At 32.6% G+C, this 72,089-nt stretch overlaps 2 protein-coding genes across 2 annotated transcripts; both read left to right on the top strand.

Moving 5' to 3' along the window:
* The first annotated feature begins 46,046 nt into the window (after nucleotides 1-46,046).
* Nucleotides 46,047-48,416, top strand: LOC122720751 (homeobox protein Nkx-2.5-like). The gene is made up of 3 exons (XM_043947671.1): nucleotides 46,047-46,344; nucleotides 46,433-46,521; nucleotides 47,594-48,416. The coding sequence occupies exons 1-3, from the start codon at nucleotides 46,047-46,049 to the stop codon at nucleotides 48,386-48,388; spliced, it is 1,182 nt and encodes a 393-aa protein (XP_043803606.1). The 3' UTR covers nucleotides 48,389-48,416.
* An 11,476-nt stretch (nucleotides 48,417-59,892) lies between these two features.
* On the top strand, nucleotides 59,893-69,549 carry LOC122720728 (homeobox protein Nkx-2.5-like). Its single transcript, XM_043947636.1, has 3 exons — nucleotides 59,893-60,789; nucleotides 65,715-65,931; nucleotides 69,020-69,549. The coding sequence occupies exons 1-3, from the start codon at nucleotides 60,306-60,308 to the stop codon at nucleotides 69,342-69,344; spliced, it is 1,026 nt and encodes a 341-aa protein (XP_043803571.1). The 5' UTR covers nucleotides 59,893-60,305; the 3' UTR covers nucleotides 69,345-69,549.
* Nucleotides 69,550-72,089: the final 2,540 nt, after the last annotated feature.

The raw sequence follows: 72,089 nt of genomic DNA, 5'->3' as shown, positions 1-72,089 counted from the left end.
CTCTATTTACCAATACTCTACATAAATTTTTATTAATCAAGTCAAATGTATAATAATAAAATAGCTTCATCTTATGAAGAATATTAAGAAAAAATTAGAATTTATAAAAAATGTAATCTGATAAAAATGAATTAAATTATCATAATGTTTTGAAATTCAATTACTTTATTTATAAACCACGAATATCATTCAATAATTACACAATGTTCCAATAATAATTATCCAATACATCTCATTATATATTTATCTACCATAAAAGAAACCACATAAAGAGAACCTACCTAATAGATAATTATTACGCTTAAAATCCGATCAACTGATGTCTAAACGTGAAATATCGAGTACACAAAGTACGAGAAAGAAAATCTCGAAACCTCTTTTAAAACATCCTTGAGTGCGTGCTCCTCCTCGTGATACTTCCACCCTCTCCATACGCGTGAAGTGTTTCCGGAAGTGTCGGCGGAGCGGTGAACGAATCGATGAAAAATTACCGGGAACCGGCCACTTCACGCCACCACCAGTTTCCATCGATCCAGTTCTTTTTTTCCGTTTCCACTTGGAGGATTCGTAGATATATAGACGCGGTGCTGCACCTATATAGAAAAGCAACGAGAGAAGCGTCACTTGAACGGCTCGTTAATTATTCCTCTTAACGGTAAGCCGATTTCACGCTTTGTACCGCGCCGACTCGCGGACACAGGGGCCCGCGACAAAAGGGAGAAATTGAAAAACGACGTCCGCCTACGTTACGAGGAGCGGTTATGCGTGTATCCGCTGCACGTACGAGCTGCTTTCGTCCCTTAAGAGGCCCCTCGAGCTCACGAATCGCACGCGTGAATTGTAACTACATCGTGTTTAATACGCGATAAATATTGAACGATTTCACCAGCAAATAAGATAAACGATCTAGTTATTAAACGATCTTTTAAAAATTAGAAAAGGAGCGTTATATTGAATCACTTTTACGTTTAGGTTTTTCTACATGTTCTAATAAGTAAAAATTTTTATTGTGATCAGTCACAGAGGTATATCTTTGAGAGAGAATTAATTATTTATTTTGTTTTACGTGAAACATCGCGACTATTGATATGACTCGTGATGGATTATGTATTGTAGAATAAGATTTTAAATTATAAAATATTTATATTATAAATTTTCACTAAAATCAGATTTTTCGAAGTAGATTAATTTCTTTGTAACAAAGATTTTTGTAATTAATTGTATTTTATGATTGATAATTTATTATTATTATATTCCTCAATCTTACTGCATTGAAAAATAAAAGAATAAAATTTGATACACACATATATATATATCTACATTATTTGTTTATAAGCTATTCAATAATTTAATTAATTTCATTATAAATATATAATATTTAATAAAGAAATTTGCTAACTTTGAATTAGCTTAAGGTGAAAAAACATTGTATAATTACTTCAATTGTGTCAACACGATAATTATACAGACTAAATAACAATATTTAACACCCCAATTATATTTATTTATATATATAAAATATAATCTTTATTTTTCTTTAATACCAATGGATTCAATCTTCGAAAAGTAAAGAATAATAATAACAATCATCGAGGGGTTATTTACCACATAAACTTCTCTCGCCGCTCCAATATCTTCCTCGGCCATGTTCCCGATATAAAAAACCCGAAACGTCACCGCTCCTCGATCCCCCCCCCCCCCCACTCCTCAAACTTTTCTATCCGTTCATCGAAACCCCGCACAAACAACTCAATCATCAATTACCAAGGGACAAGAAAACACCCCCCTATGATTATAGAGGCATGAAAACGCATTTTATTCGACACGAGATGGCCACGAAGTGGCAAGAACACGCAATAAAAATAAGCTGTTAGCGTAGAAGGATTAAGAATGACTGGACGATGTGTTTCTCGAACCCGATACTCTCTCTCTCTCTCTCTCTCTCTCTCTCCCTTCTCAATGAAAAGGAAAGGGAGGGAGGCAGAATGAGGCGGTTGGGTATAGGGGGAGGGGACACAGGTGGGGTTAATGCGGCTAATAAGAGAGAAAACAAAAGGCGAACCAAGACGAGGCCACAGAGCCGGCATGCGCGTCCGTACTAATTACGAGGAGCATTGGCGCGGGCCCTCGAAGAGAAAATTAAGTAGGCTTAATTAAACCGGGGCTAACAATATGTATTTAAATTGGCCAGAACGTCTTCTCAGCCCCTTGTTACCCACGGCACGCAATGCGCACGGCCGCGTAAATAGAGCCGCCGGACTTCATTATTCGAATGGGATTATTCACGGTCAGGATTGACAATCGAAAGGCACCACCGATCGAAGACAAGGGAGACATTGTCTTTGCCCGATCATTCATCGACTCCTGTTGCCGCATCGAGCTTCCAAACGATCACTTTACTCCCAGACTCTTTTACTCCCATTAACATCCCTTTATTATATAACCTCATTGTATTCAATAGGGGAATTATAAAATATCCGCTCGTACGAAATTAACGAGGAGAATCGTGATCGTTCGCTCGAGATACTTATTTTATTTGTTATTATTTTACAACGTTCTGTACACGATATGTTAATAATATTATTGAAAACTCGCGTCATTCGAGACATTGGATTTTACAGTTGTGTTGATATTATGATGTTTTGCGAATTGGCGAGGATTGATCAAGATTCTTAATAATTGTTTTTGAAGAAGATGTGTGATTATGGAATTAATATTATTGTATCGAGGAGTATTAAAGTATCTGATTTGTATTTCTTATATAAAATTAATAGAGCTGTGATATTATTCTATGAATTATTCTACATTTTTATTATCAATATAATTTTTATTTTTAATTTTTATTTTATTTAATATTGAAAATTATGTATAAATATTTGCAATTGTTTGTTGTAACTCGATAATTATCTCGATTTCGTCTACTGTTTTATAAACTATGTAAATTTTCTGATAATTATTAAAACCATGTTAACATTTATTTTATTATGTTTTTAATAAAGTATAGGTAACATTCACATAAATACAAAAGTTAAATTTCATTATATTCATAAGTTATGGGAGATTAAATTATACATCTAAAATGATTTTGGGTTTCAAAAATATTATTTGAAGTAAAACAAAAATACAGTCTTATTCAATTTTGAAAATTTCATTAATTATTACAAAACAAAACAAAATATTTTATATTATTTATATTATTGTTACGATATCTCTCAAAAATCAACTCTACTTCCCGTTTATTTATTTTTTTAATTTTATTACCTTGACCTATCGAAAAAACTAATTAAGTTATTTTCATAAATTGACACAAATAATCAAATAAATATTAAGAAATTACAATATACAAATACAATCGTATTACATAAAAATTATCTACCATTGTTTATTTATAAGAATCTTCGACGATCTACTATAGGAAATACGATGTTGCAAAATTATTTTTTCTACAAAATGCCTGTGAAACTCATCGCATAGTCTAAGTAAAGAGGGCTAACGAAGGAAACAGAGTAGCGTGATGCATCAGTTTCGACAGTATCACTTGTCATTTCAACCGGTTCTAATAAAGTTTCTTGCCGAGGCGAGGCAACACCGTTGAAACTTTACGTTCCATCGATGTCTTAATTACCACGTCGCGCATCCCCCTGGCTCGTAAATCGCCGCCACCGAGCTCTTAATTAAGCGGCGTGGATTCATTAATCGTTAACTCGATAACGGCTCAATCTCTCTCTATTTGCGGCCTTGTGCAATTCGCGAATTCATTATCGTCTATCTTGTATCGAACCACCCTGGAAGCAGAAGAAACCAGCCAGAAGGACGGAACCTCTTCTTCCTATTTACCGGAAATTACTGCATCGAAACCAATTCCTTCTTAGATTCTTCCGTTTTTCCATACTAACCATCAATATTTTTCCAATATTTTCTTTCTTCTGTATTGTAATTTTTGATTGTGTAATGAGACAGAAATTCGCAATTTACAAATTTGCAACAATAAGTGTTCTAAAAGTCTTAGCTATCTGTAAGAAGAAATATAGAACTTGCTCATCAATGTATGTTTATCACATATAAATAATAATAAATTAAATGCAATAAGTATGATCTTCATTACAAGGAAATTCATCTATCTTGCAAAATTTTAATGAAAATCTATATGATTATAATAGGTATAGATTATAATTTATTCTTCAAGGATTCTCGAATGTTGACTATTTTTTTTTATGTATATTTTTCATTCACAATTTCACTTGCAAATATTTTTTCACTTGCAATATACTAAGCATTAAATTATCGTTTCACAATTTAAAAATTTTGCTCTTCCTTCATTTTATACGAAATTACATTTGAAAGAATGATTTCATCCCCTCCATGGAAAGAAGGATATTCTGTTGCATATATAATTATTATCTACATATTTACAATGTTTCACATAATTATTTTTAAATTCGTATAAGATATATGAATATTTTTACGATTGACTGTACATTCGTACAAATGAAACTATATTATCGATCAATATAATATTCATATTCCACGTCGCCGTATAACGCATAATGAATAAAATAAAATAATAAAACGTTGATTCGATATAGGAAAATTTCAAAATCCACAATCTTCGAAATTTGTTCTTTTTGTAAGTTAAAATAAAAACAATTTAAAATTAAAATAAAACTTTCCTTTTCAATCACACGTTTCTTCGTCCCTCTTTTGAATGTCAATCAGCAACCAAAGTTTCATTTACATCGAAATATAAATATCTCTCTCTCTCTCTCTCTCTTTCGAATTCAAACTCACCCTAAAATCGGAGATTCATCTTTTCGATCGATTCTCGAATTCCGACGATAGCCAAGCCAAGATGCTTATCACGTACCACGGTCAACCCCACTCATTAACGAATGAACACGGTACGAAGGAGTGAAGGAAACGGGCTGAAACGCAAGGTCCCGCAAGGGGCGGCTCTGGGGCAAGGCCCCAGCCTAATAGAGTCGTAGCCGGTACAGTCGCTGTCAGAAGCGGTGGCCGACCGCCACAAATCATAAGATTAGAATTTTAAATTCGCCGCGGACGCAGGCGAGGCCCGGCTCGGGCCACGTGGTTGGATCCGCGTGGTTGGATTCCCTCGAAATCTCGATCCACGATCTCTACGTGGTTACCGTTGTCGGGAGATCGAGAGGAGAGGTACCACGTCTCACGGAGGTAAACTCTGTTCGGGCGCTGGGCGGCCGAATAAAAATCGAAACGGGCCCGGCAAGGAATTTGAATAACGACCATTGTACGCGGGACCCGCGAACCCGACCCCGATTCGACGACCGTCCTGGACCGGTCCGTTTCGCGAACCCTCGCGATGGATTGGCTCGACTTTTATTCCGAAACGATCCCTCCTTCCCGTTCGTGGTAATCCTTTGATGTCCAGCGTTGCTTCATCTCCGATCCTCCTCGCCCTCGCGGCTCCAGAAAGAATAGAACGAGTGGTTTTCGAGGTGGAATTGACCAAGATTCGTTTATTGTCAAGATACGCGAGAAACTTTTAACTAGAAGAGAAGTAACATCGATCGATCGAGTCTCGTTGTAAAGAAACGTCGTGTGATTTATTTTTATATATGTTTAATGTAAATTTCAAAATAAATATCAAATAATAATGGCAACTGAATGGTTTATATGAGAATTTGAATATTTGAATTTGTTTTCGTAAGAGAAGGAACTCTTTTTCATTGAGTATTCTAATCCGTTTTGAAAAATAATAAGAAAGAAGAATAAGAAGATAGGATCTTATAATAGTCTGTATATAAGTTACATAAAGTTTTAAATGATATTTATTGCTATTTTGGCAGTATGAAATTAAAAATATAATATAAGAGATTCCAGAAAAATATAAGGGATAAAGTAGGGATTAAAAAAGAAACATAATTTTTAAGACAATTTAATTATTTTATTTCTTTTTTTCTTATTCAATCCTTATAATAATTAGATGAAAAAAAGTTAATTATTTTTGAATAAGAAATATTCGAGGAATCTTAAATTATAAAATATCTATTTTTAAAAAAAATATTACAATTTTTGTTATACCGAACCAATAATTCACTTATTTTGTCAATATACTATTTCACAAGAAAACACCTTTAACATTTTCTCCATGAATAGCAAGCGAAATTACTTTTATCGTTCCAATTTTTAGATTTTTGATTGTTAGATCGTTGATTGTTGGATTTCGAAAGATCCATGAATGATTACGATATTAATATCGAATGGCAGAAGAAGAAGGAGGACAACGAGTAGTAGTAAGGAAGAGAAGCAAGGCAGGTCAACGTGGCAAAGCAAACCAGCAGGCTGGTGCGTGTAACGATGGCATGCCCCACGTGTCCAATCAGCGTGTTTCTTTGGCGAGGCCACCACGGGCCGCCTTGTGCACCGGAACCCTTCCTTCGTGGCGATCCCACAACGAGGGATAAAAGAAAAGCCTAATCAGCATGCGTCCCGTCCAGCCAATTAGAAATACTCTGTTTTACCGACTGTCACCGCGGATCGCGTATTGAGTTGTATCGGCCGAGTTATGTTCGCTTCGTTAGTCACCGATCCCCGAGTCACCGATTCGATCCCTCTCTCTCTCTCTCTCTCTCTCTTCCTCTCCCCATCCTCCATCATCTCCCCTCCTTCTCCCTTCAACCCGGCTTTTTCACCCGTCCTTCTCCCTTCTACGGAGAGATCCACGCACACGAAGAGATACTCCTGATACTCACCCACACGAACGATCAACCACAGGGCAAAAGGATCTCTCCGTACGGTGGATTCTGTATGGGCCGGTGCTTGATTTACGGCCAACGAGGCTCGACTCTCGGGACTCCGGCCTCGGTAGTAAGAGAGGACTGCTAATAGTCCCTTCCATGAGCTGCGCTGCGCCTGGCCCGCAAATATTCCGCTCTCTAATTGGAATTGATTAGGAGGGCCCCGGACTCGTTCGCGGAATAAAGACGGAATTGCTGCCCGGCCAACCAGAGGGACTCCTCTCTCTCTCTCTCTCTCTCTCTTTCTTCTCTCTCTCCCTCTCGAGTTCTCTGTTCCCCTCTGTTTCTCTCCCCTACTACACCGGAGAAAAAATCCTGCCAGACAAGCGCAACGATCCACCAGCTCGTCGTTGCGTCCATGTCGCGGAGACCAGGGTGCGCGCGGACTGGGGCACCCTATTAAACCGTTCCCCGATCCTTCTTAACAAAAATCACCTGTTCGACGTAGCGCTGAGGAATTTCAGATGAATGTTGTTATTCGCGCTGTCTATCGTTCGATTAGATGCAATTAAGGGATGACATCGTGCTCATCTGTAATACGTCCTTTCTTTTTTCTTTTTTTCTTTTTTTCCTTCTGCATTCTTCGACGAGTTCTCGTTCAAGAATTCTATATCGTAAATAATATATATATATATATATATATACGTATCAATCCAATTACATCCAATCTATGTAATTATTTATCGAATAGCGAAAAATCTTACGATATTACGTCGATCCCTCTCTTTCCAAAGATACGGGGTATTACGAATGAAATCGGAAGGGAGAGGCAGAAGAAATATGCAAATTACGCGGCTCGAGCCTGATTGAGCTACTTCTCTCCTCCTCCCCGAGAGATCGTTCCGTCCTCGTTCCTCCAAGGTGGGAGCAGCACACCGGTGCTCTCGCCCCGGGACGACGTCCACAGGCTGTCTCATTTTATTTTCGCGTCCGAGGCGCGCTCGTTTGCTATCTCAGTTCAACGCTAACGAGCCTGTTAGCAGCAATTATTCTAATTAATATCTCCCCACTCACCGGTACGAGCCGAGTCTGAAATAGGGAACGGTTCCACGCTCGAGTTTCACCGTTCGTCTTTATCCAACCGTCGACAACCCTTCGAACGTGTCTCAACCTCTTCCTCTCGCGTCGGTCCTTCTTTTCGAACGAGAGAGAGAGAGGAGGGAAGACGGTAGCGAGGCAAGGACAGAGAGAGAGAGAGAGAGAGGGGCTAGCATCACCGAGCTTTACGACGCTCTTCGTCGAGGTTTTTGCGTTCGCCGTGTGATTGGCTATTACCGTCTCCTTCCTCCTTGGTTATATAGCGCGCGGACTTGCGCAGGATTGAGTCCTCTTCCCCTCCTCCTCCTCCTTTTGTGTCTTCCTACCGTGCCACTTTCTTCTCGCTGCAGAGAAGCAACAACCTCTCGCGTGTAAACTTTTCTTCTTCTTCTTCTACTTCTTCTACTTCTTCTGAAGTTTCAACGATGGATGAAAGAAGGAGAAGAAGAAGAAGAAGAAGAAGCCCCTTCCGGCTCTGCCACTAATTGTGTTTGCTCTCGCGCTCAAGACTTTTTCTTTTTTTTTTTTTTTTTTTTCGAGAACCGCCACGTTCGACTCGTTATATGGCGTGGCCAGGGTTCAGCGGCGGGGTCGTGGCTCATTCGTCGTGCCTCCTCTTCTTTCTCCCCGACTCATTCTCGTTCCCTCTATCTCCAACACGCGCGTTTTTTGCTCGACGAATTCGTCGTGAAATTGCTACCTCCTCTGGAATTTGTGTACAGCCTTCTCTTGGATATCTTGGATACTCTCTATTCGGACGCAGCTTTTTAGATAAAGGATAAAGGATATCGGATGTGTGCTGTTACACGTAGATGCGTGTAATGATAAGAGAGGAGTGTGTGGATATAGAATACTATTTATATTTATGATTTGTATAATTTGTCGTATTTTTCGATTCGAGGATTAAAAACGTCAAATAAAAAGCGATTTGTATTATTTGAACGAACGTCAGATCAAGATTAACCGAAATTCTCCTTTTCATCCGATCACCACTACATTCCTACTCTTCTCATTCTCAACTCAAAACCAATAAAAACAAGCAAGAACCCTTGTAAACGTGTATTTACCCCAATTACTCTCAATCCAGGATATTATATTTCGAATTCAATTCAATTTCAAAATTGATCCCTCCTCCCTTTCTTTTCCCCCTCCTTTTCGCCTCGTCTTGAAGAAATGAAACTTGGGAATGAAATAAAAAAAATTTTCAACGGGAGAAACGATCGGGGTTAATCAGAGGAAGAAACGGAGGGGACGCGTTTCCTGGCCGCGGTACGCCAACGATCCTTATCGAAGCTGGTTACGGAAGCTCAATTGCATCGTCCGCAAACGATACGACCGGCACGTAGCCAATGCGATTGAAGCTAATTTGAAATTTTAAAGCCGGGCCCTCGGCCCGGAGTCGGTGAAACAAAACGGGGGTTGGGGAGGAGGGAGGGGAGGGGAGGGGAGGGGAGGGGAGGCAGGCTGGATCGAAGAAACGAAAAGGTGCGGTGAACAGAGCGGAGAAGAATGGCTCCGCGAGGAACGACTCGGAACGAGAGAGAGAGAGAGAGAGAGAGAGAGAGAGAGAGAGAGAGAGAGAGAGAGAGTGGGTGTAGGTCCTGCGGCTGACCGCAGAGAGATACCAAAAGGACGGGAGAGGAGGCTGCTGGGCCGAGACAGAGAGGCAGACTGAATTATCGTGATATTTAAATTAACAAATGACATTCTGCATTACCATAGCTTGTCCGCGGCTCGCCCCCTATTGTACCAGCCTCGAATTCCCCGACCGTGGCCCGAAGGGACGAAGACGTCTAGCCACGGCGACGCGACCCTCCGCCTCCCTTCCGTCTAATCCATTCAGATCTTCGAATTCGAAAAGGATCGATCCCTTTCAGATCGTTCCAGTATCAGTTCGATTTTATTTCCTAAGTGTCAAACATGATGAAAATGATGTTTCTCACGCTTCCTGTTGTTATTACAAGATATTATGAGACGTTGAAATTACTTGATAAATATAAAGATTTTTTTCTTTTTTAAAAATTGAAACAGACTTTGATTATGAGTATTGTATTAATTTCTGTTTCTATTCAAAATATAATAATTATTTTAAAAATTGAATCGAGCTACTTGAGTTTTTCTTCGATAATTGAAATTGAATAAAAGGTGTTAATTGATTAAAAAAAAAGAAAAGACCTGTCGGAAGTTTCTTCGAAATTGACATCAGAAAGATATAAAAATCTACAATTTAGCTATTAACTTGAACAATTTTACGAATCTTAAATGTGTCAACAAATTGAATAATAAAGTGGACGAATTTCGTTATTTTGGAAATAATCCAGTTGTTAATAGCGATTATTGAACAAAAATAAATCAAAAGTCTGGAGTAGTTCCAATTCCAGATCTCTTTCCTTTGGAGAGAGAAATATATCCGGATCGGCGTTAATTTCATTTCCAAACACCTCGCTATCTCACATCCACGGTATCTCGATCGACATTCGCGATTATCGATTGCCCGTGTCTTTCACGTCGCCCGTATCCCTGAGAACGGACGTTTACTACCGGCCGGCCGATTTCTCCCTTCGAGATACCAGTTTTTTCGACCGGGTTTAACGAGCACTTGGCTCGCTACCGGATCGTATCTCGGAACAACTGCCCTAAACAGCTAATAATCCTCATCGGAGGCCGACCATCAAAGTCGCGGCCGGCAGGAGAGCAAAACCAATGCGGACAATCAATTCGAAATGAAGTAATTAAGCTTGATTCACACTAGCTGTTATGATACGATTGGATCACAAATTAACCAATATTGCTACCAATTCAAATAATCCAACGAAAGCGTTCATAGTAAGTAGTCCCATCGATATTTCCATCAATTTTATCGGATCAAAATCTGTTAATAAAACGTCGTATAGATCGTTTTGTTAGCGATCTGGATTTAGATTACTCTTAATATGATATTGATTTAATCTTCATTACAAAACTATGATGAATAATTAATAGAATTGTACAAATTATTTCAGTCGCAAACAAGTATCGTATGATCCATCCAAAATTCTATCCAAAATAAAATTATGAATCGAAATGACGATACAAAGTAGAAAATTGCTGTATTTTTATTGTAATATCGAATGCTCCGTCGAAAATGAAAGAAACTATTATTTGATTGTTTCTTTAATCGAGATGTTGAGTATAAATGTAAAGTTTCAGATCGCGATTGATCGTGAATCAAGCCGTGAATGAATCTCTGTGTAAGGAATTCCAGTTTTGGAATCAATAATAAATAATTATTGATGAAGATTTGGCTACCTTTTCGTTTCGAGAAATGCTCGATTTAAGCGATTCACGGATCGACACTCGAAATGGGAGGGGAGAAAAATTCGCCCATGTGAAGATTATCCTGGATATTGATACTTCCTCCCTATAAATTATCGGGCCAATTACTCCTAATAACGTCAATCAGGTTGTAAATTGACTTGCGTTTACGAGGAATCTGGTCGCGATCTGAGCTCGATGTCATGCGCCGTATAATCTTTATAGACGCGATACCAATCGTGATAAAGACGTGTCTTGATATCCTTGACTCTGGACGAGACAAGTTTTGCTTCGAATCCTATATCATTGATTTGAAATTTCTTTTCTTTGCCAGTTTTTGTAACACCTTGTAAATAGTTGACATTTATCATCGTATCGGGTATATCAAGTATTGGATATAAGATTCGGAAGTGAAAACCTATTACCTTCTCGATTTCAACCACTGATTCGATTTAGGTGTATTTAATTGGACGATATTTTATTATTAAAATTTAATTAAATTTTTTATTATTAAAATTTTATTATTTTATTATTTTAATTATTTTATTATTTTAATTTAATTATTTTATTATTAAAATTTATTATTAAAATTTAATATAAATTTAATATTTTATTACTAAATTATTATATTTTTAAAATATTATATTATATGCGTATATGTGGTTTCTCATTCTTCAATGTATCAATTGACACATCTTAAACACTTTTGAATTAAGTTGGATAAATCTATATGCATTGTAAAGATATAGAATCTATCGATAATTTATTTTTTCTAAGAATCTTACAAAATAATAAAAAATTTAATTATTTTGATGTACTTGTATTAAATTCAAATACGAATGATAGATTTATAGAAAATTCGTATTTTAAAGAATCGTAGACGCCTATATTTTTCTTTAGTTCAATTAGATGATTTCATCTCGTTCAATTTTGCCATTCTGACTTTCTCACTATTATTATTCGTTCAAAACAAAAGTTGAATATGTAACATGCAATAAATATCACATGCAATCAACACATCAAAAAGAAATTGTTCAAAAATATCCTTCCATCCACCCTTAACGACATTCACTATTATTATTCATAAAAGAAACGTTTAAAATAAAAGTTGAATAGTGAACGACAAAAAGAAAAATATCATTCCATGTAATAAATATCACGAAATTTATTTTTCAACGTTAATAGGTTACAGAGAACGTCTGTTAATAATAACGAAATCGAGATATCCCTATACGCAATCAACACGCGACGTCAAAAAGAAATTGTTCAAAAATATCCTTCCATCCACCCTTAACGACATTTTTTCATTATTATTATTCAAAATTTATTTTTCAACGTGAATAGGTTACAGAAAACGTCTGTAATAATAATAACGAAATCGAGATATCCCCACACGTGACAAAAAATTGTCAAAAAGAAATTGTTCAAAAATATCCTTCCATCCAGCCTTAACGACATTCAGTATTATTATTTATTATTTATTATTTATTATTTATTTAAAACAAAAGTTGAATAGTAAACAACAAAAAGAGATATATCATTCCATATAATAAATATCACAAAATTTATTTTTCAACGTGAATAGGTTACAGAGAACGTCTGTTAATAATAACGAAATCGAGATATCCCTATACGCAATCAACACGCGACATGAAAAAGAAATTGTTCAAAAATATCCTTCCACCCTTAACGAAATATCCGAGAAGTGGTGGAAGGAGAAGCTTTTCCACAAGTTTCGGTGTGCAGAGCAAAGGGGAGGGAAGGAAGGCGAGTGTTTCCCCCGATCGAGGAGGGCGAAACGGAATGAATCTTCGGCATGGAAAAGAAGCTTTCGACAGAAGTTTAACATACGGCCTGGCCTTGTCGCCGGGGCTAGCGAGGCGGCGCAGCGAAACCGAGTAAAAATGGGCCCATCTCCCGTGCTCGTAGATTCTCCCTCAAGGAAACGTGTCCTTGGCGTTGGTAGCGTGGCACATAAACTCCCTCTTCCCCGGGCCAGGCCGACACGGTGGCTCTCTCGCGGTTGCCCACGTTGCAGCCACGTGAACAAAGGGTGGATACACCTACATACGTTCTCATCACGGATTCGCTGGGACAAAACAAACCCGACACACCGCGACGGCGTCGTCCCCCGGCTCTCTCTGCTGTTCTTCACGACTGTTCGGGTGGCGAGAGAGCGGGAGGATGCCTTCCGAACGACGGCCACGAACGACTAACAACAACAGGAAGAGGGAGGATGAAGAGTGGAGTAGTAGTAGAGAAGCGGCTAAGGGGAACCAGGGAAAGGGAGAGGAAGGAAGGGAATGGATGGAACAGAGAAAGGAAAAAGTACGCTGAAGAGTCGACGAAAGGAAACAGGATCGGTATAAGAAGAAGAAGAAGAAGAAGAAGAAGAAGAAGTAGAAGAGGAAGAAGAGAAGAAGAAGAAGAAGCTGAGGCAAAAGGAGCGGTGGTTGCGGTCCACACCGTGGTGTATACCGAACTGAAAGATCTGGTCGTTGAGATAGCGGGGTGATCTGTGAGGCCCGGTGTGTGGTACCCCTTTCGCGAACTGCTGCACGCTTTCGCAAAGGGGGCTGCTGCGATCGAAAGGGGCCATCGAACGTAACCGTGAACGGGGAACAGGAGAAGGGGAGCGGAAAGACACGGAGAGCACACCGGTGCGGGAAGACGGAGGGGGCCAAGTGTATGTGTATATGTGTGTGTGTGTGTGTGTGTATGCAGGTTACGTAGCCTCGCGGACCCTCCAAGGAGCTCTCTTGGATTGAGACGTTGTGGCCTCTTTGTACCGGCCGTGATGCTTTCGGAGCACCGTATTTACGAGTAACGCCGTGTAACCGTGCGCTTGCGAATCGACCCTCTCCTCCTTCCTCCTCCTTCCTCTCTCTCTCTCTCTCTCTCTCTCTCTCTCGTTCTTAGGACTAACATCTCTCCTTCTCGAACGCGAATTTCGCATTCGAAGAAGAATATATCCTACGAGATATGGTCAAATTTTCGACGAAAAATCTTCGATTTCTCAGGTCTCTTGGGAAAGACACGATGGTCCTTGAACGAGGAAGGAAGTTTGAAAAAAAAGAAAAAGGAATAACGCAGAGTGGATCAAAACGATGGATTAGGGGCCAATCTTTGCGAAAGGAAAAAGCTTCGAGATTGAGATATCGCTGTTCATCAGCGTACCAAAAGCCGGATATCAATCTACCTCACCGCTTCGGGTCCGGGAAGGAAAATTGAAGATTGAGACATCGCCGGTTGTTCGCTTGTATCGGCCATGATGCCTTCGAGGCACCATATTTACGAGCGCCGCTGAATAAACGAACGCTCGCGAACTCTCTCTCTCTCTCTTCGTCCTTCTTTCTCTCCCTCTTCCCTTCCCGAAGCGAGGCAGGCCGCGCCACTAGATCGCGGCGCATTTGAATTCGAAGGAAATGTACGATCGGTTAGAACGGCGAGGACCGTAAGTCGTTCCATCGTGACGAAGAAACGAGGGCCCGAACGTTGCTTGACGCCGACGCTTCCCGGACTATGTTGGCGTTTTTTAATGCGCCCTCGATCCTCGCGAATAAATAAATCCTCGATCCACGATCCACGTACCCGCCAGCGCGATATCTAACGGTTAATTAATACGTTCTGCTTTGAATTCAGTTTCGACTATAATCTATTTCTTCTCTTCTATTCTTTTTCTTTCGTTGCCCATTTTGTTCGTTTTCGCGCATTTCGTGCGGGCAAATAATTGTAATAGATTAATAGAATAGTAAAAGATTTAAATTGTCAGTTAATTTTGTTGTAGAAGTGAGTAAACTTTGAGGTTGATTAATTTCGTTATTAGAAGCGATGATGAAGATATTTCTCCTTGTTGGGGAAAAAAAATTCGTGTGTTATTAGTGATGCTTCAAAATCCATCTTAAGGTTCTTTCGGTTGATTGATTTCAAATAATGAAATAATGTTTTGTTAAGAGAAAAGAAAGACGAAAAGTTTAATTAATCGAATGTTGATGTATGTAAACGTATGTACATTTGAATTTTTTTTAAGAAATGTAGAAATATTTACAAGGAAGATATCATTCTCTGTTTTTTATCATTTTTCAATATGTTGTTTATTAATAAAAATATTCCTTCAAAATAGTTTATATTAAGTTATATTAGTTAGGTTAGATTAATTGTTATAAACAATTTATAGAAACGATTGATAAAATTAACCCAACCATTAAATTGGCTAACATTTACATTTTTTATTTAATTTTGAAATGAGATTAAACTTAAAATTAAAATTAACATAAATTAATTATTGTTAAATAAATTTTTTTTAATTTCTGATTTCACAGTTTGAATTAATATAAACATTGAAAATTAATTTAATCTCATTCAAAACTATTTTTATTAATAATTTTTTAATAAATAACGATTGCCAAGTAAAATTTTTACAACTCTGAAAAAAATATTAAAAATCATCGAAATCGGTATCTTTTTATTAATATTTATATATGATAAATATATATATATATATATATATATATATATATATTTTGCATACAACTCAAATGTTAACATGTACAGCCATTTTAAATTTCGTTGCATTTTTCGCCATTTTTTGTACTCACCAAAAATCAATGTCCACCATTAACTACCCCCTTCATTTAATCCCAATGCAGATGAATTTTTCATTACGATTGTACATCTCGTTCCGTTATTTTCAATTGAAAAAGAAAAAACGCACATGGCATTATATCGCCCTCGTTCATCTTAAGCGGGTAACGCATCAATGGAGATGGCGTGACGATGCGTCGACAGGGTGTACTTAACCATGATTTAGAATTCTTAAGATTAACGCATTTTCGCGGGATCCTATCAATAGAAACGGGCCACACCCCTCGTCAGCCGCCGGCTGGCAAAGATTCGTATAAATTCGGCCGTCGTTTTCACTGGAACACGCTGTAATAAATCTCTCTCCAAAAATATCGAACAATATCCTGAACGTGGCCGAGCTTCAGAAATAATTCACGCTTAACCCTTTAAGTTCTGATGTTGCACACTCATCTGTGGAATACTCATTTCGAACTCGTTGGATTTTTAATTAAATCTTTCTTTAATTAACTCACTCAAATATTCTTTTTTTTTAATTGTTTATATTACAATTTGTGTTATGTCTTTTTTTTTCATACAACATTTCAAAAAATATTCTCCTACAATAAAGATTAATAATAATAAAGTTTCTGATTAAATTTTATAGATAAATATTAAAGGATTTACAAGTTGCTTAACAATTGTTCATTTTATTCAATTCAAATTTATTTGTTTTTGGAAAGATATAAATATGAGATAGATTTGCTTGCTCAATCAAATTTTGTCTTCAATATAACATGAAATAAAAAATGTTTAATTAATATACAATCAATCTTTTCAATACGAAAAATTGACTTTTATTTTTTACGAACATTTAATGTATAAATGAATTTCTTTACAGCATATCGATTGTAAACAGAGAAATTCGTTTATAAGAATAAAAAATATATGTTATAAATACGATATGATTGTTTGGAAGAAATATTTATTTAATAATATTGATTTATAATTTGAGTTTTGCATGGAAAATGGAAAAAAAATATATTGAACAATTTATTATAACAAATATAAGAGAGAAGTTGTGTTATAAATTGTACTTTTATTTCCTACATTTTAATATTAAAAATATCACTAAATAATAAAGAAATTAAATATTATTCGTTTAATATAATAACAATTTTTTTAAATAAGAAAAATTAAATTTAAGTCGAAAGAATTAGAATAGATATAAATTTCTAGTAAATTTTTATTAATTATTAAAGTGTACGCATAATAATAATAATTTTTATTTCTTTCATTTTTTAATTATGTATAGATATATTCTTTCTGACATATTTTATCATAAACTTTTTACTATTTTATTATTATCGAATAATTTTGTCAAATATCCATTACAAATGTTTTAAATAATATATAAATTATTATTAATACTACATACGTGTGAAACAATAATTTTTTGGGTCAGAAATTATATCAACTTAATAACTTATTAGCAATTTATCTCGATAATCGCTACAACCCTTAAAATCTCAGACCCTTTCCCTTTCATCTTCCAGATAGATAATTTTACAATTTTCAATGATTCAAGGATTTAGATCTTCAAGATCTTGATTTACCAGCTTCGAATCTCTTTCTCGAAATAAGAAACACAACAACGAACAAACCGAAACCTAATTATTTTGCTCAAATCTCAAGTTCTAATCCAATTAACCCTCCCTTCAAAGAACAAACTTACCCTTACCCATCGCCAAATCCTTCCTCTCTTTATTCAATGCAAAAATCCTTGCTTAATTAACCGATCGATGACACAATCGAACGTAGCTTTTTCGCCGGGGGAGGGGGTGGGGATGGGAGGGAGAAACGAATCTCGATGATTGACGTCGGCCGTAAACGAGCCACCATATCCCAAAGGATTAATTATTCTTTCTGCGTGAACCCCTTTTCGACCGGTGGAGAACGGTATCTGCTCAGGGGTGGCCCCGAATCGGTCTCCCATCCTCGATATCGCTGCTCGATCGAACGAGCGGTCGCCTTTGACGCGGATGACTGGCTCTAATCCGCTAACTTAGACAAACAAATGACAATGGAGATCGGTTATCTCGAGGCCGAATCCCCGATGGCGTAGATAGGGGGCGAAAAAAAGGATCGGCCCGCTCCAATTCCATCGAAGGATCGATATACGATATTTTCAGGGCAGGTGGCGGCACGGGTGGATTGATACCGCTCTCTAATGACTGATGCTCCGTGCTAATTGGCAGTGATCCAAATAGCGGCAAGAATTTACGTTCAGTAAATTCGCGCAAAGTAGCTGAATTCTGGGAATTCCGATTTGAATCTCTTTCAGATGTGTAAAGTAGAATTCGAAATGTTTAATGGGATGTACAGATTTTTTTTGTATTTTAATTTGAAAGAATTTTCAAAAAGAAACAAATAATTTGTACAAATACAGTTGTACAGTTAAAGAAGGTTGTATCATTTGTAAGGGAGGATTTTAATCGATTTAGAATTTGTAATTTGTCGTTTTGAAGAATAGAGGTGTGATAGATTTTTTTTTTTATAGTTATTAATAGGCTGTTAATATTAATTTGAAGTTTTAATGTAGATACGAAAATAACAAGAGCATTCTTTTTCAGACTTTTATTAATAGAATTATTATCTTTGCTAGCAATTAGACTGGGAATACTGATTGTATTTATGAAAAATTTAAATTTGTATAAATATCTATAATTTATTAATAATTTATAATAATTATAATAATTATTAATTTTATAATAATTTATTAATAATTTACCATAGTATGTTCATAATATAAATATATTTAAATAAACAATATGGAAGCAATATAAGCAATTAATAATTAATTCTTATTGGATTAAGGATATTATCTGTTTACATAAATTAATTAAATTTCAAATATTTCAATTTTGTAATAATTTACTTAAGAGAGATCGAAATGAAGATCTAAAAATAATAAGATGATTAATCTTTTTCTTTTTTGACATATCATTTTTGTATAAATCGATAATCTAGTTCCTGATAAAATATTTATATGTTTAATATTTATATGTTTATAAAGATGTAAAATTAAATCAATAATGCTTTAATGTAAATTAAATTAAATTTAACTTTATTTTAATATTGATTGTCAATGTAACTTATAAAATAACGAGAATAAAATAATAAATTTATCATTCTGTTCTAATGATTGATAATAGTGTTTTATAATTTTTATATTACTACAATTCCGTAAAAATAAAGTTCATAAAATCATAAAGTTCTTTATTTGTATACTGTTTAGCTCTTATAATTAAATTATAATGAATTATATTCATATTCTTCTCTGATTTGGATTGTATATAATATATTTAATTTGTTTAAACAAATTGCTTGCTTATGAATATATTCATTAAATTTAATATAGCCATCTTAAATAATATATTATTCATAAGATAAATGATTTATTCAAAAGTTACTTTTTTATTTCATATTAATATATCATAAAATTGTTTATCATCTAAAACATACAAGATTAGTAAATATCATTTTTTTTTCATCATTATTTTCTCTCCTCAATTATTAAATATTCACAAATAATAGCTAAAAATATTATGAAGAGATTAATCTCCTAACTTCCTCTAGATTTAGATATTCTGTATTAACGTAGATGCGATAGAAATCAGAAAATAGAAAATAATGTCATTTTCATTTATTTGATGCGAATGAATATCGGTGGAATTAATCGTGAATAATTAAATAAATGATTAAGTTCCACTGAAATAAAAAATTTATTAAATTTTTGTTTCCTAATTCAATTATTTCGATACAAAAACATAAAGATAATTCATAAATCTAAAATCTTAAATACATTAAATAATTATTTATAAAGATAACAGTTTTTAATTTTGATAATTTTCTAATATAATCTTATGTTATCCATGATTTAGAGTAGTGGCAATCGTTAATTGTTAAAAAATTATTAACAAAAATATCTCTTTGAAACAATTTAAATCATGTTAAATCAGATTATCAAATTTATTGCTACAGATTAAAAATAACTAAGTCAAATGTGAATCGAATCATTAAATCGGCCAACAGTTAAATGTATTTTTATTTAATTTTGATTCAGATGAAATTAAACTTAGAATTAACATAAATTAATTGATATTGAATAAAAATATTTTTTTTAATTTCCATTTCCATAGTTTATATTGGATCAAATTAAATTAAGTTATTTAACTTTTTAATAAAATACAATTGCACTATTAAAAATGATATTGCCAATACATTAAAAAAATCATTAAAATCAAAAGATGAGTATTTAATAATAGAATATACAATAGAATAATAGAATAATTGTGTGAGTTCTTCATTCTTTGTAGAGAGAAGGGTGTTCTACTGTTGCTCAATAAGTTTCACATTACATAAAACTTAACTTAAAAATTCAGATTTATCAATCAATCAGAAACGAAAACGACAAGCTCAACTCGAAAGGGTTAATTAAAAGGTTATACTACCTGCAAAAGTACGCCAACCGCGAAGAAATCGATGCGAGCGAATAAACACGGTTCACGGAATCAGCGACGAATCGTCTAACCTGGTTAAACCAATTCCTCTCCAAACAAACTCTCGAAACGAATACCTGGCAATGGTGCCATAAACTATTTCGTCGTCGATCCCCAAGACCTGGAATATTTCCACAAAATGTATGATACCTGCCCACTGCGAAGAAGCAAGGAACGAAGGAAAAACCGGCAAACAAAGGGAATTATTTAAACGATGACAAACGACGCTCGGCGAGGGATCGGGGAGGGAAAAAAGTCGAATTTTCCCGCTCCACCCCCCGGTGCGAGGTAGAAAATACAAATTATCCGGCCGGGAATAAACGTCATCGGGTTCAACCTCGTCGAGGCCGCGACTAGGAGGAGGTCGCGAGCACGTTAAAAAACGATTTTTCTTCCCGATCTCGAAGCCATTGTCCGACCGTTCCCCTTCTCGTCTCTACCTGTGCACGAGTGGAGTGCACTGCTTCCACGCACGATCGTTCTCGGAAAATTCTGGGTGCGTGCACCCACGATCGAAGCTCCCACGCGAAGAAATCTCCCGGACACGATTTCATTAAGCTCTCGTCTCGAGTCGCCTATCCCTAGTTTCCCCTAGTGAATCGAGTGCGCCTATTGTATTTCACTCGCCTCGCCCGGTATTGGCCTATTCGTAAGAGTGTAAGAGTCGGTGTAACAAAGAGTCGAGGGGGTTCAGGTCAAACGGAGGAGTCAGTCTCGAGTCACCTGCTTCGACTTATTGTTCACTAGGGTCCACGGATGCCCTTAATCGACTGTAAAAGAGAGCCACTCGAAAAGTCTGAAAGCAGCCACTTCGGAGCACAGGGGGACGCCGATTTGATTTACTGGCGAAACACGCGTCGTTTCATGGCCCCCGAGTCGATCGTAACGAGAGCGTGAAGGTGGATACGAAAACGGTACGCTTTCCTGGAATCCTGGCAACTACCTGATGCTCGACAATTATAGATATAACGATGGATGTTCGGGGAACGGTCTGCGGTTAATAACCCTTGGACAGTTATGGATATTATTGTAAAAGTATTTTGATTTTCGAAAAATTAGTTAATTTATTCATACAATCATTATTTCGAATATGTTATAGGGAGAAATTTTTTATCAAAGTTGAAGTTTCAGTAATACTATAAAGCAAAATATTAAATTATAAAATATTCGTTTTTTCAATGCTCTACTATTTTATATATTAGTAATATAAAATGAAAATATATTTGTGTATTTATTATAATTGTATTATAAAAAATATAAAAAAATTTGTAGAAATTTATAGATATTATAGAAATTGTTGTATTATAGCATTATGTAAATGAAATGATGAAATTCGATACTCTAATTAGAATTCTGAAAATTAATCAGATATGTAAATGGAGTTCATAATTTAAAAAATATCATAGTTATAATTCAACAAAAAAATCATAATTAAAAAAACTATATATATATATCAATAGATAAAGAGGAAATAACTTTTCGATATTTTTAAAATTGTGATATTTTTCTGTGCAATTATATATTCACTTCTTCTATAATATTTTTATTATTTTTAAGTTGAAAAAAATATATTGGGAATAGCTGCAATATTTGCCTTATTTATCTAAAGAAAAATGACATAATAATTGGACATAAAAATTATATACAAATATACCTAATATATTATATCTATCAAAAGAATCTACTAATTTATATTCTTTTAAAAATTATAATAAATAATTCTTAATTATAGATAAAATTCAAAATTGATCCACAGTTTTCAAATTTTTATTAATATATCTTGCCATAAAACAAAACAATTTTGACTCGTAATAACATCAAGTGAATAGCAATATATCAAATTCTTTTATATTCTTTTATAAACGAGTTATCTTATTCCAAAGTCAAAACATCACTTTTATCTTTTACTCTTTCCTCCAATTAATCGATTCTTCTATCCCAGTGATCAATATTTCACTTTCACCCCAATTCAAACTTTATTTCACGAAATATTCCTCGATGGAAAATCGAAGAAGATCGAAAAATAGAAGGAAAGTTCACAGAGATGGAAAGAAAACTGTAAGGGTTGTGGATTTAAACGCGTTTTGCACCGCTTTCGAGCATTGAGTAATCAATAACGGGGCTGTATGACAGGCCACGCACACGGCTCGTTTTCGAGAGCGTGGCTTCGCGACGAGATCGTGGGCCCCTTGCAGGTGTTGGTACCCTGAACAGGGCACCGGTCAAGGAGCCGACAAAGGGCCCGGCAATGGGCGAGTTGCATTCGGCATTTGTTTCTGGGGATACTTAGATCGTAATCTCGCCAGGGTTCTGACTTCGGTGGTGGTTATGCGCTCCGTGTCTCCCTCTTCCTCTCCGTCTCTACCCCTTCCTCGATTCGGATCCCGCCTCTCTATTCTCTCCCTCTTGTCGATCCTTTTATTCGCAGCTTCTTCTTCTTCTTCTTCTTCTTCTTCTAAGAATCCATGGCGAGATCGATAACGATCGAGAATAGCGAGGGTTGGTGGGAATGGGCAAGCAGGGTGGAAATTTCTATATGTTAGTTCTAGTAATATTATGGAAATATTGTATAACCACAATAAAATTGGAAAATTAATTGGTTAATATATATTTAAATGATGATTGTGATCGATGATTGTATTCGACAAACTGTTAAAATTAATATTCATGATTGTACATAGTTATTGATTAATCGATGTCATTCGAATCATAAATGTGGTTGCATATTCCTTTTGATGTTTTAATAATTTCAATTTTATTTTTCGTGTAATTTTCAATTAACATTGATGATGATGGAAGATAATTGTCTTTTATATTATAAGATATTATTTATTATTTTAAATCTAATTGAAAAGTTGATAGATAATAAAAAATAATAATAATCTCTTATGTCTACTAAATATAAATACAAAAATAAAAATGTGGATATATGTATGTAATATAAATATAAATAGATATTATAAATCAATCAAAGATTGATTTTAACCATAGCTATTTCATATTAAAATATAGACACATATGACATATTTATTTTTTTGTTACAAATAAAAATAAATTACATTCATATTAAATCATGTCAACAGAAAAAAATATATAAATACAAAATAAGATTTACAAATTATTTATATATTTTATTTATTATATAGGATATTTCTTTTTTTTTTAAGGAAAAAAATGTTCTTACATAGATATATTAATATTAGATAATATTATTATACAATGTAATATAATTTTATCCATCATGTAAAGATTTTAATGTTTTAACACAGTAATTTCTATTGTACTAATCAATACATTGTACTAATCATTCTATTATACTAATCATTTGTTATTTATTATAAAAAAAAAAATATTAAATTATTTATGTCGACAAGTCATTAATTTAAAGGATGCTTAAAAAAAATTTGTAAAATTTATCAAATGAAATATAAGAGAAGCATACGAATTTTTATGAAAACATTTTTTCACAACATTCTTTAAAAGATATTTTATTGTAATATAGATAAAACAAATACTTTGTATAGTTACAATATTAAATCTATCATTTGTGTTTAAAATTTAATCAAACAAAACATGAGAAATATATTCTTCTGTTCATACTTTATTTGTTTTTCACAAAAATAACAAAAATAAATAAAAATGTTATTTAAAAAATTAAAATTCATTTTTATATAATTTTAATGTATAGAAAAATTATATTATTAATTACTGCAATATCTCCTTGTACCAAACAACTTAGAAAAACATTCTTTTCTTAAACAATATTTCACAATATAGTATTACACAAAACAAACCCTATTCGGATACATATAATAATTACAACGTTAAGTCCATCATCATCACTTAAATATAAAATCTCCAAAAAAATAGGAAAACATCGTATAATCGCATTCAAACATTTCATGGAAAGAGTCATTGTACATACAATCGTAAAACAGATAACTTTAACTTTATAATTACAATTAAGTCACTTATGTTCGAAATTCAGCTAACAACCGTCAATTCAAAAATTCCTCAAAATTCTCGAAAAGAAACGCGGTAGAATCTCGTTCGAACGTTTTATGGGAAGTAAAAGGGTCGAATTTTCGCGCGACCCAAGCTTGTCCCCGATCAGGTAGAGATAGAGACACGGCCGAGGTGAAATCCCCTCGCACACCGGCCAACGAGATTCACGGGTGCCCTGTGCAGCAGCACTCATTAAGCATGGTAATGCTCGTTCACCTTGCAGATGGTGATCGGTAGGTACCTACTAATTACCCAAGCCTCGTTCTACCGGTGCTGTTAGGTCGTATAGGGGCCGTACAGGAACGACGATTTCGGGCCCACCAGCGCGCGAGATCGACTAATTAATTCTTCTGCGAGTGCACACGGGCCGGTGTTGCCCATTCCGTGCCGCGAGCGAGCCTCTCCCAGTGTCTATCGAGAACCTTCGATCGCTCTCCTCGCTTCTGGAATCTCCTTGAATTTCGCGCGTTTCGATTAACCAAAGATCCGAGGCATTGCACGTGGAACGATTACGTTCGAGAGTTTGAAACTTTCGAGAGTCGCTCGATATTTTCTTTTTTTTTTTTTTTTTTTTTTTATAAATGAATTGAATATTTTCTTTCGTTTGTAGAAGGGTAAGAAAGTGAACGATGAGATGTAAATGATGCGATTTTTTAACAGGAGTAATCGAAAAGGATATTCACGCGATTTCAAATGTTATTTGTTATTTTGTTATTTAACTTTTTATTTATAACTTCACTTCATCGAATTGAAGTTGGAATATATAAAAGAGATATGAGCTTACACGAATCAAACAAATTCATCGTTTCTCTGAAATAAAAGTTGTAATATTAAGTTTGGATTGGCCTATGAATATGAAATGAAATATGAATATGAAATCAATAAAGCGAAGAAGATGATAGCTTCTCATTTAAAAAAGTTTTAGTAAGTTAAGTAAATTAAACTTTTTATCAGCCACTTGAATTTAAAGAATATTTATTATGATAAATAACGAATTTTATTAGTTTTTAAATATCAGACGAAAAAAAAAATTTATAATTACACCAGAGATATCTATTTTACACTATTTGTAATAGATACCTAATTTTATTCATATCTATAGCATAAAAATAAATTTTTTTTCTTATAAACCAAATAATTTCCCCCCCAAAAAAAATCCGTTCTTAGTTTCGATATTCTCGATATAATTAAATAATCAAATACAATTATGAATTGGAAAAACTCGTCCATAGCAAATCTACTTTAATCGTTAACACTTTAAAAAAAAATGATATAGCGCAATGATTATTCTTCTTATTTTCATATTTGCTATTTATTTTTTATAACAACAAATACGTAACAAGATATAATATTTTAGCCAACAACAATTGTCTAAGAACACCATAAAAAAAAGAATTCATTTAACATCCTTTTTCCCATAATTAATCACCTCTCTCTCTCTCTCTCTCTCTCTCTCTCTCTGACATCGCTTCCTAATCGTTCCAACCACCCCAGAAACAATCTTTCCACTTTCCATCGAGGCATCCTCAAAGGGATGAACGAAACCGTCTTCGAAACTGTCCGGAGGCCGGAAAAGGCGGACACGGACACGGAATGAAAGATTCGCGATTTGCCGGTAATAATTATCCGGCAAGGATAGGATGAAGTGTCAGACCCCTTATAATCGACGTGGCCGGATCGTCTCCGAGGCGACGCGTTGCAACGGAACGAAGCGAAGAGCGTGGCGAGAGTTCGAAGCCGAGAGAGCCCGAGAGACTAAATGGCCGTGCGATGTTCGAGCGCGGCCTGAAAAGACATTCGTATCAATTATGGGAGGTAAAGTTTCAGTGCCCCGCTAAGGAGTCCGCCGCGGAGACAGAGCAGCGCCTTTCGAGCCAACTGGCCCGCTATATATTACCCAGCAGGGGTCCATCTTACCCCCTCCCTCCCGGCTGCCCCAACCTGAGCGTCCCTCCAAGAGGAACGCGGCCTCCTCCCCCTCCCCCCCCCGTCTCTCCCTTATAGGCGCTCCTCGATCCTACTCCCGCTCGCTCTGCTCCGTCTGCTCCCTCTGGAGTCCGTCTCTCCCTCCTCCCTCCCCCCACCCCTCGCCCCGTCCTCCACCCGTTCGTCGGGCCGTGTTTCTTCTGGCCGGTTTCTAGTACAAATTAAATTAATTTTCGAGGGGCCGGCATTATTCTCTTATGAATTCCACATAGGGGGAAGGGGTGGGGACTCCTCGTGACCCCGCGTGGAATGGAGATGTTTTCACGTGCCGCCACGCCACACGGGGACGGCACACGTTACACCCCGGCCCCATTAGTAAAAGCCCGCTTTCTTTCCTCGCTTTCTTCTATACCTTGTACTCGTGAACTCTATCTCCGACACGGATCTCTATACGCCCCCCAATCTCTTTCGCGGGGATGTTGAACGAGGTGGCGATACGAGAACTCGTCGCGCTGATCCGCGCTGAAACGGGCCGACGCGAAGGTGTTTCGGAGTGAAGCCTCGGGGCTGATTGGGGCTGATTTGTAACACGCGGTCGAAAATTTTGGAGCAGGATTTCAGGATTTATGGCTGAATGAATGAAATTTTTTTTAAAGTGTGTGCTGCGAATCAAAGGAGATTATTGATATGTATGTAGTAATTCGACAAGAATTTTTGATTATTGAATAGATTATTGTTAAATATTATTTTGAAAATGTTGAAAATTGTGAGTGATCTTAAGTTTTTGGTCAAGGGTTGCATAAGGTCGTCGATCACGTAACAGCATAATGTTTGATTGGACTGACAAAATCAACGAAATTATCAATGAAATTAGAAATTTTTTTAAAGTGTGTGCTGCGAATCAAAGGAGATTATTGATATGTAGTAATTTGACAAGAATTTTTGATTATTGAATAGATTATTGTTAAATTTTATTTTAAAATGTTGAAAATTGTGAGTGATCTTATGTTTGATTAGCATTGGACTAACAAAATCATCGTTGAGAAATGTTTAGACGGATATTTTTGATAATTGTCGTTATTCTAAGTTTAGAATTTTATTAGTTGAAAATTATTGAAATCGAAAATTGAATAATTTTGAAAAATTTTTGTTATTAATGTGAGAATTACAATTATAAATGACAAAAGAATTTACATTATATATAATTTTAGTTTCTGATTTATTGACTTTATAAAAAAATCAATACTAGCGTTAATCATTAATTTAATATTAATTTCTACTTTTAAAATTATAAACTATATAAAATATACGAATAAATATGCAGATATTTATAAATAATAAATAAGAAATATATATTATTAGATGTATTTTAATTTGATTTTTAAGAAGTGCGTTTAAAAACACATTATTAAATTAAATTAAATGTTTGTCAATTAAGATCTATTGTTTGCATGAAATATTTATTTATTTTATTTCACTTATAAACAACTAAAAGTGTTGTGCCAATATAATTCTTAAGTGAAAGGATTTATTAATATGCCAGTCCACGACTATGAATCCCTAAATTCTACTAAAAATTAAAAAAAATAACTGAATACACAATCCCTAATTTAATATACTTATATATATAACTTCCCTTCTCAAAGCTTCTCTATACCAAAAACCGTACCATAAACTAATTTCAAACCTCATCGACTGCGCAATCGCCCATAAAGCAAACCCATTCTAAACATCCAAAAAAAAAAAAAAAAAAAGAAAAGAAAAAAAAAATAAGGAAAAAAAGAACAAAAAAAAACAACCTAAAAGAATTAATTCCATCTCAATTTTCGATATCGCGCGGGCTCGCTGAGAAATCGTCTGAAGGAGTCCGAGGCTTGAAATCTCGGCTGCGGGTGGACGACGGGGTCAAGCGTCGCGATAAGACGAGGCAACGAGCTGCCAAAGCGAGGACGATAAGCAATTTGTAACGTTCGCTCGAAACGAAAAAAAAAAGAAAAAATAAAGAGTGAAAAGAAAAGGAAGAAAGAAATGAATATGAGGAGAGGGGGGCGTTACACCAGGGGAGGGGAAGCGAAAGGCGAAAAAAGGAATCGGTTCGGTTGGCGGCGGCGAACAGATATGGAACAGTCACGGCCCCGTCGGGTCTGACCGTGATGAAACATAAATGTTACTCCCGTTTGTGTAATTCATGTCTAAACTATTTAGATAAGCTGTTATCGCGATACAAACGAGCCACAAACCACCGAACCACCACGCTCTTCCCACCCACCCCCGCGAACCTAACCCCTTTTCTGCCCTCCGTTATCCGTATTTGCGTAATCTCGTTGCCTCGTCATAATTTTCCTCCCGTCTCCCCTTGAATCGACGATTGTCTCCTCGTTACAATCGTCGAGATTCCCCAGTTCGATTCTTCGAGGGTGCATCGTCTTTTCAAAGGGGGTTGACGAAGGGTATCCCTTTCTCGCGAAATTATAAGGAATTCTGTTCTGAAGTATACGTGTTTGTTTGATATTAATATTCTGTTAATTAATTAAGTTAATCAAGTTGATTGGACGAAAAATTAACTTTCCTAACGTGTGAGTCTGAACTGATCAATATAATATTGTCGTTCACACACGTTTGATTGTATCCATCGAATCATTAATCATGATGGAATGAATAATGATAATTTTATAGTATAGTAGTATCTCTATATATTCTCTATACTATACTCTATACTATATCTCTATATAGTATAGTAGTATCTCATTAATATGTTTTTGAAAAATGGATGAATAATTCGAATTGGACGAATTTTGGAATTAAATTTCTTTATTATATATTTTTTTTTCTTGCTTCGTATTTTCAATTCTGGAAATTTGATAAATTTTTTGGCGGTGTTTGTAGTATTAATTCGAATTTTATGTTACATCTATCATGCATTGAATGGAAACTAAATCAATTTTCCAACGTGTGTTTCAAACGGCCAATGTAGTATTGTCGTTTGGTGATATTCATCGAATATTCATTGATCATGATGGATGTCAAAACGATAACAGTCTCTGCATTATACAGTGGAATCTTTATATTCCTCATTAATTCGTTCCTGAAAAAATAGGCGAGTATAGAGTCGAATTTTTTTATTCTATCAAAATTAATGAATAATTAATTCTCAATTTCGAGTCGAAGCAATAGATTCGAAAAAATTTAAACAGAAATTTATTTTTATCGAGAAATCTGTGATGGCAAATAAATTGACGAGAGATTTTTGACGAATATAAAGATTCCACTGTATTTATTTCCATTTATAATCATTATTCATTATGAACGAATGTATATTGTACACGTAGATATTGTTCTTTGAACTCGACAAACAAAAATCGACAGCAATATTATGTTGATATTCGTGTACATTCGAGCATGATACTCAAATACAAACTCTGAATACCCTCACTTTGAATACAATTCCCAAATGTAGAATCTGTATTAACAATTTATATATGTATTATATATGTATATATGTATTAACAATTATGTATTATATATGTATTAACAATTTATAATATTACGATAGAAAGTTATCAATATAAATTCCTACGATGTGTTTCTTATAAAATCAAGAGATCTATATAATTTTATTAATTTCACTATAATAACTAGTGATCTTATCACTAATATTCTAAATATTTCTATTCTCAAAGACAAGCTATACTCCAGATTTATTCTCAAAATTTTAAAATTATGAATAATTAACCCGACTATTTTCTAACTTATTAAATTTAACGTATTGAAAATATTTCGTAACAATGAGTTATTCATAACTGAAAATTATATAACAAGAACATATGTGGAAGCAAATCTACTTTCTTCCATAATTTTACTTTCAAGACATCTTGTATTATTGCACTTTTTAAATGCTCTCACGACTACGTTATCTCTAAGACTTTTAATTGAATAATAATTTAAAGAAATTTGCAAAGAATATAAAATTATTAACAGAGCATTGTTACTACTTAATACAAGTCGTCATTGGAACGTCGTCGGGGATACGAGTAAGAAAGGCAAGAATATCTTTTTGTCACGCTACTGATTTCGTGCAACGTGTACCAAGTTATCGCGATCGAATAAATTTAGAAACTGTTGCAAGGTTATTTCCGTACATATGAATAGCCCCTCTCAGCTATCAGAATATTCAACTGTCGACTGTAATCGACTCGATATGCTAGATAGCCTTGCGATCGTCGTTATTCCGAGAAAACAGTTCCATTTGTTAATTGCTACGAATCAAAGAAACCAAGAAATTCCACGCTCTTGGAAAATAACACGTTGAACTCGTTATTTCGAAAATTTTACGATAAATATCCAATCTGAATATCGTTTCGATGCAAATCCATCTCTATCCACCCACAATTATGGATATAATCGTAACAATTAAGAGTTAACCTCGAAAGAGTTATGAAATCACTAGTGAATTTTATCAAATTTTATATATTTATTTTATATTATTCCATTAAAAAAATCTTATCGTATTAATAATTCATTCAGTGATTTATTGAATTGTAATTAAATTTTCCTTCATCTTATACAACTGTGTTCTTATTATAATTGCTGTTACTAGTCTTGGCATTATTAATTTTTTTCATTACTTTATAGTTAATATTTTTCATTCAGTTCATAAATTTTTATTTCTAATTTTGGATACTATAGGAGACTTGTCTATCTAAATGATCCTGTATTTGTTAAAATGATAATTACATAATTACATACAAAAAAAAGTACAAATACTCGATAAAAAATCGATAAAAATACTCGATGTTTCAAACTGTTGTAAATTAGAAACTAAAAAAGTAAAGAAAATATAAATTTGAACTCATTATTTTAAAGCGTGAAATCTTTATTTTTACTGAATTTATGTAAAAAATAGAAAAATAAAGATACTTTTCTTCTCGAAAATTTGTAAAATTCAATCGACTATAAAAACACCAAAACATTTTTTTCTTTAATCCACAATTAGATTTGAAAATTGAAATTTCTCTTTTACAATGACATTCAAAAACATGCTATACGATTTCCTTCCTTTCTAGATAATAAAAATTTCACTTTAAATATAAAATAGATACATATAGTAATAAACGTCAATTTATAATGTAATAATATAAAATATATAGGTACATTAATCGTTCAATAAAAGCAGCAGGACATCCATTTATGGACAAGGGTATAAATACTTGGAAACTAGAAACTGTAGAAAATTGTATATCATGACAATTGTATTTGTATATTAATATATCGAAGCGTTCTTTAACGATCCTTTTACTCACATAAATTCCAGTTTATTATCAAATTTATTGTTTTTATGATTTAATCATATTTTCGATTATTTTCAAAACTCTATTATAATGTTTCTAATCAGTAAATAAGTTATATAAAGATATTTATTAATAGAGATATCTATTTATATGACAAGTTCGGACGAGATAGCCCATATTTTTTTAAAATGATTAGTAAATATATCCAAATAAATGTAAATACATATAGATTTATAATAATAAAAAACAAAAAAGAAAAAATAATCTAATAGATCTTGAACAAAAATATAATTGAATTTTATTTCATCCAAACTTTAGGCTATGATAAACTCAAGTAGAAAAATGTTATAAATTTAATAAAACGAAAAATTACTTTTTTTTTTTGTGTAAAATATTTTACATACATTCAAAAATTTTGAATATCCTTTGTGAAATCATTTTTTATCTCGTATGCATTATTAAAAATAATTGAAAATAATTGAAAAGAACGTTTTGTAGCTCTTACGATGATCGAATCGTTTCACTTGCAAGGCTATCTCTCCACGATTTATTTTATTTCGAAAAGGTGATGCTGTCAATCATTTTTTAAACTATGTTAAAGTATTCTGATATATTAATTATATAGCATCTATTGCATCGTATTTCACAAAATTATTGTCAATCATTTCCATGTTTGTATGTAATTATAAACAATAAATTATATTCATATGTTTTAAAGTACATTCATATGAAATTAAACAATTATATTTTAAAAATTTATATATATTATATATATAGAGTTTCGTTTTTATTTTGATATTATGCAATTACAATAAACTCTCTACTTGTTCAAATAAGAAGACAAGATAAGGAAATTCAGAAAAGAAAATTTTCGGACAATGGAACGCAGATTTTTCTTAAATAAATTATTTTACATTTCGAGGAAAACAATATTTATACAAAATTAATAATTTTTTAATATTAGCTGAATTGAATATTGCTCTACTACTTTCAATTTAAAATATCGTTTTCATTATAATTTTTATCGAATCAAAATCTCATTGTGCCTTTTGATTTATCATATTCTCTATATCCAGTATTGCAATAGATTGTTCTACGTTTTGAGAACTATTCTTTAATTTCATTTCATTCTTATATTTTTGCGAGTAAAGAGTTTGAATTAATAGAACATTTGGATATTAGGATAATGGATGTTCGAATAATAAAGATTACGGATATAAATAATTATTTAGAAGATTATTAGAATGCTGAAAATATGTAAATGATATTGCTATTAATTTAGATCTGGATATATATTATATCCTAAAAGTGGAAAAAGATTTGATTTCATTTTCTGCAACTTCCTAAATCATTTACTATTTTTTTCTATCATAACATTTCAAAAATTATTAATTGTAAAATTATGTATATAAATTGGAATTTTTTAATCTTATTACGAAAGTATTTAAATTACAATTTATTTTACATATTGAAATATCATTCGCATAATCTGCAAATTTTCTACAAAAATTTCTCCTACTTATTCTCCATCGATTCGAATAATAAGATGGAGGATCTTGTTAATTTCCACCCGATCGGGCGAAAACTCGATTAACTATTTAATAACGAACGGTGAAGAACGGCGAGAGTTGAAGGAGACGGTTGTAAACCTCGTGGCAAGAAAACGACGAAATGATGCGAATCAAATCTTACGCCTCGATGGATGTTAATTACATAGTACGAGGCGCAAGTGTGCAAAAACGATTTCGAACGAAGGCAACATCGGTTTCCAGATTACGAGGCGGAAACGAGCAAAACGAGTTGCTCAAGTGATTAATCGATAGACCTCTATCCTCTCATGCGGTCAACGGTCCTGATATTTTTTTAAACCGTTCCCTCGTGGAAAGAATATCGGATTAGATATCGAACAATCACGATCGATCATGGATCCCTGTTCGAACGGCTACGATACCCGTGTAATTGATAATCGTGACACCGATAATTTTGTCTCTCTGAGATATTTATTATTAACGAATTAAGTTAATTCGCGGTTATCGCGATGGCTAATTTATTAAGTCTCCTTCTGGTGATAAGGGGAAAATATAAATATACATTGGAGAGTTAACGGAGGAAGAATTTATATATTTTCTAAAAGACAAAAGTTAAGTGTTAAACGCGAAGCAAAGAGTTGAAGGAATGAAGGATGAGGGGGTGAAACGAGATAATTTCAATTTTCGAAGGATCGAAACTCGAAAATCGATGTAGGAGACATTTTTATTACGTACGAGCGTGCCGACAAAGCCGAATTTGGCTATCTAAAAAACGTCAAGAAACGATGGCAGCCCGACGAGGCTGCATTATTAAAGATGAGCTCGTAACAATATCGAACCGGCAGACAAATTGGACCACCCTGGGCCCTACCCCCTGGTGTACAAGACGCGATGTCCAAAACAAAAACCATCACCGAAGCTACCAGCTGAGATATCAAGATAATGACGATCCCTCCAGAGGAGCCTGTCTTCCACGCGAGGAATTCGACTACACGATATTTTCGAGGATTCGGCCGGCCCCTCGATCGATATTGCCCTATAAGAATTCGTTCCGGTTCTTTCACTCGGTTCTTAGCCACGAGCCCGTTTTCAAACCTCGTAAAACAGTTGTAAAAATATAAAGTTACGGTCCAATGAATTTTTTAATTCAAACTCGAAACAAAATTCTGCTAAATTTTTAATGATTTAATTTGTTAAGATAGAGAAATCGGGATAATATTAATTAATTATCGTTTATCGAATGTTGCAAATAAGGTATTTGGGATAATTTATTAAACTCATTTTGAGAATCAATTTATTCTTTTTAATTTTAAATAAATTTCTATTAAATTTAAAAAAATTGCTCGGATATCGTAAGAGTTCGTTGTTCGATTCGCTGTTGAAATAAATTAACTTTAAGATAAAATTCTTAAATTTTGAAATAAAGTTACTAAATTTACTCGTAATCCTTCAATTTAATTCTTCGTAAGCAGTGAAAATGTTGGAACGTAATTGACGCGTATTAATTGCCATGGTAAATTGGATACTGCGATGTAAGAATTCGTTCCACTTGTTCGACTCGTATACGAAATCCTTTTCGTATGCTGGCAATTATTTATATAAAACGACATTACGTGAAATCATGATCTCGAGATCGAATACCCTTAAACTTGGAGATAAGATTCTAAATTTCTAAATTTACAAAACTCGAAACACTATTAACACAACTTATGACGCGTATTAATTATCGTCCACAGCAATCACCGTCGTAAATTAGATACCCCGTTATAAGAATTCCGTTCCAGTTCTTTAACTCCTCTCCCACTCTCGCGCGTATCGTAAAATATACGATGTATCCGTTTCGAGTCGTTTCGAAGATCAAATATTACTCCTTAATCTTTTCCAACAATGTTTCAAAATAAATGTTAATCGTATATAATCTTTCGATTTGATTCGTAATCAATTCAAAATATTTTGGGACACAATTAAAGCAACTTGCGATATTAATCCGCAATTCCCAGCAATCACCATAGCAAATTACCCAGAAGCCTCGAATTATAACCCGACTAGCAAGCGCGACGTTGCAAATCCTCACTCGTTATTTCGTCTCACTCGTGCACGTTCATCAGAAATGCGCGGCTCGTGTGTTGATTTATTCTGAATCCGCGCGTTGATCACAGTCCACGCACACGAGACACCTTCGCAAATTACGGAGGATCCCCTTAATGATTCTCGGTGCAAGAGCATGCAATCTCCCTGATGACAGAAAGGTGGAACAGAGAGGAATGTTAATCTCCTATTCTCTACAGCAGCTCCCTCGATTTTTTGCCTCGCTCCTTCTCGGCTTATTTTTCGTGATTTATGAGGCACGGAAACGCGGGCCCCACTTTTTCTAGACAGGCCAGCCTCCCTTGAACCAGGTCCAATGGTCCCGGCTAATTTCGTAATACGCCGATTCGTGGCCCCGCCGTTCGAAATTCATTAACGTACCGATAACCGATTGAGATATCGCCGCGAACGTTTTCCCTCGTTAACTATCCCGACCCTTCGTGCCGTGGGTCGACCGTTTTTCTTCACGATAATCGCGCTTATTGAATTTCTCCGGATTTCAACCTCCCCTTTTCCCTCCGCCTTATTTATGGGACACACTGTTCCCGAGATTTCGTGACTTCGGTGACGCGTATCGTTTTAAGTTATTGCGTGCGATTGTGATTATGAATTCTATTATTTTTTTTTTATATTATTATTCGTTCCCTCTGTTTCGTAAGTCAGTAGATAAAAGTATGTAAATATGCGCAATAGTGCGAGATTAGGTCGATTTTAAATATCGTTGAATTTTATAATCGAGTGGATTTAACTTAATTGATTTGAAATTGTAATTAGAATTTAGTTTAAGTTTATTTTAATTCGTAATGGAATTGATAGAGGTTAAAGGATGGCTGGAAGGAATAGGCTGCTGCCATCTATCCAGACAATGAGAAATATCGTCGAAAGAGAGATCGGTAAAAGATATTGTTTTGTGCAGTATTTATATGTGTTATAATTTATAAATAATTTATAAATATGTCTTTTACGATGTGAGATTACAGATAAGAGAGATAAAATAAATATGATATATAATAATTTGTTTACGATACTTTTTGAATTATCGAATTTTATTACCGTCTCATATGTTATGACAATTCTCTTACCGTAAATCGATAAAGTAAATTCCTTTATTTTATTCACACATTAAAAGCATAAGAAAAGATTATATCCTCTGCTGATAAAAGATTGACTCAAATGGTAAATTACTATTTAATATCGACTACACTGGCGCAAATTTTGAATTTAAATATGTACATAAGATACATGTAAAACTTTCTAAAGAAAAATTTAAACGATTTATTTAATTTAACTAATACATTCAGTTAAATCAAAACATACTTTTTTTTAATCTTTTATTTTATATGTCGAAAAATATTTCAAAAATATTCATATAATTGCAAATATCAAATTGATGTTGTTCATATATTACTGTTTATCTCAATACTCATTTGGAGCATTAAAATGACTCGAGATTGAAATAACACCGGCGTTAAAGGAAATTTAAGTTTGTTGACACGAAGCTCCAGTAAGGTAATCCATGGATCAGAGATATTCTCAAGTGGCACCATAGACACGCTTTCTTTTTTTTTTCCCACAGAAAGAAACGGTCGGAACGTGTCGTAATTTATGTGAAGTTTATTAATGGTACCTTGACGTCTCTTCCACTTAAAAATTACAGATTTTTTCACGAAAGTGGAGACAAGATAGCACTTTTGATTATGTTTATCTCTAAAAATTCTATTAACTTGTTCCAAATAAATTAACACAAATATATTATACATTATGATAACGCTTAAGAAGTATCTTAAAGATAATTATCTTTTCTATAATGCTTCGTATCCCTTCTGTCTTGTTTTCATAAATATTAATCTGTTATTATGATTACACACTTGTGTACATATTTTTTGATTAATTTGATCAAAAAGCGATTACATATGTAAATGTAACAACATTATATTAAAAAATATATATATATACAAATATGTGTACATATAAAAAAAATATTTATCTTTTATTAAGTAAATTTATTAAATAAAAATTACACCATTCATTGTCAAAAATTTCATTTGCTCATAAATTCGCGTTGACAACAATGGCGATAGCAATGGCTCCTGCGTGTCCGACGCGACGTCGAGAATATTGCGAGCTCATGACGTTGACCAGAGCACGTGGATCACTCTTGTCTTTTAGTATTTAAGTATGGAACAACAAATAGAAGACTTTAGACAGCTATCCAATTACCCGGTTGTTCGCTACCGATGCCAGGAACATTCACGGTTATAAATAAGCGACGCTGTAACGCGTCTCGTTCCAAATAGCAATTAACCTACCAAACCCTCTGCTAACTGTTTCATAATTGGCGATTAACTTTTTCTTCCACCAATTATCGAATCAAATTCCATTATTTCTTTAGGTAATGATTTTTGATTTTGACATTGTTGAAGAAATTTTTCATATAGATCTGTTTTTAATTTTTTTCTTTTTGGATCTGAATATTTTTACAAAAAAATAAATAAATAAATGAATTCAAGTTTGCCAAGAGTTCTGGAAAGTGTGATATTTTTAAATTTTTATGTATCACAAAAATAAACAAAAATACATTAATTAAAACACAAATTAGTGTTTAATTAATAGATTAATTAGATTTGTCATCTAATAAATGAATAATAAATTGAGATAGAAGATTCCAACAAATATTGAATATTGATCAATACTTGTGTGTTTCAGCTCGGAAGAAAATTAATTTTCGCTCTAAAGAAATATATTTGAAAGGAGAAAACATACAGGAAGGAACAAGTGGATGAACAGTGTTATCGAGGCAAAGTTTCTGGCAAACGTGGCTCCGTTTTCAGTTGCAACGCAGAAAATAAAACGAAGGATGCGCCCGTCTAGACATCCAGATCCACGCAATTGTCTGGGCCGCTCGTGAGAAAACGACAAGAAGTCCTCGTAGTATGGCCAAGTACAAAAATTCAGGGCTGCGTCGTCCTCTTTCGATACAATAGGGGCGACATGCAAACACGTCTCTCCTGACGAACACTTGGATCTAAAGACTGAGCTCTGCGTTTCTTCGATTTCCTTTCAAACGCCACTTGGAATTAATTTATTTAAAAACATTGATTCGTTGTTTTTCCAGATGGATTTCACGAACCATTTCGACAAACGTTAGAAAGAGAAATAAATATTTTTCTTTACGTAGTCAATTGTAGCATACCTTCGTATTATTTCCTGCTTATCGTCTCACGATATAAATTTAAAAAAAAAAAACAGATCATTTCGTGGCAGAATAAATTCTATTTGTCGGGAATTATTTCAAAAAATTCAAAACTTCTCTTCTTTCATCCTTCCATATTCATACCTATCATCCCTATCCTGCAGAGTATTGATATATATTCGTGGAAAACTTTTAATGCGTTGAGTCTAAAGGCCAAAGATCGGTGTACAAAAATATCGATTAAGAATTATTTATCAAACAATTTAAGTTTGTGTTAAATGAAACCCGTCTCCATTTTTTGATCTTCGTCTTAACTTCAAACAAACTTCACTTCGCTTCGCTTCAGCTTATAAATAAATAAAATAGCTTAATAACAAATAAGCCAATCAAAATTTTTTCTACATCAACTTTTAATATTTATTTTCGTATCTGGAAGGATCGATCTTCTAAAAATGTATCACGAATACATCAACACACCCTTCGTACACGGCCCACTTAACTTCTACCAAGTAATTTTTCCATGCAACTTTCTTACACTTCCATATTATTAAATTACTCTCGTAACGATAAGAGTGCTTAGGAATTCCGTCATTACAAAATAGATAGGAATCGATCAGACCCTTCCTCTTCTAATTCGATCACGGAACATCAAAAATGAAGAAGGATCCTTCCTATAAGCAATCGATATATATCCGGTGGCATTGTCACATTATTGACACGTAAGTAAGAGAAAGAGAAAGAGCAGATCCTGGGAATCTCGAGGCGTCGCGTCATGGGCGGTATTCGACCCCCCACGAGAGCCAAGGGGCCAGACGATATGGCAACGTGCGCCACGGGATTTTTCTATAAACCGTACACGGATAGTTGGCCATCGTCGAGGCCGCATGCGGCTATTTAGACGTGGAGAAGAGGGGGGGGNGGGGGGGGAGGCGGCACAAAGGACCCTTTTGTACGGTCCAACGCGGCCAGCTCGTGTTGCAACTGGACACCACATTGCACCAGAGAGAGGTTCTCGATCGTAAGGCCTAGTTACGCGAGCGCTAGATCCGCGCGAGGAAGGGGCCAACAGTTCCCTCTGTGCGTGCGGAAATTGCTTGAGGGAAAAACGGGGGAGGGGGAAAGGGGTGCGTTTTTGAACGGGTTTTTTGATACGAGGAAAGAAGAATTCTTTTATTGGGGATGGAAGATCGATCGACGATGAATGTCGAATGGTTGCAAATATACATCGTTTAAATACGCGGGCTCGTTGTTCCTTCGAGTTACTTGACAATATGTTTCAAAATAAATGTTATGTATGATATTGGGAATAATTAAGTAATTTGTATTTTGTATATTGTTATATTAAGTATGAGAAATGTAGTATTGTAATAACGAATTGATTTGAAGAAACGATGTATTGTTTATCAATATATTGTTATAAATGCTTTCACTTCTTCAAATTTTATATGAGATTATTTAAATAATTAAATGAAAGAAGAAATGTTTAATATTAAACTTAAATAATTTAATTTACATATAAAAAAATATCTGTAACTATTTCTCGCCATCTTTTATTAAATCAAAATGTTTGTATTTAATCTCTTTAAATTAAATTTCAATTCAAAAAATGTTTCATGTGAATCTAACTTAATTTTATATAAAAAGGGAGAGGTGATTTCATTAAAATACATTATTAGATACATTATCACAAAAAAGGAAAAATTAAATTTAATAAGTAATTTAATTATTAATGTAAAGAATAATATTTTTAAAGCAAGGCATATTGTTTAATAACAATAATAATCTATATAATAATTTTCTAATTTAAATGAACAAGCTATTTTTATTTTAATTTATATTGTTATTATTTATTTTTTCTTAATTCAATTCAGTATTTAGCTAAATATTTTCTCATTTCGATTGATAAGTTAAAATTATTTAAACTTGTCATTCTGTGACAAGAAATATATAACGAATCTTGCTTGTCAAACATAAAAAGTGGGAGTTTTTCATATCTGCATATTTAAAATAGCAATATTTCATAAATGAATTGAATTCATTACGAATGAACGACAACTCTAAAGATTTCAACCTTGTAGATCACTTTTATCAGATCGAACAAGCGTTAATTCATTGCAACCCGAATGTATTATATACAATATATTATACACAAGATCAAATTATGATCAAGTTTCAATAAATTTCTCTAAAGTTTCTCTAAAAATTTCTTTTTATGTAAATTCTATTATTCAAAATTTATATATATGAATTTTTAAACTTTTCCTTCTCAATATTTAACTCTAATTATTCTGTGAAAAATTTTTACAATTATCATAAAGTTTTATCAGTATTATATCAATGTCTTTTATGTCACTTTTATGTCCACGTTTATGATATATTTCTCAGTGATTAAACATTTTTAAGCAATTTCAAATCTTCAAACTGAATTAAATACATATATTATTAATATATTACTATTCTCATTATCATGAGAAATTCATAAATAATTTAAAGTTTTTTTAGATATAAAAAATTCTCATTTGCAAAATATCAGCTAGTTCAGACGATATAATTTTTTAATCGAGAAATAGTAGAATTCATATATTTCTGAATTTTTAACATACCAATTCTCGAATATATGAATTAATCACTATGCTATTTATAAATATAACAACTTATTCACATTATAAAATAAATCAATTGTTTTAGTTTTAGTTTCTTGTAATTTTATATGTATGTATATCTATACAATAAAATCGATTCGTACATTTTTACCATTCGATTTTATCAATGATCAAAATAACATTTGTATTGGCAAATTCATATATTAAAATCGAATTCATTTTAATTTATTTTATATAAAAGTGTAAAAGTGTAAAAAAGTAATGTAAAATACTTTACAATACATTCTTTGAAACTTATATATTATAGATATCGAAATTTAGACTCAAAAGAGAAGAAGAATTAATTGGAATAAGTATAAGATTGTGAAAGTAAATTTTTAAGTGTAGAAAGAGTATAATCATCAATTTTTTTATATGAAATTATATATTAATTTTTCATCATTCTAACTGTCATTTTTAAGAGCTTTCATCTATAATTTTTTTCTATTTTGCATAGTTAAAAAGTTATAATAAAAAATACTTTTTTACGAATAAATTTAAAATAGATTGAAGATGATCAAAATATAATGAAAAAATATTGTAATGCTTTCTTCTCTACTGATTTTTTTTAAATATTGAACGTTAATTATCAATAGAGCGAAACTATAAATATATCTATTAACATATCTAACAGTTTCCATATTTTTTTCATAAAATCAAACTGAAAATCAATCAAAAAACTGAACTAGTTGCAAGAGTTACATTTCACAAAAACAGAAAAATCTTTTAAAAAACTGCAAAACAATATTATGAATGCATTTAGTATTTAACGTAGAATTTAGATTGTTGAGAATTGAAGTGAAAAAAAAAAGGTATCCAAGATTTTTTAGAATTTTCTCCAGGAAAAGTGGTCCAGAATTGTTTAAAAATCGAGGGACCAGGGCCCGCCGCGGCTTCACACGACGCGGGCCCTCCAGACGCCGGCGCCGCTTTCTCACAATTAAGAAGGCGCCTATAGGCGTCTCGGTATCTCTTGGCGCCTACCATGCACTACACGACCGTGCATTCATGTACGCCTCGTGTAATTCTGCATAATATTCTCGTCCAACTAGAGTACATTACAACGAGAAAATATTAAACAATAAAATTCTCTTTGCATCTCCGTAATTTTTAATTTAAGAAGAATAAAAGTTGTTTTTTCGTAAGAGTAAATTAAAATCTGAACTAAATCAAATTTATTTCGTTATTTATTTTTATTAAATAATTTATAGCGAGAAAGTGAAGAATTTGCTTTTTTTTAAAAAACGGTAGAGATTTCATAAATATTTAATCATAATAATTGTGTTTCCAAATATAAAAAATCAGTGTTAAATAATAATAAAATTCTTTAAGTTATAATAAAAATTTTTGGTATGAAGGAATATAAGTATTTATCTAAAAAATCGCAGTAATTTATAATAATATAATTTTTTCTAGCTAATAATATTTTTTATTAAAAACAATTTTGAATGAAAGGAATTCTTGTGAATATTATTTTAAATATTTATTGTTAATATATAGATAAATTCATAATTTAAAATTAAAGAAAAAAATATTATAATTTATAGTAAATAATAAAGTTCAGAAATATGTTCAAAGACATATTTTAAAAAAGAACAAATAATTAAAAATTCGAAACTCATAGTATCTCAAAAATTAATTTAGCAGAAATTATATTTGATTTTTTTCACTATTAATCGCATAATTTAAATTTTTTACAGCTTGAACAAATGAATCAATTTTTTACAAGACAATTTGAAAATTCGAAATCTTCTTGAAATCTCATTCAAATAATATAAAACTTTTTATTAATTTTAATATTATATTAAAAAATATTCTATAATCTAATAAAGATGATTTTTTTTTTTTAACTAACAAAAGATCGATGATTTTTTTTAAAGATAAGACAGGTAGATAATGCAATCGTATATTTAAACGAAACGAATTTTCGAATTTGAAAAGCGTCAAGGGTGTCTCGGAAAACGCGTCTGGAGTATGTTACTTTCGGCTCGTTGATGTCGCGGTCTCGAGGATGAACCCAGAGGATCTCGTCCTGCCGACGGCCAAGAAAAATGGATTGTTTTGTTTTCCTTTCCAACCCCATTCTAACAACTGATCCAGTCACGAAATCGATACCCCGTGATCGCCATTACTTGTCACTTGTCTAACACCCCTGATCAGTTTCAAAAAATTCAACAGGCATCGTATTTTGAAAAAAAAAAAAAAAAAAAAAAGAAACACATAAAAAAGGGGGAAAAAATTAAAATTAAAAAAAAGAAACGCGACATCTATAAAATCACTAAGATCAATAACACGATTCTTGATTCGAAGGGATCATTATTAATTTGCCGGGATAATTATTATTACTTTTCATTTTCATTTCATATCTTTAAAAAAAATTGTAAAAGGAAGAAATAAATAATGAGACTGTAGAAGTCGTTAATCACGCGAATCGAGATTTAATCACCGGTTTTAGAAGCATCGTTCGTAGAATGTCTGGATTGGTTCGATTGTTGGAGCATAGGCGGGCCTTGCGCCTTCTCCTCCGCCCCAACGTTAGTCACCGCGTTATGGCTGTCTCACGGCAAAAACGGATTTGCCATCTCCTTAATCGTCCCTGCACTTCCGATCCTCATAATTATCATGCATACGAATGAATTTTTTTCCCCCCTCTTTTTTTTCACTTCACCGAGTATCGATTGATCTTTCAATATTTGGTAAAAGATCAAAAAGAAAGATTTTAAATTCGAGGATTTTAATATGTGTAGATATAATATAAATCTTACGTTTCCTTATGTTTCTTNATGCATACGAATGAATTTTTTTCCCCCCTCCTTTTTTTCACTTCACCGAGTATCGATTGATCTTTCAATATTTGGTAAAAGATCAAAAAGAGAGATTTTAATTCGAGGATTTTAATATGTGTAGATATAACATAAATCTTACGTTTCCTTATGTTTCTTGAGATATGATCTTTGATAACATTCGAATGATAATATTACGATCATCCACATAATATTTAATGCGATAAGATAAGGATAATTAAAAAAATTAATTGCTTTTGAATCAGTTGGAGTTATAGGGTGAATCACCTTATAGAATATGGCAATGTGATTACAATTAAAATAAATAAATAATAGAATCAACTGTAAAGTAAAATCATGTAAAATCATTAATTCTTCGTAAGCAAGTATATTTTTTGCACTTTCCATGACAATCTAAATTTTTTTCTATGATTATTTATTTATTTTTATTATTTTAGATCGTCAAAAATTTAAAATTCTATTTTATCGTATAATCAGATATAAAAGATTTATTAGTAAAAAATGAACAGAATGATTTGGATAATTCTTAATTTCTACAAATGGCAACAAAAATTTTCTAAAAAAAACTCTACATGACGAATCCCTCATTAATCTCAATTCTCATAAGTTGAGAACCATTGTTTCAAAGTCAAATTATTATGATGTCAAAATTGTTTGTCATTACATTTTACAATGAAAATGTTTTTTCGATACATTGTTGATCTCTGATTATTATCGATTCGCGATATCTTGTCGCACAAGATACATTTGTAAACGTTACTTTGAAACCGTAATTAAGAAGCCATAGATACTCTGTTCCGAATGGGGCTCAAGAATCTGTTATAAAAAAGACATAAAAGAGAAACGAGCAACCATCGAAACTGTCTCTAAAACCTCTCTACAAAAACGTGTACCTAAACAAGTATGAAAAAGAACTTGGAGCACAAGAGCTTCTGTACGCGATCAATTAAAATCATATCAATAAACATTTAAAAGGAAAACACAAAACAATCGAAGACTTTACATCGAAAGAGAGCAAATTCATTTTTGTCGATCTTTGAATTATTACACATCGGATTTTGTAAATTAATTGCAAACTGATAATTGCAAATTGATAAAAAATAAATTTTGTGCGACAAAAGGCCGCATTTAACAGAAAATATTATTTTTTTTTTAAATAAAATAATAAATCAATAATGATTTATAATGTTCTATCGTATATTGTTAACAAAAAGTAATCTTTTTTTTTTTTTAGAATTTTTATATAAATCAAGAGTAGATCCAAATTTGCCAAAAATTGAAACAAATTCTTATCAACTCAACAACTATATAATTATACATTTTTAAAATTTTTTTAAATTAAATCAAAGGAATAATTTCACAAGTAATTTTTTTTTCATTTTTAACGAATCTGCTCTCTTTTCGCAATTCTTCATTCTCAATTACTCATCGAAAGTAAAAAATTCTTCCTTCCTAAAAATCTGATTCCCAACCGCTTGTACCAACAAACTCCACAAAAACTCCCCTTTCGAGCGAGTTATCCCTCGAAATTATATCCGTCAGTCCAGAGACAAATTAAAATCTCCAATCAGAGATTCCGACCACCCCGTAGAAACGCGTGGTTGCTCCTCTCGACAAGGCACACAGACGTGGCGGGAGTACGCTGGTAAAAATCAGGCGCGCACACACCCACCTCTTGCCTTTGTGTGTATGTGACCACGGAGGAGAATCCAACACTTGACTCCCTCTGTCAGAACAAGTCACATTGCCCGTTTGCCCTCCGGCCTGACCGTCCACCATCCGTGACCATCATCCCCCGAAGACACGGGCCACGGGTCTTCAAGGTGTGCCTTCAAACGCGTGTGTCAAACCTGTCAATTCGAATTTTCATTCCTGACAATCCTTTTTTACCATCGTCACTTATATATTTCCCTTTACGACTATAGGAAAGTTGGTTCGAGTTATCATCGAGGGATTACCGGTTGGTTGTTTTTTAAGTGGACGGTTTACGATTAGTGGGTGTGGAGAAATTGTAGGATGGTGATGGTTGTTCGAGTACGAGTGTCGTAAAATGTTTTTACTAATTTGATGGATTTTATCTTCTTTCATATAGAAAGATCGTAAAAATGTTTTTGGGGGAGAATATAATCGAGGGTAAACGCAGATATGAATCGTTAGATCATGAGTGAGTGTGTTTAAAAAGAAAAGGTGTAGTTGACAAAGTGTAGGTGTAGTAAATTTTCTTTTTTTTTTTTTTTTTTTTTTATTCTCTACCTTCGATCCATAAATTATTTAAAAAAAAAAAAGTGAAGCTTGAGTCGCGGAGTTGCGTGCAATACATATTTCGTGAGAATGCGTTAGAATGTTGTCTTCCTCTGGAACCCCTTTCAGTGTCCGCGATATTCTTAGCGAGGATCAGCAATTAGGAATCATGGATTGCTATCCTTCCGTGCACCATCAGCACCAGCTCCAACAGCAACACGTGCCGCAAGAGTATTACGGTTACAATGCAATCGTGCAGGAGAACAATTGGGACGTGGAAAAGTTCAAGGAACAAAGCTCGATGCCGACGTACGCTCATTATCCGGACTTGAGCCACGGAATTCATCAATTGAATTCGATCGCTCCTCCGTATCAAGATCCACCGGTTACGGAAGATGGTGCGTAGAATTTCTGAATTTCAAATTATTTCGAATTACTTTTGTTTCTCTGAGGTGATCAACGTGTTCCTCGACGTGTGTTTATTAGGTAACGTGGTTACGTCGAGCAAAACGGAGTTACGGAAGAGTCAGTCCGGCAAGAGAACAAAACGGAAGCCTAGGGTGCTCTTTTCTCAAGTGAGTTTTCTCGTGTCGAGTGAAAAGAATAATCACAAATATTTTGATCTAATATATTTTTTAAATCCTAAATTATATATATTTATTTAATTTATTCGATATAACTTGTGCATATATGTAATAGGTAATTTATTTGTATCAATTTTTTATAATAATAAAACTTAGTGCATAGAATAATTTAAATAAAATAGTACAAATTATATTCTCAATAAAAATTTTCTTTAATTAAGAAGGATCTGATCATTTTGATATACATTTTTTAAAAGATTATTGAAAGAAAAATATTTTAAATTTCTATATATATATGTAAAATGATTTGACAATATTGAAATTTTTGAATTTGATACTGCTAATTATAAAGAAATTTGGAACTATTGATTTATACAGTAAAACTCCACTCCAATCGATTAGATTTTTATAATTTTTATATTATAAATATTTGAGTTTTACATTATCGAAATTCAAATTCATTTTTTCTTCTTTTCCAGAAAATATTTATTTTATGAAAAATTAAAATTTTTATTTTTAGAATTTTTCAAAGTCAATCAAGCAATAATAGATAACAGGTATCTTTTTTCTTTACCAAAAATTTAATTTTTATACAAATTATTTTTTATTTTAGTTTCAAATTGCATTTACAATTAAATTATTACTAAAAAATTTCGCAGTTTAAGAATTCGAAACTTTTCAAGAATTTCGAAATTCCGACATTTAAATGAGCCATGTCTATTATTACTGATAGGCATTAATAGTATTACAATCTAAAAAATTTCAAATTTACTTATATTGAATACAAGATATACATTACATTTTTATATAAATTTACCAAAAACCACAATAATTAATAAATAATAATAACTAAATCTTGTATTCAATATTTTCAAAAAGCCTTTCTTTTAAAATTTACATTTTAAATCCAGACAACACAATTATTTATCACAGCTAAAACATTAAAATCTTTCTCGAAAATTTAATAAATTACATTCCAAATCTTTTAAACAATCGATATTCCCTTCGTCCTCCCCCTCTCTTTCCACATTTTTTCTAATCCAAACTAAAAAAATCCTTACAGAATCAGGTATACGAGTTGGAGCAGCGATTCAAGCAGCAACGATACTTAAGCGCCCCTGAGAGAGAGCTACTCGCCCAGACCCTGAAACTGACCAGCACCCAGGTGAAGATCTGGTTCCAGAATCGGCGATACAAGAACAAACGCGCTAGGTTGGAGGGCGTGGAGAGCCTCCAAGCGCAAAACATGAAGAGCCAATCTCTGAAGAAGATCCACGTGCCAGTATTGATCAAGGACGGGAAGCCAAACCTTCCCCAAGATACCTACAACCCCTCTTACTGGTCCAACATCAGGCCGGATCTCGGCGTGACGACGATGCAACCGGATTACAGAACGATGAACGAGATTCGCCTGAGCCCGGAATTCAGGACGACGAACGGCGTCGAAATGAGGATGGACACGAGCATCAGTCCCCAGTTCAAGACGGAAATAAGCTCGGAACTGGGCGGGAAATCGAGTTTGAACGGGGAGGTTCAAGCTCAGGCTAGGCAGCATGTCCTCGCTGTGTCCGATTTCAGGAATAATTTGGATCCTCGAGCAAGTGTGCACGATTGCCACAGGCAGATCAAGGGAAACCAAGTGAGTGGCGACGAAACCAACCACGTTGCCACGTTTCCAGAGGTGAAGAACATCAGCACGGACAGTAAGGTTATGGTGAGCGACGGAAGACCGGTGATGGACGTGACCAGTAGCGATTACGGCTTCCCCAATTATTTGGGCCCGGCCAATTATCAGATGCAGTACGTTAATTACATGGAACAGGTGCCCATGGACCAAAATCTGCAACGATTGTGGTAGGGGATGGGATCGTAGTTTTCGTAGTTTCGTAGTTGAAACTCTCGTGTTCTTTTGGAAACGCGTTTCAAACGAAGGATCTCTGATTAAGGTTTAGCGAAGAGGTTGTTGTTGAAGCGATTTTTTTGGAAGAGCACAGATTCAAATTTGTCCAAAGCTGTAAATTGATGAGGATGTTCTATTGTGGAATTGGGAGGAGGAGTGAAGTTCCAGGAGAAGATATTTCGCGAATTGTTGTGCTTTGGATCTGAATGAATCCAAGATCAGTGTTTCCCAAACTCGTGGATCTTTATTGATAATATTAATTACAATTAATAATTAGTATTAATTATAATAATGATAATAATAATTGTTACTCCTCAAAACCACTTTGTTCAGATCAGGATCATAAATTTTAAATTTTATAATGAAAATTTTCGATTATCTATTCACTTCGATAAATTATGTTATAATCTAATCATACAGATATTGAAGAAAAAATATTTTAAATTCATCATAAATTAATATTAAATATTTTTTTAATATTTCACTTATAAATTTTCATATATGCATAAAAAGATATCTCAAAAAAAAAAAAACATTGGGAAACACTGTTTAAAATCATAAAAAAATGTTTCGCATGTTATTTTTGTAACAAATACTTTCACGCTTTTTTTATTCGAAAAATAACGAACGAAAAATTATATACAGTGGCTACAAAAAATATTCGCCCATTATTACATTATACATTTAGTACATTATAATTAATTAGATGCAAGTAATTAGATATTATAATTCATATCATTTAGTAGTAGTGTATTTTCATGTAGCTATTAAAATTTGATATTATGAAAATAAAATGTAGAAATATGATGATGAAGAAAGAATTGAAAATTAAGGGTATATATAAATATTTTTTATAGCCACTATATATATATATAAAACAATTTACATTCGAGTTTCGAATATCTCCATAATGGCGAAGAATGGAGAACCATACGACAACCCTAACAGGTAGCCAAAATGTTCATTAGTGCACCTTTTAATCACCGCGATAGCTTTAAGTTAGAGATAAATAGTAAAGCCTATAGGCAGCTGTGTTTCATTTTTTCTTATTTTTTTTTTTTTTTTTTTTTTTTTCTTTTCTTCGTTCTTTTTTAGTTAGGTAAGATATCCTCTCTCAAATAGTAACGCGCCGCTCAAGAGGCCTGAACGGAAATTGCTTCAAGTGGCTTTTGCGGAAACATCAGTTACTACGTATTCCGCAGACCTCGTGTTTCTCGTGATTCTATTTTTTTTTTTTTTTTCCCTTTCGATAATTCGATTTGTTTTATTCGGCAAACTTGTTTACCGTCAGAAGAATCGTATAGCCATTACGATCGATGATCTTGCAATCAAGAAAATCACGTGGACGTGTGCAATTTTCTTTCATTTTGGTTCACAAAAAGTTATAACGGTTATAATGTACTTTTGTACGTGCCAGATGTTTATATCTGGTTACGAGAACAAGGAAGGTGACAATAAATAAAACGAAAGGAATGATTAAATTCTGAATTTGTTTCATTTTTCTTTAATCCATCGTTTTCAGAACGAAATTATTAAGGAAGAAAGTTTGTTTAATTCTTGTGGAAATAATTATCTTTACTTTGTTTAATAGGGAAATAAATTACGATTTTATAATTTCATAATATTTCAGGAAGTTAGAAATAATAATAACTTAACTACTCTTTATTCTTTGCTTTTAATAACGAGAATTAAATCGTATGATAATCTGAAAGAAGAAGCTTAGAAGAATAACAAGAAATTTTTCATCACGCAACTTTTTTGAAGATGCTTCTCGAATTCACTGAACACAGTACGTATACGCAGAAGTGCATAATTTTAAGTCTTAATTCATTATACATTTAATTTTAAACCTCAACAATTATTTGCAGCTGTGTACAGAACAGCGTTGCATGAGTTTTATAAATGATTTTTTATCATACTATATTTGTCTATTGTAAAAAAAAGAAATAGAACTTTTTTTATTTAATATTTTCTTTTTCTACTTGTCTAACTGTCAAAATGGTTTCAGAGTTTTTATTTTTTTCAATTACTGAAAACCTGCAATTAGTTTCAACAAAATTAATATTTTGATTTTTAAAAAAATAAAAACATAAGTACATATATTCCTAGAAAAACATAGCCATATAAATTTTTTTAATGTATCAATCATCCTCTTAATATATAAAATTAATCATTTAGCCTTATCTTTATCTCCATGAAACTCGATCAATTCCAATCAACCGTGCATATATACATGTATTATACGTCATACGTTATACATAAAATTTAAAATTAAACAACACCGTCGCATCGAGATAAAGTCATTCCTATTTTTTTCGCGAAATCCAAATAGATTTTTATCATTCCTGCGGAATCTCTTTCCGTTCATTTCGCCGCGAGAAACATCGTCCAGGTCGATAAAACAAAAATATGGCGAAATGGCATTTATAAATAGGTGAGTTCTGACAGCTTGAGCGAAGCCATGGGTGCCTTTTAGGTTATCGCGCGAGCATGACGGGTCATCTGGCAGTCAAGTGCCTTCACATAGACGATTCAACGTCGGCGTAATCGTTGTTCATGGTGCTACCGCCGCCATAAAGGACCATGGGAACAAGCTGATAAAAATGTCGCTGCCGATACATCCAACCCGGATCGCGTGGCGTTTTTCTCATACGCGACCCTCTCACCTTCCACGGCCAACCAGACCACCCTTACGAAACATGGATTCGCCCCGCCCTCTACCGCACCTGCAAAGCACCTGACCGCACTTGTTGTTTCTCGAGATACGGCTCCGTTTCCGTGGACGTGTTCCAGAAAACAAACTACGCGCTCGTTTCGATTTTGGCAGTGGAAGAATTTGAAGGATAAGAGTTTTGTTCGTGTTAATTAACTGGATGGGTTTTCGAGTTGCTAGTTTCGATTATTGGGGTATTTACGGAAGAACAATTGCAACGTTTGTAAACATAAATCGATTATTGATATCGAGTAATGTATTGAATGATATCAGGAAAGAGAATGGAGAAATGTTTATATGACAGGCTGTTTTCGAATTGATATTTATGCAATGTAAATAAGCCCTTATTACTCGAATAATTTGGCAAATTTTTAATTGGAATAATTAGAGCAGAAGTTAAATTTGTTATCGCTGCTTAGGGAGAAATATTTTTATTAATTTTATTTATTATGATAAAGATATAAAGAAAGCTAGATAAGTAAATATAATTAATTGTTTTTATTATTTCTATTAAATATGAAATTATATTCAAATTATGAATATTTATTGATTTATATTTTTTTCTATCTTTGTTTGAAAGATATAACTTGTTCCGATTTTGGAGAAATTATTTATAAATATTATATATTATTTGAATTTATTGTCTAGTATAGATATATGTATGATTATATTTCAAAAAATGAGAAAAATTTAAAAGAATGTTAGTTAACAAATAAAGGTATATTTATTTATAAAATTAATTTGTAAACTTGAAATATTTTTATGTATGGATTTCAACAATTAAGTTAAATTTAGTTACATATGCTTTTTCTTTCGATAAATTTGAGATTGATGTTATTTATAAACCAATAAATTACATTTTACAAAACGTATAATGTAATAATATATGTATAAAATATTAAAAATATTTTTTATTTTATTAATTATCGCATCATAAAATATTAAAAATAAATTAAATATATGTACTTAAAAAAAAATGAATTAAAAATAAATATTTTGTACATATTATTGGATAACACATATATACAGATATATAATAGATACAGATCTTTAAGAATGAAAAATCATATCATTCATTTTGATATCCAATCCCACATTATTTAAAGATTCTTTATATATTATTATTATATTTATTATAATTATATTAATTAAAATTTGAAAATGTCAATAAATTTTAATTAAAATTAATTATTCAAATTATTGGAAAATTTATTTTAAAATAAAAGTAAAGAATGGAATTTTTAACCTATAATCTATTCTAATTAATTATTTTAATCTATAATAAAAAAAAACAACGTAATCAAAATATTTTTTGCATTCGTAATATAAGACGATGCATTATTGCGGACCAAATGCAATTTCTTCCGCAGTTTCAGCCTGAATTCTGAAAGCCCCATTAGGATATCATGTGTATTCGCATCATATCCAATCAATCACCGGACATTAAATACGGAAATTCGATCCTATTTGCCTGCGAACGAATGAGAAGCATCAAAGATAGGTGAATATTCCGCGCAAGGGAACACGAAATATTGATGCTGTCCAAATAAAGATGAGAGTGCATATGCATAGAATGTACCGTAGATCATTTGGATTTATTTAGACACATCATGTTTATTCAAAACTCATTAATCACGTCATATTATCACATTACTACATTTGTTCGTAATTAATATTAAAATGAATATTGTTTAGAAGATTAAACAATATTTTTTATTATAGAGTAGTGATAGAAAAGTATCGTAATAAAATTTTATTTTATTAAATAAATGGAATTTAAATATTACTCTGGTATTACGTTACAGTACGATATATTGAAATATGAATGTATATACTGCAGTAATGCAACGTCATAAACAAGTAATTATAATATATATCGAGTTCTAGAAATAATTTATTTGTTTAAATTTATTAGATATTATATTTTATAGTATTGACATAAAAACTACTTAACAATATTTTGATGATTCTCTTTTTATACAATACATAAATATTTTATAAATAATCTTTTATATCGATAAACGATAAGTTAATATGTAATAAAGAAATTTGTAACCTACCAAAGATATAGTAGAAACGCGCGAAGATATTCATTTTACCGACAGTGGGAAATATGTTCTCAAAATTCTGTCATTTCGTTTGCTTTTCAACGCACTCTATGTCGCTAATTCAAAATGAATAATTTCTAATTTCTATTAATACAGACAAATTAGAAAAAATTTTATCGTGATAATAAATTTATCGTGAAATTATTCTCATATTTGTCTTTCCTACATTTATTCCTTAAATTTCTACTTTTCGTGAAAACAATTGTTACTTTTCCCTATCTCATTTTTAACTTAAATGCGATCAATGCGATTAAAGCGATTAATGATAGCTGATGTACATTTTTTAATCATCAATCCTATAACAAAGTAAACATTTGCGTAATCAAAAATAGTTTCGCTGTCATTCGCCTTTGAAATTCTCATTAATGCTAGAAACGGTCGTTACAAACGGCCGAAAATAGTATCGATAAACTAGCCAATCCACAAACTACCGGAACCATTAAAAGAACAGGAATTCCTGCTGTCATCCATGGTACAGCAATCAACTCCCCTAACAAGCGATATAACGTTCCATAGACTTTGGTTCAGCTACCCAAATATTAGTACATCCTCCATAAAAACAGAATCAAAGTAGATCTCAAAGGAAACGTGCCAATCGATCCAAATCGATCTTTCAATTAGCAAAACTTCCCGCGTTGTATAAACAGAAGAAAGAAACAAAGAAAAAAAAAAATCTCTTTCAAAATCGTTCCTAAAACTCTTTCTCAATTAAAACAAAAAGCGAAGTTTCCAAAAAGCGACAGGGAAGAATATGAGGGAAGAAAAAGAAAACGATTCACGATTTAAAAATTCTCGGGGAGAAAAGATTGATTGAGCGATTCCTATGGGGCGGGATGGGGGAAGGGGTGGCGAGAAAACGCAGGACCCAAAGGTAAACGCAGGGAGGATGAAAGGAGAGGAAGAAGTAAATGAGCGAGAGCGGTGGCGGCAGCGTATACTAAGCACTAATATTACATCTCTGGACTGACAGACGTGCGGACTTTAAAACCCAAGACTAACAAACAGTTAGCAGTCATCCGGTCTTCTTGTTTTTATATTCTTATGCCCGCCCATAGAGCACACGCACTGCTTTCTCTCTCTCTCTCTTTCTCTCTCTCTCCCTCCAACTCCTCCTCTTCTCCCTTTCAGTCCCCGATCTTCGTTACTTTTCGTGTCGTCGAATGCCAGTTAACGTCGTCCACGAATTTCCTGTCTGATCTTCGAGGAACCGAGCTTCTATATTCTCCCCTTCCCGTTTTCGCGTTTCCCTTCCACCCTTCCGCGAACCTTCCAAACCATTCGAAACCTTCCAACATTCAACCTTACACCACCCGTTCAAAATACAAATACGAACGAAAGATCTATCTCTCCGCCCGTGTATCCGCGAATCGAGACGCGGGTCTCGATCGGCGGAGCCGCTATTTATAAAATAACGCCGAGTTCGCCGCGCGGTAAAGAAGGATTTCGAAGCGGATTTCACAGTCAACGGATTACCACCGAGCCGATATGGCGCAGAGAGAAGTTTCTTAGGGGGAAGATCGTCGAAGGTTGAAGTCTTTCGATCACAGAGAAGAAATATCTCTCGAGTGGAGATGGATAGCTCGTAAGATAGCTCGTAAGGCGGAGGGGGGCGTTTGGGAGGGAGTGGGTGGAGGTTGGGTGGCCCGGTCTCCCGATTCGAGGGTAACTGGAATAAGGTATAATTTTCCGCGCCAATTAAGGTCTTTAAGAATTGCGACCAATTGAGCGGGAGGGTCAGGGCTTAGCTCTAGGGGAGAGAGATGTACCGAGGTTCCCCTATAATTTATTATTGATTAGATCGAATCGAGAAAAAGAGAGCCGCGGCGGACGAACGGAGAACCGCAATCCGTCTTCGGAGGATCGACTCTGAGAAGACGGCCACGTTCTTCGTCTCTTTATGAGGATGGAATGGCTAATAGGGAAATAGCGGAGGCCGTTTTTCCGGTTCGATTACCCGTCACCTGCTAATTGCCGATCCCCGCGCGCCTGCCGATCGATCCCGACGAGATACTTGCCGATACTTTTTAGGGTGACACTTTTAACGGTGGGGACAACCTTTTTTTGTAGGTACTTGGAAGCAATTCTGTATACAACAAAATTAATTTTTTTATTCTTCGAAGGTAATGTTAGTTAGGTTTTGTTTAATTTTTGATGGTCCAGACAGGGGAAGTGATGATTGATTGCCGATTTTTGGAAGTTGTTTAATTTGATATGGATAAATTGTCTTATTTTAATAATTATGTAACATCTTTTATAAATGATGGGAAAAGAAAGTATAATATAGTTATTCTTCGTTCAAAAAATTAAATTATTTTTAATTGTAATCGAAATCAATTATATTATCAAAATATTATATTATTGTATCAATTTATATTATAAAAAATTCGGACTATTTACTAGCATCGACAATTTTCAACATTTTTCGTGTTTTTAGTGAATTTTAATGGCTATCTAACGGTACTTAATAATAATTTGTTTTTGTTTTGACAATGTATCTATATATGTCTATTTAAATAGTAGTTACACATTCTATTATATCATTTTTGTATGATTTTGTCAAATATTATAGAATTTTTTTTCAATTCAATCAGTTAATATAATGATTATGTAGTCTTTTAATAAACTTCTGATATTTTCAATTGGAATAATTCATATTGGAATAATTACCATATATAAATTATTATTATATGAAAAATCTAACTAACTAATAATTAATAACTAATTATTAAAATTATATTGAAAAATCGTAAGTGATTCTAATTTTTTGATCAAAGAGTATATAAATATAAAAGTTAAATATAATTAAATTAAAGATAACAATATTTCTAACGTATTATTTTTATTATCGATTCAAAAACACAGTGTTTGATTTATTGGATCCAAAGGGATTGAAAATTTAAGTCGTAAAATTTTTTTGGAATAATTACCATATATAAATTATTATTATATGAAAAATCTAACTAACTAATAATTAATAACTAATTATTAAAATTATATTGAAAAATCGTAAGTGATTCTAATTTTTTGATCAAAGAGTATATAAATATAAAAGTTAAATATAATTAAATTAAAGATAACTATAACAATATTTCTAACGTATTATTTTTATTATCGATTCAAAAACACAGTGTTTGATTGATTATTGGATCCAAAGGGATTGAAAATTTAAGTCGTAAAAATTTTTTATATTCGTTCAAATCACGTCAGGGAAGCAAATCACGTTATCACTCTAAAAGAACGATTATCACGATTATCAATTTTCCCATCGAAACGTTAAAACGAAGAATTCCAAGGAATATCATGGAAAGAAACGTGGAATTATTTCCTCGTCGATATCTGGAACGCGCGAGGCCATCATCGGATCAAGTGAGGCGTGATCCACGCTCCTGTGGTTCACACTTAATTAAACCGCCATAGGAACTCGGCTCACAGCACGTGGCGGACAATGCTGCAAGTCTTTAGCGGCGATTGTTATGTAAAGCACACCCTATATATGCACCGCTCGGCTCCTCTCGACTCGATACGAGACGAGAAGTACGTACGAACTGTAACCGTCTACATCCACGGTCGCATCCACGGTCGGAGGAACTTTTTGAAAGCGTCAGCCACGAATTGCCTTGCATTTCTCACCTGTGAAATGGCGATTTTAGACACGAACAGAAAATAGCCCTAAAGTAGTTCGGGCTGTGAAAAGAAACAACAGATAATAATATCGTAAAATTATCATTATATATATTTTTCAATAAATTATATATATATATATATATATATATCATAGTGATATATTGAAATTATTATTTAAATTTTAATCTCAATTTGAAATGTTTATAGATGCTATATGAATTTTTTTTTAATTTTTTGAATGAAAACGATCCTATGATTGTCTGTCTAATTTCATGAATAAAGTTTTGTTAGAAAATGTACAAAATAGATCTTTCTATGCGAGTTTCTGATAAAAAATATCTATTTTTCAATTGAATGGATTAAAATTGATCTTAAACGAAAAAAATCTCAAATTATAATGCTGATTACTTAATAAACATGCAGAATGGTAACGTAATACGATTGATGTTGTAAAAATTTGTGTAAGATTTTTCGAAATAATTCTTTTGAAAAGTTATACACATTGCTAAAACAATTGAAATCATTGAAATCAATCAATCGATCGATTATATGAATGTTGATTCAAAATTGCTTTTGATTTTTGAAACAGATATATTTAAATTAGGAGAAAACATAAAAATTGTAATACTAGGGAAATATATTTGACCAAATTTAATTGAAATTCGTATAATACTGATATCACTGCTTCACATTTTCATAATACATAAAACTCTTTGCCAAATCATTTGTTATTTTAATCTTAGAATATTAATATCTTAAAATTCATATTAGAGACAAAGAGATATAATGAAGTTAATATTAAATTTATTTACTCTTATTTTTATCAAATAATTTGAAAAATTATATTTTAAATAGATTCGAAATAATAAAAATAAACAACCTTTACTCCAACATTTTCGTTTTCCTGTAAACCTAGATTCCCTGAATGAGCATGTTTCAATCGGATATCCAACGATTATTTCAATAAAAAAAAAAAAGAACTGATGATCTTTGTCCTCAATTATAAATTATCTCCCCTCAGATAACACAAAATCCAAAATCTTCAAACATTCTTCGATGGGAAAAACGATTATTATTTATATATTTCTAAGATTAATTAAAACTTCCTAACACAACTATAATATACTTAAAAAAGAAAAAAGCATACGAGATCTTTCTCTTCAATTAAATCACTTCAAAAAAATAATTCTCTTTCGCTACACGCGAAAATCAATGCTTCAAAATTCGATTCTCATCTATTCGACGGGGATGAAGGAAAATTTCCCAGGATCCTATATCCCCCTTCCCAGGGGGGAGAGGGGGAATACTCGAGGAAAGTAGAGTTACTTTCGCGAAACGAGGGCGCGGATACCTGAAAGAGTCCCGCTCGGTCGCGACCCTTCGCCATCCCCGTCGTCAATGAAAAAAAGCGGCCGAGTATCCCACTCCAAGTGCCGATCGCTCGTCACCTCGAGGTCGAGAGGTTCTAGGAACCGTGGATTGGCTCCTGGGGAAGCGCGACGACGCGGTAACAGGCGTGGATTGGTCGTAGGGCGAGGCTTGCGTCGTGACGGAAGCGTCGTCGGGCGTCCCGCGTCCAACCTGGATCTCGTCTAAAGCTCCACCTACGTGTCGACCCGCGAAACTCGAATTTCGAAGCTTGGAATGAGCCCGTTCCAACGCGTCGTTATCCTTTAAGGGGTTGGAGCGCAAGGGTGAGAGTAAATAAGCAAACGAGAGACGAACGAACCTCTGCTATTTCTTCTCCTTTTAATCTCACTCTGAGTGGACTTCCATGAGAATTTTCCAGCCAGGAATGCTTTCTCAGCTGAAGAAAGAAGATAAGACAATCTTCTAGGAAGATATAAACAATATTTAATTGCAGTACGTAATTTTCAAATTCAAGTATTCTCGATATTAGATTGGTCAGATTCACAGATAACAGATACATTGTTATCATCGTGTCTTTCGAGAGCAATGTATTAGAATTTTTCATTCAAAAATTCGAATATTAGGTAATTTTCAAATTTCTCNCTTGGAATGAGCCCGTTCCAACGCGTCGTTATCCTTTAAGGGGTTGGAGCGCAAGGGTGAGAGTAAATAAGCAAACGAGAGACGAACGAACCTCTGCTATTTCTTCTCCTTTTAATCTCACTCTGAGTGGACTTCCATGAGAATTTTCCAGCCAGGAATGCTTTCTCAGCTGAAGAAAGAAGATAAGACAATCTTCTAGGAAGATATAAACAATATTTAATTGCAGTACGTAATTTTCAAATTCAAGTATTCTCGATATTAGATTGGTCAGATTCACAGATACATTGTTATCATCGTGTTTTTCGACGAGAGCAATGTATTAGAATTTTTCATTCAAAAATCCCAATAATAGGTAATTTTCAAATTTCTCCTCTCGAGTATCGACACCAATTTATCCTTGGAAAAGATTTTCCATCTATCTTCACTCTAAAAAAATATTGGAAGGATATCTAGAGAGCAATGTATTAAAATTTTTCATTCAAAAATCTGAATAATAATGCAGTATATAATTTTCAAATTTTTCTTCTCGAGTATCGAGACCAATTTATCCTTGGAAAAGATTTTCCATTTATCTTCACTCTAAAAAAATATTGGAAGGATATCTAGAGAGGAATGTATTAGAATTTTTCATTCAAAAATCTGAATAATAATGCAGTATATAATTTTCAAATTTCTCCTCTCGAGTATCGAGACCAATTTATTCGTTCATCCTTGGAAAAGATTTTCCATCTATCTTCACTCTAAAAAAATATTGGAAGGATATCGTGGCGAGGGAGGAGAAAGAACGAATTCCGAAGTCGTCGCGATGGACGAGAGTGGAGGGATGTTTGGCTGGTGGGGGTGGTTGGGGAATAGAAGGGGAAGATGGCGCGCGCGCGGGTGGAAAGGGAAAGAAGGAAGCTGGCGGCGAAGTGGCCGCGGACTAATTCGAAAAATAAGTCCCCGGGAGCGACAAGCACACTTGACCGAAGCACGCTCGCCACGGAAGGGTGCGCCACGCCGTGTGCCCTCTCGAGTGCTCGCGAGTGACAATTAATAAAACGCCGTCGCGCCGCGTCCATCGTTGCTTCCTCCTACTCCCTGCACGGGTACAAGTTGTACCAGTCGACTCGTGACCACCACCGTGCGTACACCAGAGGATAGTGAGATTTAATCGATGACGATTTCCTTTTCTCAAAGAAATTAAAAAGAGGGATAAAGATCTGTAAGAAGGATCGAATGTGCGTGGAGTCCGAACGAGCGAGAGTAAATAAATAAAGTGTCGAACGATGTGTCGAACGAGGGATTGAAAGTGAAGAGTGTGAAACTTGATTGAAGGGATGGGGAACGAGATAAAAAATCGTTGATCTCGAGTGAAGATTTGGAATAGAAGAGGAAGAGATTTTAAATAGAACTGTTTTATCTGATAAAAAGAAAAATGTCGGATATTATAGAGGACGACAAACGAAGCGAAGCCTCCCCAAAACCCTCCTCCCAATTGACTCCCTTCAGCATCGCCGACATACTCAGCAGAAGAACTTCTTCTTGCGCTGAGCGACGAGCCTCGGAGTCGGAAGAGGCGCGAGTCGCGACGTCGTTCACGAGGAAGCCCCATCGAGAGTACGACTGTTCCGAGAACGAGCATAGGGAAAGTCAGTCGGAGGATCGTAATCAGATGGCGAGATTCTCGAGGCTACCTTCGCCGGATCTGAGCGTGGCCCGAGAATTGGACATCCTGACGAGGAATCTGGTCCACGCCAACATCTCTAACTTCGGGACTATACCCCACTTGGCGCAGGGAACGTTCAAGCACCTCGAGAATCTAGGAAACATGGGTGGTTATCAGCCGGTGAAGGACTCGAGGGAAGCTTTGCAGAGGCAGCAAGACGAGGCGTTGGACATGAGCAAGAATAAATATTTGGGTGAGTTGCGAGAGTAACAACAAGCTTGTTTAATCAAGAAATGTTTGTTTCTATAATGCCTCTATTGCAAAAAAAAAAAAAGGAAAGGAAAGGAAAGTTCAGAGGAGTGTCCAAGACAAATTTTTCTAGGATAATTCGAATTTTCTCTGTTCTATATTGTATTTATATCCAGGGATGGGATAACTAGAAGCAAAATTACGAGGTCTGCAATCGGCTCGCTCTATCGATGGCGATAACCAGATACGTAGAACTGAATGAACGAGAGAAGAGTAAGGAGGCGAGGTCCACTTAGAGTGGAAATCTCGAGGCCGCTTCCCTTCTGGGTGATCGTGTGTCTGCCACGAGGATGCGAGCTTAAGAGATCATTTAAGCCCCCGGTATCCTTGTAACAGGCGAGCTTTTCAAGGGTTTTTTAAGTTAACCCGAGCGCAGATAACGTGATCGAATGTAATTTTAGTAGCATAAGTGGTGCTCGAGTACGGCAGACGTCACAAGTGGCCGGCCACTCTGCTTCTTGCACTTGTTCGATCCCTGGCCACACTGTTGCTCTGTCTTGGATCCTCGACGATCCCTGGATCGCGGCAAAAAAACAAATTTAGATCAAGGTTACCTAGATCGATTCCGAAGAAGTGAGTTTTTCTTACCACGTAATCGTTCGAATAACAAACTTTTATTTTACTTCCAGTTCAAAGATTTCTCTTTGGACTCGATGTGATATTTTCCGATAATTTCGAAAATTTTTTTTCACAACAACAGAAAGAAATTCGATAATGAAAACGTTTCCTTCAGTACCTGAAGTTTGTTTCGCTCGTCGAATGATTCCTTCGCTCGTTCGAGGGTGAAGAGGAACAGGCACGAGCTGGCACCATTTCAAGGCTCACTCACGAAATTACCGAGTCCCCCGCCACCGTGCTCTCGAGTCACTTAATACGGTAATGGATAGGATATTCGAAGCCTCGTTCCTTAAACCCAGTTCCCAATACAAAAGTGCGGTTAAATTTCGTGTTAAATTTCATGTTAAAATCATTATCGAAAAGGATTTATCGGAGAACATTTATCTTGAAACTGAAGTTTGTGTAAAGAATTAATCGAAATATAATCAAGGAGGATTCGGCAATAAGGGGGGAGAGGGGATAAAGTTTCGTTTGATCAGCGTTTAACGGGCCATATCAATTTATTTGAAAACGATGAGCGGACGCTTCGTTCGGTTTGAGGTGCACCCCGAAGGGTCATCTCTCTCCGATGTAATCGGAGTGAGAGCAAACGGCACTTGCTGCTCTCGAACACTCTCGATGTAGGACGCGTAGGAGATGTTTGACGAGCGTCAGAGGAGGGACGCATTAGCCGAGACGAGATGGCATAGAGTTGACGTCGAAAGTGATCAAATATAGATCTCTCTAAATGCCTTCGAGTCCCCCCATTGGACCGGCCATTGCCGATAAACATTGACGCAGGACCCGGAATATACGAAATAATTATGATGTCACATGGATATGATTTTTCAACCAATGTGTTTTTCTTCAATCTTTTTAATCACGTTTCGAATCTTCTCTTTCTCTTTTCTTCGTTTGACTTCGTTCGGTGGAAATTTCATCGATTTTATACCTTCTTCGAATCCTCGTTTCTCTTTTCAGATTTTTATATGATTTAGATGTAGATGGAATCTACAGTTTGAATATTTTAAAGTTTTGAATAGAAGTTTGACGAGTTTAATTTCGTCAATGGAATCGAGACAATAATTTTGGTAAATTTAAATTTTGTATTTACGAGTATTTAATGAGGTTATAATATTAAGTATCGTTACATTTGCTTAAATGTTTTAGAAAATATCAGAATTCTTCAAAACTATTAGTAAATTGCAATTTTGTTATTTCATAAGTTTATTTATTTATTTATTCTTGAATGAATGTAATATAACATTTTAATATCTTAATCATTTTAATATTATTTTAATATTATTGCACTCGTTTCGTAGAAATAAATAAATTTTTATGATGATTTATTTTTGATCGGTGCATTAAAATACTAAATCTGATACATGTGTAAAATTTCAAGTTAAATCGATACTCAAGAGGTTAAGCGCCATCATTTAAGCACTTGTTTCTTAATTCCTAGTTTTAGAGCTGAAAATAATTCATATCTCTCTATCTATCTATAAATTTATTTTGATAATTTAATATTAAAAAATATAAACATAAATTGAAATAAAATTAAAAATTTAAAATTTGCATTCTTCGGAAAATGAAAATAATTGTTTTATTAAAAAATATTACATAATGACTTTCGATATCTTTGCTTGTTTTTTTTCTTTTTTTTCTTTTTATTTAATTAATATTTTATTCCTTATTTCATCGCTTTAATTTTCTTATATATATTACGTATTAATATACTTTTCTGCTTTATGCAATAAATTTAATTGAGATTGGAAAAGTATCGATCATTTAAGAAAAATTATTTAAAAATAAATCTATTTTGTCAATCCTCCTTTGTTTCCTTAAATAGAATTTTCTTTTCATACTTATTATAGAAAATGTATATAATATACTTATAAGCAATATTAGAAAAACCAAAATGATTGATCAATATTTTTCTAATCCTTTTGATGAGAACATTATAAATATAAATTATTAAATAATTAAATATAATATTAAAAATAATAAAATTATTTCATTAATATGGCAAAAAATTTGTTTAATTTATAAAGTTATTATTTTTTAAATATATATTCACAAAATTAAAAATAAAACAATAAAATTAAAATAATATTTTCGATTTTTTATTTTACTATTTCAAAAAGTTTATTTTTATATTATTGGTAAATGTTTCAACTATTATAAATCGCTGAATATTTTTTTTTTTTTTTAATTAAATTTTAAAACATCAATTGCATATTGTTATTATATTTTAGTTAGTTTTATCGATATAATATAATAAAATGATTAAAATACAGTGTAATTTAATCATTATACTGAATCAAGAGTGAAATGAATTTTGAGAAAATGTAAAAAAAATAGATCTCCAAATATAAAATTTTATCTTGGATAATTTTTATTTTAGGAATCTTCAATTCACTCTCTCAAAATTTCAATGTGATTATTGGATTATATCGTATTTTATCCAAGATAAAAGATTAAATACAATAAATGACGTAATACAGTTTTTTCGTTCATTTTTTATGAAAAGTGACGCTCATTATAAACTTTTATAATAAACGCAACGTCCCAACGTTTATTCATCCGATATATATACCACCAATATACAAGGTGTTTGCAGAAAAAGGGAAAATAATTCAACAGGTAATTTTAGAGAACAAAACAAACTTCAAGTTATAAATAATTTAATTAAAACGAGAAAATAAAACCGTCTCACTTTATTTATTTACTTTATCTAATGCAGAATAAAATTATTTATAAGAATAATAATAAAGAATCCTTAAATTTTCTTCCCATTTTGTTCAAATACGCATTGCGTTTATTAAAGTCATTCAAGTTATTGAACATTATTGTTCATAGAGAATAAGAAAGAAATATATAAGGACTTATATTACAAAATGAGATTCTTATTAATTCTGATATCTAATTACCTTTGATTTGTAACTTTGTAACGAAATTTCTGTCTATACTAATTATGTAAATAATCGTTTTTCTTATGTATCCGTGCAAGAGAAAACTATCTCATACAGAATTTTTTAAAATGATTTTCGTAATTGTTATACATAAACATAATTTCGTAAAAAATGATAAAATCGAAATATGTAATATATTTTATAACAAAATATCATTTATTGCAAAAAAGTCAAATATTACAGGACAATGATGAAGTAAAAAATATAAAAATATGAAATTTAAATTATAATTATAATAATGTCACTTTTAATTATTTACGAGATTATTCGATAGAATCTTCAAAATCCATATAAAAATATATATTTTATTAAATTAAAATACTTCTAAATAAAATATTTTACGAAAAAACATTTTTTCCATATGTATTATCTTTATATTAATAAATTTAAACATTCAAAAACTGCAGTCTCAATTACGCAATTTCTATCGAAACACTGTTTTCATTTATCTAATAACGTTACCATTGTGGCATAGCTCTTGCATTGAACCATTCAATTATATTCTATTATTCTATTATATTCTGAAAACGATTGTTGTTTCTACTAAACAACTAACGTTCAGTAATTTCCCCACTTGAATATTAAGAATAGACGAAACAAAACAGATTGACAAAAATAAAACAATCCATTAAACTATTATTCCAATATTATTTCCCCTTCTTTTTACATTCTTCCTAACAATTATTAAACAATGAATCGAATGCAACGTCCAAAAAAAGATATTAAAAACGAATAATCCGAGATACAGCGTCGCATAAAAACGGGGCAAATTTCTCCTAAGTTTAAAAGCTCATTCTCCGCCCCGAGAGAGCGGAATGATCGGCTCGTAGAATTTTCGTGGAGCCGTTGGCGAACGCGATTGCACTCCACTGCAACCGGTTAAACTTAGAGGAGAATTACCGTGGAACAGCAGCGTAAACATGTCGGAGTAGCGAGTGCACGTGTTAATGTTTGAACGAGACATCAAAAGCGGGCGGAACTCTCTCCGCCGCTTCTATGGCTGCTGTCTGCCGATGGTTATTCGTTTTCCCCACCCAACCACCCCCTCATCGCCTCGTTCCGGTCGAAAACGTTTGATTTATGATCGCGGTAGATCATCCTTTCCCGATCTAACGCGTTTGTTTGTACGGGAATTTGGAGAAGCTCGCTCGGATTTCCCTCTGTAACTCGAGTTTGTTTCCAACTGGATGTTTCGCCCATCCATCTCGGTTTCGATCTCGCGCCGATGTGCAACATCTCTTCACCTCGAGCTCGATGATTATCGTCGTCGAAGGTTAAACGTTTGATATTTTTATTACAGAGGACGGAGAGGAGGATATGTACGAGGCCCAGAATCACGGGCAGAGCCTTCAGAGCAGGAAGAAACGGAGCAGAGCGGCGTTCTCTCATGCGCAGGTTTACGAATTGGAGAGAAGATTCGCGGCGCAGAAATACTTGTCGGGCCCGGAACGAGCGGACCTGGCGCGGGGATTGAAGCTGACCGAGACCCAGGTCAAGATCTGGTTTCAAAACAGACGGTACGATAAAAACGATTCTTTTTCTTTTTTCTTTTTAATTTTATTCGAAATTAATTCCAACGACTGTTAAGATACTTAGAGTTGAAAGTTGCCAATATCGTATTATTATAGATAGATAGATGTTTGTCGTAGGAATTTTGTATTTTTTTTTTTTTTTATTGTATCAATAGTTTTATGCAATTTTTGCAATAATTTGATGTAGGTATAATTTTTCTAAAAGTTTTCGAAAATATTTAAAAAAGGATTCAAAAAATACGATTTAGGTGCTTTAAATCGTACCTCATTAAATCGTCCAAGATTGTTATATATTTTATTTTTCACATTATAAATAATAAATGGCATAATTTAGAATAGGAAATTATTTATTATTGTTTATATTTATTTGTTCAATTATTTTTAAAGTGTATACAGACTTTGGTCTTTTTTGATATTTACAAGTTTCACGAATGCATAATTTATGAACAACACGTTAAATCATATCTTTTATATCTTCTTCACTAGTGGTACTAAGAAACATTCTAGTGATATTTAGAGAACATTCCAGTGTGCAAACATTCTAATACGATTTACAAAACATGATTAGAAAATATTTACGATTTACAAAATATGATTAAAAAATACGTGTACATAATCTCAACAAACAATTTTACGCAAATAAATAATATGAAATATACAAATCTAACTGATAAATAAGTGATCATAATAAATTTTATAATGTTTTTATAAAGTTTTATTAAGTTATATAGATTTATCTGTTTTTTATAAGTATAGATATTAATTGAGGTAAACATTACACTGTCTTATTGATTATAATTTATCTTTTTTTTCTTATATTATTAGTATTGCTAATTAATATATATGTATATATTTATTTGATACTTGTTAAATAAAAGTTTTTTTTACAATAACTTTAATTATATTTTATCTTTAAATTATTATAGATATACAAAAAAGTTTTGTTCTTCTTTTTAAAAAATATAAGTATAATTAAAATAAATAATCATTTATGAAATTTAAGATATCATACTGATTCATAATTATAAATAAATGTTTAAAAAAATTGATAGTGAACTATATTTAAGTTCATTACAAGATTTAAGTAAATGTAAATGTAATTTTTTTTTATATGCTTATAATTGTATTATAATTTCAAAAATTTTTCATCTTATTTGTTATTTACACAGTTTTGATAATCAATATTTGAGGAATATATAATCATTATTTATTTTTCATTTTTGGAGATTCAATTTTTTTTTTAAATTTTTAATTTGTTTTATGTTTGTTTCTTTAAGTATCATATGCCTTTCTGTAGAAGATATCAATTAAAAATTGAAATAACAAATTTATTAGATTATAGAACATTCTTATAATTATGCATCAAATGCAATAATCAAATAATTTAAAAATTTTCTATATAAAATTTATTATTTAAAATATTTAATTATAATATAAATGTAATATATTAAAATATTTTTCAAATAAATTTTGAAAAAATAAAATAGTTCAAAGAAATAAAATTCTGATTTTAGAATATCTTATATATTCCTATTAAATTTTATAAATGATAAAATATGATTGAAAAATACGATCCACTATTCTAAAGAAATAAAATCACAGAAAATTTACAAATATAAGAAAGATCTGAGAAAGAAAAGAATTTTCGAGACAATCAAATGAATATATTGTATATGCAATTCTTGTTAAATCTGGTCAATCACCTTAAAAACTAAAAATAAAAAAATGCATAAAGATAAATTTGAAATTTATAAATTTATAAATTTATAAACAAGAAAATTATAAAATCGATATTTATACTTTTTTTTTTTAAAGTTGCATGTAATTATTATTTTCTATCTTTTTTGTATCTTTTATTTTTTACATAAATAAGGACTTTCTTAATTATTCAATATTGCAGTGTTAAATGAAATTAACAATTTTAAGAATTTTTAATTCTTCTATATTCAATGCATAACTAATATATTAATATTCAAATTTGAATTACTTATTAATTAATTTTAAAATAAAATTAATATATATACGTATTTTATTTTCAAAACTATTTTAAAATTTCAACTTATTTTATCTTTTCAATCAAAATTTAATAGAAATGCATTTGTAATCGTCAATTGCAATTAATAAATTAAGAAAGCAATTAAATAATTTTCAAACATGGATGTTTATCATAAAAAAATACGTATCTAATAAAATAAATATATTTAAAAAAATGCTTTTAAATACGCTACTTAAAATACTTATAATCATTCTATGTTCGAATAATCAATCATTTGAATAACCAAACTTCGAATATATAATTTTTTCGTATATTTAATCAATTAAATCAATCAATTATATTTAAATAAATTTTATTTAATCATTAATTTCATCAATTATAATTCTTTTTTTTTTTTAATTCTTTATTCAGTGCTAGGGAAAATTTGAAATAGTTAGTATTTTGAGACAAAATTGAATTATTAAAATTAAATTATTTTCATAAAAACAAATTTTGAAAATATTAATTCATTATATTCTAATGAAAATACTATTTCATTTCATATCTAAGTCAAATTCAAAAATCATGCTATTTGAAAATATTACTTTGTTATCGAAAATAAAAAATTCAAATTTCAAAATAATAAAAAATCTTATGTTTAATTCATATAATGTATATTTCTTATATTATTTTATTATATACAATTTTGTCATTTTGATGTTATATAAACTATTAACACTGTTACTAAAATCTTAAAGAAACTGCTTATTCAAAACGCTTAAAATTATTTGAAATATTTTTATATTTCGACAAAGCACTATTACCAAAATATTACCATTGAATATATAAAATACTACCGTTTCATTATTTCAAAATATTTCAATCTCAATAAGAGAGAACTTTATTCTTCAAAAAATCCAATATCACTTGACGACAAATAAAAATATTCATTTCTATTCTTTGTCTTTCGAGAAATCTCGTCCCAGGAGAAAAGTGAATAAAATAAAAAAAAAAAAAAAAAAAAAAAAAAAACAAATTCGAAAGAAACGAACAATTTTCTAATCAAATTAACGAATTTCTAATCCTCGATGGTCCCAGGTACAAGACCAAAAGACGGCAGCAACAGGAGCTAGGCGCTCTGGTTAATTCCGGAAACGCGAGGCGCGTCGCGGTTCGAGTCCTCGTGCATCCGGACGAGCATCTGAGGGGATTGCCACTTCGTGGTTCCGGCCAACTTCCCGGGCAAATGTCAGCCCCGCAAATTCATCCGGCGAACAAAGCGCTCGGCGGTTTCCCATACTACTGCCTCCCCTATCATCCCCTGCTCTGCCCGCCCCTTCACTCCACTCATATTCAGGTGCAAAACACGATCGCGCCGGACCTAGATCCGAGCCAATTGGCCAAACTCAACGACGAGAAGTAAATCGAAAATTTCCCTGATTTCGGATCGGATCGAGATATTAAAGTGGTATTCGGCTGAAATTGCGAATTGGGATTGTTCGAACGTTCAGCTTGTGTACAGGGTGTTAATAAAATTTGCGAAACATCTCTCTCGAGGAAGGGTTCGATTCTAGAAACGAAAATAAATGTGAAAGTGAACATGGCTTATTTATTGTTATTATTATTTTTACGGTGCGTATATTTTCGAGCCAATATCAAAAATTTTAGATTAAATAGAAATATCGTTGTGAAAACAAAGGAAAAATCATTAGTGCGAATGAATATTATTTCCAGTAATTTCCTATGTTATTAATTTATTTTTCTTTTCACTATGATTAAAAGATAATATTTTTATATATCATTATTTATACGTCATGTTAAATTTAGCAATAGAATTGTTTAAAAAGGAATTCAATGGAATGGATTTCATGAAGTAGATAGGAAAGTCGAAATTCGCAATATAAAGGTTGAATTATAAACAATTGAAGTTTTGTGCTTCTTTTTGGTTCCTAGAATCGATCTTCCAAAGATGAGCCACGAATACAATATATCCTATTGTGTCTAACTATGGAGAAAAGAGGCATGAAAAATTTGTTCGTAGTAATTTATAATGAAATTACTGCTTTCTCTTGTTTGTTTTTAAAAAAATATGTATTGACTTACAATTGGCAGATATCTTTATAAGATTTTCCAAGAAAATTTAAAGGTAATTAACAAAATTAAAAAACATTGACATTGTAAATTGTACTTATTATTTTATTTAAAAATTAATCGAATTGTATTTATTAAAAGAAAAATATTTATGCAATGCTTTTTGATTTTAGTATTCAAATTCATGTAATATTAGTAGATTGCAAATTAAACTTTAAAATAGAACTGAAATAAAATTTTAAAGTATCATAATACATATATTGTATATTTTATCTAGATTCTTGTATATTTTAATTTCCCATGAATGGATAAATCTACTTGTTACAAAAAACAAAAATTGCTCATCCTTATAAATTAATTCATAATTATAAATTAATTCATTTAACAAAATATCATTTCTTTACTTGCCATCTACAAATCTAAAATTTCGTTTTACATTTTTCCACAGTCATTGATTTTCTCCATAGTTGGACAATATTGCGTTGTTGTTTCCGGATGAAAGTTTTCAGAAAATTTCTAGATCGGTGTAAGTTATTGTAGATCGGTTAAGCTAGTCCGAATTGTGCTCGATTCTTTCCTTTTTCTAAAATGTTCTAATTAATTTAATTAATAATGAAAAATTAAAGAAAAAAAGTTTAAGAAGAGAAGGATGTTCGTGAATTGTGCAACTATTGTATAACTATTATTATTCTCATGTAGTTTTATTTTCGTTATCTTTTTAAATTAGTCTATTTTCTCTCCGTTCTAAGCGAGGAATTGAAAAATGTTGACTGAGAATTGAATACGGATGTTAAATATACATCGCAATGTAAATGTTCTTGCGTTCAATATTCTTTAAATGATTCTTAATCGAATCTAAGTATCGATTATCGATTATCGATACGTCGAACGAATCCACGCGTTAATTATAAATTTAAAAACGTATAAATATATCATATCGCAGACTAGGAAGAGGATCGTGTAAATTAGCGTGTAAATAAAACTGTATAAAATGCAATTTCGATCGCACGGTATCGGTAAGTGAAATATTTATTTATTCTGTGACCATAGAATATCATTTGTTATGGCTGCCACGTGAAATTCACAATTGAATGTGTATATAGAATAAGTGTATATACATATACATTACATTTCATAAAATTTGTAGAAAGGAGGAACTATTTATTGTTTATTATCATAAATATGTTTTTTTTTTCTACTTCGAAGAATAAATAACAACGATAAATTAATTTATTTATTGCAAATATAATAAAATTGAACGAATATAACATTCATCGTTTTTTTATACTGATATATTAATTTTTTTTTAAAATATGTCTTTCTTTAACATTGTTCATTATCTTTTATACAGCAATTTTTATTATTAAATATTTTTCCATTCATTTCGAAAAACATGCACTTCTTCTATATGCTCATTCAATTAATGTTATCCAATTTAAAATTTCAAATGTTGAAAAAAATTTCTTCAATCTTTCACATTATTCTTTTTATTATTATTTCATTAATATTTCAACAAACTCAATTTTTCTAAAGACTGGAATAATAACAGCGGCAGTCCATTGTTTTGTACCCAAATTTTAAAAAGAGCTATGCAAAAGAAAGATCTTGCGCAAAGCGAATTCGATAAGAAAGAAAGAAAGAAAAAAAGAAGAGACAATTACGTGCAATAAAAATCGATCAACATTGATATTGATTAATCATAGTGACATTAATATAAGCACGCGTCCAACCCAACAACTCCGATTGTTTCTGCGTACCTATGTGATCATACAGATTTATCTCGAAATATACGTGGTTCATTAAGAAAACAGATCAAGTGTTTCTTCTTACTTGCAACACCCTTTTGACGAGTTACTCGTCTACAAGTCGCAACTACGCGGATAGTAAAAACTTGACGTGCTTGACCCGAGACATCTTCCAAAGAAGTATCTCCTTTTTTCTGGATCCCTCCTTGCGAGCTCATTTATGTTCATGTGTGTGTGCGTATGTGTGTGTGTGTACGTTAAAACGTCGGCATTTTTTGCTCCTGTTACACGAGAGTTTACCATTTAATCGTTGGAAAAATAAAAAACGATAT

Source organism: Apis laboriosa, unplaced genomic scaffold (genome assembly GCF_014066325.1).
Source record: "Apis laboriosa isolate Shangri-la unplaced genomic scaffold, ASM1406632v1 scaffold1321_cov151, whole genome shotgun sequence".
In the NCBI taxonomy this organism is placed as follows: Eukaryota; Metazoa; Arthropoda; class Insecta; order Hymenoptera; family Apidae; genus Apis; species Apis laboriosa.
This window is presented reverse-complemented; position numbering and strand designations above follow the sequence as displayed.

Bases quoted from the DNA above. Each gene is read 5' to 3' on its own strand.
- LOC122720751 (XM_043947671.1), top strand. From the start codon at position 46,047: ATGTTGTCTTCCTCTGGAACCCCTTTCAGTGTCCGCGATATTCTTAGC. The intron at 46,345-46,432 runs GTGCGTAGAATT...TGTGTTTATTAG, and splicing joins TCCACCGGTTACGGAAGATG to GTAACGTGGTTACGTCGAGC. The intron at 46,522-47,593 runs GTGAGTTTTCTC...AAATCCTTACAG, and splicing joins CTAGGGTGCTCTTTTCTCAA to AATCAGGTATACGAGTTGGA.
- LOC122720728 (XM_043947636.1), top strand. From the start codon at position 60,306: ATGTCGGATATTATAGAGGACGACAAACGAAGCGAAGCCTCCCCAAAA. The intron at 60,790-65,714 runs GTGAGTTGCGAG...TTTTTATTACAG, and splicing joins GAGCAAGAATAAATATTTGG to AGGACGGAGAGGAGGATATG. The intron at 65,932-69,019 runs GTACGATAAAAA...CGATGGTCCCAG, and splicing joins ATCTGGTTTCAAAACAGACG to GTACAAGACCAAAAGACGGC.